We start from the raw sequence: 57,004 nt of genomic DNA, 5'->3' as shown, positions 1-57,004 counted from the left end.
TTTCGATGTGGGCGAAATGCGAAAACACCCATGTACCGTATAATGCAGAATATAGGTCGAGGCGGAATATAGGTCGACCCCCTTGCATTGAAGCAAAGAAGTCAACATAAAAGTTATAGGGCACAAAACTTCATTTTATATGGTGCCGCCAGACTCGTAACCTGCTCATTCGTTTGAGCTCTCTGCACTCTCGTCTGAAGACGACTGCTTTTCACTGGCTGCGTCCCACAACATGTAATCCTCGGTGCCGTCCAAGGAGTTGCTAATGCACCACTTCTTGAATGCCCCCACCACCATATCGTCGGGCAGCGAGCGCCAAGCCTGCGACAGTCGACAGCAGCAGAATGAGCACTCCTGCGAGCCTTGAGTGCACGAAGAGTTTAGCCTGGCTTCCTGTCAGAAGTAAGCCACTCTGCTACATGTGCTTAACAAGTACCATTACAGCCTGACGGAGTCACAATATGATAATCTATGCCAGATGGTTGGCTGAAATGCCTTGCAAAAAAATTGGATGAAACTGGGTTGCCTGTTTTTGCCTAGCTGACTACAATGCCAAAAATAAATGTCATTTTTTATTTTCAGTTTTACGTTGATGAATTGTTGCAACTTGTGCAATCATGCAATCAAGCCAGTGCCTGAAAAATTTTGAAATGAAACGGAACTTGGTTAAAACCAGCACACTTGGAAGAACACAGGAGCAGCCAGAAATGAAGGCACACACAAAAGTGCTGTGCATGTGTTCATTTTCTGTGTTCATGTTTTTCCAAGTGCATTGCTTTTAAATAATCAAATGCTGTTAAGCAAGAGCACTTTATCGCATTCATTGAACTGTAGGCATACTATAAGCATAAATTCAAATGTAAACAAGCAGCAAACATCTCAAATGCATCCTGCACATTTCATAACTACCATTTATTAAGGCACTGCACTTTTCCAAAGAAATGGCTTAGAGAGATTCATCATTTTTCTGCACCAAGAAACACAATAATAGCGCAATGTGTTGCACAGATTATGAGGGAATACAGGCAAGAAAGCCGTCGTCCAAGTACTGCTGCAGAATATTGCAAATTTAACTGTTAGGTTTTTCTGCATCTCTCGGCTATGATTACAAAGTCGGAAGCCCACATACAATAGCAAAACCGGTCTCAAAAACTAGTTTGTTGCACCTTATCCAGCAAAAATTGGTTAACTTTCCAGATCGCTGTGGACAGACTAATCTTAGAGCAAGTTTTGAAGCACATCTCAGTAAAGATGAATGGGGAATGACAGCTGGAGCTAAAGGGATTTTTTGAAAATAGCCCAGATGGACAAGACGGCAAGAACAGGTTAAAAGGCATAGAGCAAGAAGAAAACACATGTATAGGCACTGTTTTGCACCAGACACACATTTCAGTTTTACAGCAAAGCTGTGAAGGGCTACTTTCCCCACTATCATGTCCATGTGTAGAAAAATATCCCAAAGCTAGTGCAACGCCGGACCGACCCATGGCGGAGGTGACGCAGGTGTTAAGCACTCTACAATATGTGGGCCGATCCCAAAGATAGTGCAATACTGGGTCGACCCACGACAGAGGTGCAGTTTGCCGTTAAGGGGCCCACATACGCAGCTTCGCTGGTCATATCCTCCTTCACAGAGTGGAAGCAGGCATTAGGAGGTTAATGGACAATTTGTTTATTGAATACAATGTTTCCAACTTAACAATACTCAACAGAGTACCACTCTTTAGCTATCAACCATTTAACGCACTTAGCACTCCAACATTTCAAGCTGCACGAGTATTTGAAACTTCGAATAAAAATTTAATAGCGAAGAATATCTCGTTCACATTCAATTCACATCTTTCATTGTTTGTCTGAATGAATTGAATAACATTTATTGGAACCAACCTGTAGCTAGGCCAATGCAAGCAATGCCCCTTCCAAATGATTCTGCGACAGGAGAACTCATTGCTGTGCAAGGCCACCAGTTCCTGATTGAGGCCTTGCAGCAGCCAACTCTTGGACATTAATCTAACCATGTGACAGGCTGCCAAAAAATTTGTTGCCCCTAATTATGCATGGAAATTTTTTACTTGGTGAATCTCATATTTGCATCCCTTTTAAAGTGATGTGTGGTGCAGTAATATAGCACACACAGCTCCTTTACCACAATGAGACATTTTCAATATTAATTTCACACATAAACAATGACAGCACTTCAGAAGTGTTGTTCCTTTGATTCATTATCATAAATGAACAAGCTACGAACGCCCTTCAGTTCTTATCTACAAGCAGCCCAGTTGACCAGACATTCTATTGTGAATGGCAGTACATGCACCGAGTATTTGAAAGGTTGTTGTCAATGAGGTATTTGGGCATTAAACATTTTCACCATTTGAATGGTCATTTTAACTTTCACTCGCTGGACACAGAGGGTGCCTGGAAAGTCGCTGAGGTAAACTATTTGTTTTTAGTGAAAGTGATTTTATTTCACACAGTGGGAACCCATTTTAAAACTGATTACCACCTACTATTGCTAACTTCTGTAGACATATAAATCAATCAATTTTATTCCCATCTATTCCTACAGGTAGAGATTTAAAAAAGCGACCTGGGATTTGCAGATTTCTGCAGAAACCATGGCAGAATGTTTGTCTGACATCATGGTTTTGTGGGCGACATTGTGCTACTTCGTTCAGTGAAGCTTGTTCTTTCACTCAGCCCAGCAAGAAATCGCACAGCCTCAACAGTACTGGGAAGCCACCCAAATGTGTTCACACAGTCTGCATGGCAGAAAGTCCTCTGCTCTTCTCAGTGAGCTCATACGAGTGAACTAAAAATTTTATGAACCAACCCCAGTTACTATCCAAGAATGCATTTAAGCATGCTATGGGAGGTGGTTATTTGTGGCACTATGCTGCACTATGTGTTATGGGTGGCACTCCCCTTACCACTGTGCTTTACCTATACGCGGAAGCCAACCAGGACTTTGAGTGCCATTTCCTCAAGGACCAGTTCGAAACCCCATGCAGCGTCTCAAAACACAAGCTGTCACAAGGAAAGAATGTGACAATACTCCCCTCAACACCAATACCAGTGCATGGCGATACCGTACCACCATGCAGTTTTTACCACTGTGTTGATCATGCAATTTTTAGGATGGGCTCATGAAAACGGTTGGACGCGAAAAAAGTTCCCAAAGACAGCTAAATGCTTCAAAAATTTTAACCAGGGGCCAACTTTTCAAACACCCTGTAGGTTCCATGTACTAGGACACTCATCACAGTATTTGTTAGTCAAAGCAGAAAAAGCAACTGTATTACAGCAGACAACATAATTCTAGGGCTCATAAATTTAAACAAACACTACTAAAATTAAACACTAAATGTGCAGCCAAAACAGCTATGACAGGTTCAAATGAAAGCTCCAATGTAACAGCAATGGGCGCTCAAGAGAAAGGTTGTACGGCACATAAACAAGGGTTGGATGAAAATTTTGCACCCAGATAGAGAGTTCCAAGACTTCACGACCTCTCAATTTTCACGAGGTGCAGACTACCATTACTCAAGTGAGTCATTCAATTCAGCTACATTCTCTGCATTAACTCAGGCAGTGCACTGCTCTCCTTTTCAATCTGACATTATGCAGGGCTAGCTCTGTACAAGTCCTCAGCACTCCCATGCTTGCTATGTCATTCAAGCTCTCTGTTACAGATTGTGCTTGTGAAATAATAGTGCAAGGCTACTTGCCATGCTTAAGCTTACATATGCCACTGACCAGCTTGCAGTCAAGCTCTTGCAGCATCCCGATGTTCTCATAAGCTCAGCAGGAACTGCGTACCACCCACATGCACCTTGTGCTCGTTCAAAGAGTTTGCTGTCATCCTCTCACACCAGCTCAGAGCACACATAGAGGAGGTGGTGGTTCGGCGAGACTTGGCTCTTGGAAGCACATTCCAGAGTGTGATCCAATACCATAGTCATCCCAATAGCAAAAGCAGGAGAGCCACAAGCAAGCCTTGCGAACTTCAAGGCAGCCTAGCTTACATCTAATGCCTGCAAAATTACGGAGTGGCTCCCGATAGAAATAAAAACATTCTGGATCCTCACTAAACAGAACTTGGGGCCCCGTATAAGCACACATGACAGTGTCTTGCTAATTAGAGATCATTGTTCCTGTTCAGCAGTCTGGCAACCCAAAAATTCTTGTTGCCATGGGCATCAAAAAGGCTTTTGACTCTGTCCTGCACTCAGTCATCAAAGTAAGATTACACAGCAACATGGCATCAGACAGAAAATACTACCCTTCTTCTGGTCATTCCTACCCTGCAAAAGCTACAGAGTCAAGGTTTCAAAGAAGACAGAACCCCCCATACCCGACGTCATTGGACGAGTCCCACAGGGATTGGTAATATCCCCTGCCCTCTTCAATCTCGTCTCCAGATCGCCACCTATACTCCGAGTCACTCAAGGCCTAATTTTTTCAATCTCGTCTCCAGATCGCCACCTATACTCCGAGTCATTCAAGGCCTAACTTTTACCCTTTACACTGACAATATCACGATTTGGACCACTGGAGGCTCATTGGCCAATCAAGAGTACACCTTTCAAAAGGTAATAGAGCCTACTGCCATATTTCTCAAAGCAGCAGCACTCCATCTATCAAGAGAGAAAAAATTGCGTTGTCATCAGCAACAGAAAGGCACTTCACACTGACTCCTTAAATCTCAACCTTAGCATCAATGATCAAGCTATAAATCACAAGTCATTGATGCACATACTAGGTGTGCCAATAGACTAGGACAGCAAAGCAACTATGTGGATGAAGCAAACTGCATTATCTTGGAGGCAAACCACTCACATTATATGTTTGACAACAATGAAAACATGGGGAGCGAAGGAAGCTGCACTCAAGACTGACTAATTCGCTGCTTGTCTCCAAGCTGCTGTGCAGAATAGAATTCCTGAGCCTTAACAAAATACAGCACACTGAAGTGGGAAATTTCAAACAAGGAAGCAATGTGGCTGGTGATAGGTCTACCACACTACACACACGTAGAGAAACTATTGGCCATGTGCTTGACCTATGGCAGCGCTATGAACGGCACTCCAGTGATGTCAGCTAGGAGACTCGCCTTTGTTATCGGCCATGCTGTGGCTAATATAGTGGCATTTTATTTCGTTTTCTCATGCTCAAACTGTGCGCTCACATAGCATGGCACTCTCCAAGTTCTCTCCGTTTTTTCAAGGTGTTAGTTTTATTACTGGCAGCATTAATAATAATAATAATATTTGGGGTTTCACGTGCCAAAACCACTTTCTGATTATGAGGCGCGCCGTAGTGGAGGACTCCGGAAATTTTGACCACCTGGGGTTCTTTAACGTGCACCTAAATCTAAGCACACGGGTGTTTTCGCATTTCGCCCCCATCGAAATGCGGCCGCCGTGGCCGGGATTCGATCCCGCGACCTCGTGCTCAGCAGCCGAACACCATAGCCACTGAGCAACCACGGCGGGTTACTGGCAGCATTTCAAGGCCGACAAACGTTAAATTTTATTGCTCCTTACATAAAACCACAGTGTCCATGTTCAGGGACACGATCCCGTGACTCAGCCATAAAACATCACACCAAGTGAGTAAAATTTGCACAGCTTCGAAACCAAAGCATAAAAAATCTTACAGATCACTCGCAAAATGTCGAGCGACTAAGTGGCAGTGTAGATTGTAAATATGACATGTGGCTCATAATTCCCTTCATTTGGTGCTACATTATTAAAGCTTTTTCTTACAAGAATCGTCTTTTTGCAAATGTATCTTATAATCACTTTTCAATACAAATTGTTCATTTGTGTTACCATTAGTATAATATTTCTGTTCAATGCACCTTAAGAAAACATGAACTCAGCCATAAATTAATTTTGATTCAAAAAGAAAAAAAAATGCAGCAAAAAAGCTTAAGGCAGCCATAGTGCACAAGTCTTATTGTGCTTGTGTGCATCTGCTTCCTTGTCCTCGTTTGTTTAGTGCTGCGGTTAGCCAAGTACCAACACATTCATACCAAACTGTAGATTGCTTGTAATGTAATTCGCTGGAGTCATGAACATCTGCATTATCATGACATAACATTGTGCAAAAGCTGCACATATGCAAACCATTTAGACAAAGCAACCACATATATCTGAGAATCGAAGCACATAACAGGGATGTTTGCATTGGTTTATATTTACAAATGTTGAAAAGGTCATATCTGAGAACCTGCGGTCTTTGCAAGAAGTAGACAAAGTAACACAGAAAAATATCGCCAACTAATTTTTCAGACCTGCTTAATTATTTGAACACCTCTGTGGCACCGCCACCAACCCCTTGGAACCAATGTAGAACAGTAGCAGTATAAACTTTATTTTGTCCAAGATGGAGTTTAGGGAGGAGGGGAGTGGGAGGGCCAGTCCTCTTCTTCCTCAGGCGGCGGCCAGGACTTGCTCTTTGGTGGTGTCTTCGGCCATCTGGACGAGCCAGAGTTGGAGATCCAGGTCTGAGCTGAGGGTAGTGATGAGGGTAGTGCTCTAGGGTAGTGATGGGAAGATGATGAGTATACTGTTTTGTGGCGCATGGGCCAAATATGACCAAAAAGCGCCAGGCCAATGTGAATGTGTTTAATGCGAAGCTATAAATTACCAACAAAGGATGTGACAGGGCTGTAAAGGGGCCTAAAAGACGGTAGAATACATGTAATAAAATTATGACAATGACTATGAAGCGTGCCAAGGACGTGAAAGATATATTGTGAAAGAATTGCAATGTGCTAAAATTGATCGCAGGCTGAAAATTCCTAAAAGCACTACTGCCATAACAGCCCTTGAAGCGCAAGGACCTGAAGGCGCGTGCTATAAAGGGACTACTATCACAGCAGCATCCTCTGTGGGCTAACTTTTGGGTTATTAGCATGCAAGACCACCTCTTTTAAGAAACCTAGGACAGCTTTGGTGGTAATAAGGGGTTCTTTACCAATAAACATAGCAGGATGGAGAGGGAGACAACAGCGGTATGCTAGAGGAAAATGTTTCCTTCTTTCTCATTCGGCTTCCCGACACTCCACGAGGACGTGGAGGACTGTGAGCCTCTCTGAGTCTCACCACATCTACCACAGGTTGGAGGTTCATTGCCAGTCAATAGAAAACTGTGAGTACCATATGTGTGTCCTATTCTGAGATGACACAATAGGACATCAACTTTTCATGATTTATTAACGGAGGCCCAGAAACCTAGCTTTGGCTTAATCAGATGGAGCTTATTATTTGTTTAGCTGTCCCACGAGCGTTGCCAGTGGCTTCGCAGTTTAGTTCGCCAGAAAGGCTTGAGATTTGTGGTAGGAATAGCAGTGGCAGGATTTCTAGCTTGCGATGTAATTGATGTGGCCATTTGGTCTGCCAGCACATTACCCTCGATGCATCTATGGCCTGGAACCGAGCATATTATTACATGTCTACGTGCTGAATAAATAATGCACAAATACGAGTAAAGCTGAATAAGAACAAGATTTTTGCATTTTCTTAAGGACATGAGTGCTTTTCAACACTTAACGAGTCCGTAAATATAATTGCTTTTTCTAGTCCTAATTTCTTTATGTGTTTAACCGCAGACAGTAATGCATAGGCTTCTGCGGTAAATATACTGGTATGGGGGTTCAATACACCTGATTCAGAAAAAGAGGAGCCAACAGCCGCGTAAGATGCCAACATGCAATTTTGATGCATCGGTGTAAAATTCAGAACAACAATACTTCGATTGGAGTTCATTGAAATGCATCCGAAGTTCGAGCTCTGGTGCATATTTTGTAAGTCTTACAAAAGATATATCACATTCAATCACCTGCCACTCCCACGGAGATAGCTGCTTCGCTGGAGGCATTAAGCGGTGTTCAAAGAGTGGAACATCCATTTTCACACTAAGCTCCCTCACATGGAGTGAGAAAGGCCTTCTCACCGATGGTCGATTGTGGTAAAGGGCAGTGTACATCAAATCACTAATGGTTTTAGAACACGGATGCTCAAGATTAGAGCGCATTTTAAGAAAATATGTGAAGCTGATATATGATCTCTGCATATAGAGTGACCACTCATTCGATTCTACATACAAGCTTTCAATCGGGCTAGTTCTGAATGCGCCTGTCGCCAAACAGATACCGAGGTGGTGGACGGGATCCAGCATCTTTAGTGTGCTTGGGGTGGCAGAGTTGTATACTATGGCACCATAATCTAGCCGTGATTGAACGAGGTTCTTGTAAATATTCATTAGACATTTCCCGTCGCTACCCCATGTTGTGTGAGATAGCATTTTCAGCACGTTCATTGTTTTTAGACATATAATTTTGAGATATTTTATGTGCGAAATGAAAGTAAGCTTAGAGTCAAGTATTACACCTAGAAATTTGTGCTCTTTCTTGACAGGTATTTGTTGTCCACACAGTTCCATGCATGGGTCTGGAACCAGGCCTCTCTTTCTTGTAAAGAGAACACATGAACTTTTGTGGGGGTTTACTTTAAACCCATTTTCGTCTGCCCACTTAGATATCTTGTTCAAACCCTGCTGTACTTGCCTTTCACGCACTGCAAGGTTACAGGATTTAAAATCTATTTGTGTGCCATCTACGTAGACGGAATAAAATATAGCTGGTGGTAATGAAGCGCGGAGTGTGTTAATCTCAACTATAAAGAGTGTGCAGCTGAGCACGTCTCCTTGAGGTACACCAGTTTCCTGTATAAATGGACGTGAAAACACATTGCCGATTTTAATGCGGAAGGTATGATTGGACAAATAGCTTTCTATTAGGTGAGCATATTGCCCCAGATGCCCATTCCCGAAAGTCTCTCAAGATTGCGTAGCTCCACGTTGTGTCGTACGCCTTCTCCATATCGAGGAATATGGATAGGAAATATTGTTTATGCAGAAAGGCGTCGCGAATGTTTCCCTCAATGCGCACAAGGTGATCGGTTGTCGACTGCCCTTCTCGGAAGCCGCACTGATAGGGATCAAGCATTTGCTTTAATTCCAGGAAATGTATGAGTCACCGATTAATCATTTTCTCAAACAGCTTACAAATGCAACTTGTGAGGGCTATCGGGCGGTAACTTGAAGCCGACGAAGGATCTTTACCTTGCTTCAGAATGGGAATCACAATCGCTTCTTTCCATGCAAGTGGAAGGTATCCAGCAGCCCAAATAGTGTTGGAAAGTGCAAGTAAAGTCAGTTGTGTGTCAGTGTGTACGTTCTTAATCATGTTGTACATAATTCTATCAGGTCCCGGTGCAGAGCTCTTGCATGTCATCAAGGCAGCTCTCAGCTCGGCAATGCTGAAAGGCGGTTATATGTCTCGTTCTGTGAACATTTACGATCAAGTGCCTTACTTCCTGCTATTTGTTTGTGTTTTAGGAATGACTTCGAATAATGGGCGGCGCTGGACACTCATTCGAAATGCTCTCCAAAGGCATCGGCCTGCTCTTCCAGGCTATATCCTTTATCATTTACCAAAGGTAATGGATGAATTTGGTGTCCCTTTAGCCTTCTTACACCATCCCATACTTTTTTCTTTTGTGTGTAAGAAGTGATATGCGACAGAAATCTAACCCAGCTTTCTCTTTTTGCCTGTCGTCGTGTGCGCCTCCCTTGTGATTTTGTACGCTTGAATTCAATTAGATTCTCTCCACTTGGCGATCGACGAAGCTTGCCCCATGCCCTATTCTGCCTCTTTCGAGCTTCTTTGCAATCTTCGTTCCACCACGTGACAAGTCTTTTGGATAAAAGACCATTTGTTTGTGGTATGCATTTTTGCGCTACATCGATAATAAAATGAGTAAAATATGATGCATCATCTATATTATATCCTAAAAAGGCCCGCGGTAAATAAGTACATTCTTGAAAACTTTTCCCATCGGCTAAGGCTAATTTCCATCGAGGGACATGCGGTGGAGAATCATATTGTGTTGTTAAGTTTAGAGTGCCTGGGAAGTGGTCATTTCCAAAAGGATTCTTGATGACATTCCATTTCAGGTCAGTCTATCGATGAGTACGAGTTGTGATTTACACTGTAATAAGTCGGCTCCTTCTTATTAAATAGGCATGCACAAGATGTCAAAAGAAAATGTTCTATCAGCCGACCTCTCGCGTCACAATGGGAATCTCCCCACAGGGTGTTGTGGGCATTAAAATCACCCACGAGTATGTAGGGTTCCGGAAGCTGATTTATGAGGTTGTAGAAATATGTTTTCTGGAGGTGATAGTTCGGAAGTATGTAAACGGAGCAAACAGTAACCAACTTATGAAAAAGCACTCCCTGCGCTGATACTGCTTCGAGGGGTGTCTGTAAAGCTAGATGATGACAAGCTACAGACTTATCTACGACGATTGCTACGCCATCGCACGATGCGTTAGCCTCGTCACGGTCTTTTCTGAAAATGGCGTAGTTACGAAGAAAGTTTGTTTGTGTGCTTTTCAGATGAGTCTCTTGAACACACAGCACCTTTGGATTATGTTTGTGTAGGAGTTCCTTGACATCATCTAGATTGTGAAGAAGACCCTTGACATTCCAATATAATATTTGTGTATCCATAGTGAAAGTGTATCGTGATGTGTGTTCAAGAGAGGAAAACTATGTTAGCCCACAGGAGCCTTGCCAGGCCCTGTGATACGGGATTTGCCTTTTTTGGCCAGCTCCTGAGAGCTTCGCCGATCCTTCGGCGTCTGAGACGCCGATACACTTGATGTATCCATCGCCTCCACAGAGGCGCTGGATGCCCGCTCGTGGTGTACGTTCGCAGGTGTTTCGGGCTTCTCTGTGTGAACAGAGGCCCTAGAAGTCGTAGAGCCTGCAGGTCCGGTGGACTGCTGGCTCTTGCTGGGTTGCGGAACAGCACTAGCTGATCCCGCAGTGGGAGCGAGTGGTGCTACCGTCGGTCCACTTTGCATGGTCCTAACGGCCGCCAAGAACCGTTGTGGCACTGCCCCCTGCCGTGCCACGTTGGAGAAAGAAGGCCCCACAAATGAGGCATTTTCGAGCTTCTTTGAAGGAAATATTTTCTTTTACTTTGAGTGTGATAATTTTTTTCTTTCTTCCATAAGGGACAAGAGCGAGAATATGCCGGGTGTTCATCGTCACAATTTTCACAGTGGGGTGGATCATTGCAGTTATCTGCAGGGTGCTCATGTGATGCGCACTTTGCACAGGTGGTACGGCCCCTGCAGCTCTGAGAGCTGTGACCGAATCTTTGGCACTTAAAACAGCGTCGAGGGTTTGGATTGTACGGTCTTACATTTATTTTCATGTAGCCGGTTTCGATGTGTTCAGGGAGTGTGTTCGTACAAAAGGTAAGTATGAGGTGTTTTGTCGGAATTGTTGTCACATCGGATCTTAATTCACTGCACATTCGTAACATGTTGCTCTTTCCAGCCTTCTAGGAGCTCTTCTAGCCTTTCCAGCCTTCTAGGAGCTCTTCAAGCCTTTCCAGCCTTCTAGGAGTTCCAGCAGGTCCTGATCTGATACTACCCCTCATGTACTATTCAATGAACGATGAGGACTTACAGAGACTTGGGTGTCGCCAAACGAGACGAGTTTTTGCAGATTTTCTTGCTGAGCTTTATCACGGACTTCAAGGAGAATGTCACCACTGGCCATTTTCATGACTTTGTATCCTGCACCTAGGGTCTCAGTTAGGCATTTCGCGACAACGAAAGGTGATACAGTTCTTACGGTCTTGTCGGGGGTTTCACTGTGAATCACGTGGAAACGTGGAAAAATTTCAGTGGGCTTATTAAAGAAGTTGAAACATTCTTCGGTGTGCCCTCTTTTTGTGAGAGGGCGATCAGGAAGCCTGGGGAAAGAAGAAGCCATAAAAATTGGAGTAATTTCGGCAGTGGTGCCAGCAGCCCACCACGGAGCCCAACAAGGGGGCGTGACAGGCCTTGTAAATATACAAGGCCTGCCAATGCCAGCTGTACACAACCACTATAACCAAATATGATATAACCAAGCTTGGTTATTTCACACAAGGTTAACCCTAGCTGCCAAAAGGATAAGAAATTCAGAAATGAGAAGACAGGAAAGTTGGAAAGTGAGAGAAAGACGAAGGGTCGAGGGAGAGAGAGACAAGAAACGGCAACTACCAATTTCCCCCGAGTGGGTCAGTCCGGGGGTGCCGTCTACGTGAAGCCGAGGCCAAAGGGGTGTGTTGCCTCTGCCGAGGGGCCTTAAAGGTTCTGACACCCGGCATTGGCTCAACCCCCAGGATCCCCTTTTCCCAGGACACGGCTAAGCCGCGCATGGTTACACGCGGGAGGGTCCAACCCTCGTGTGCTCGGGTACGTGGTGTCGCAACACACCAAACGCCTGCTGACGCAGACGCCCTTGCGGGGAGTGATGGGAAGGGGAGGCAATAAGCTAGTGCCTTTTCTGGTCCTTATCAGGGGACATGGCCACATGATGTGGTGAGGATCAGCTCTACCTGCGCATAATTTACAATCCACTGTATATAGCCCAGGATAGGGGTGACTGTACGTCACTGGGTTTAGGAAAGTGTGTGTCTGTAAAAGGCGCCAGGTAACTGATTGCTTTTAAAATCTTTGTGAGCGGCAGGGTAACGCCCCCAGGCCTGGCGGTAGAATTTCCTTGTAGGATAATGTAGAACAGCAACTGAAATTTCGGACCCCATGCCATGTCGCGTTCAATTACTCGGACTGATCCGCGTGTGCGCGATGTTGAAAACATGGTGAACGCGAACCAAGTTGCCGCCATTCGGGTATTGCCCATGATACCCGTGCCCTAACTTTCATTGTCGAGGTGGTTCCTCTGCTTTCCAAGTGCTGTACTGCGAAATGTTTTGTTGACTCGGCACCAAAGCTCAACATTGGTCACCGATTCCTAACGAGGCATGCTGGTTAGGCTTAGTCAGCGGTGGTGTCAGGCGGCATGCCATCATGAAAAGCTCGGCCTCTTTATGGTCGTACCCACAGACGATTAAGATTGGCCATGTGATCACACACACAGGCTGAACTGAAGGCAGCACACGTGAAGTGGAGTTCAGACAAAAGACAAAAAAAAATCTGGAATACCAAAAAATCACAGACGAAAACAAACTCCCAAAAGCTTGGCAGAAATTAAACAAGAGTTGGCTGCTCTAAAACTATCCCACAGCCATGTTGAACAACAGTCACCTCAAACTAAGCCAATACAACAGCAACAAGAAGCAGGAGATAAAGGCGAAGGGGCAGCACACCGGCTATCCACCTGAACGCAACAGATGCAACAAATGTTTATCAAAATACACAAACTTAAAAGATACACAGACGATTCGATTAACTCAGTCACAGGAAAAATCAGAAAACATGCTAGCAACAGCCCTGGAGCTCGGACCTGCCATACCAAAGTGATTGAGACATCAGACAGCAAGAGCAACAATCATGGCTAGAAATTATATTAGAGGTTGGATTGCGCAACATTTTGACGAGACGCACAGAAGAAAAACACACACCACAGAGCGCTACTTTCAACTATCGTTTTATTCCCTTGTCAATGGCATAAATACAGGACGATACTCAAGGGGCCAGGGCGGTAGCGACAAAAAAAAAAAAAAAAAACGTTTTGACAAACACGGCCATCTACCAATATCAATATCAATACCGATATCTACCAAAAGAGCATGATTATAACGTTTCAAAAGCAGTCGCCGGACACCTTGGGATACAATGTAGAGATTGCGGATGTCGGCCATTCTTTAAGAATTGTAAGATTGTGAGCAAAGATGGCAGCCAAATAATGCAAGAGATAATCGAAGCCACTGAGATTGCGCGTGTGGGAAGTACGTGCGTGAGCACACCCTCGATCTCCCTTAGTGCAAAGGAAATAGATTTCCTCACGCGCTAATCTTAAATTTCGTATCCTATTCCTTTTTTTGCAATGACGAGTGCAGCAAAAACAATCACATGACAAAGCCGGCTTGGTATTCGTAGATGGCCATGTTTGTCAAAACATTTTTTGTTTTTTATTTGTTTCTTTTGTCGCTACACCCCCCCCCTTTCCCAAATATCTTCCTGTATTTATGCCATTGACAATGGAATAAAACGATAGTTGCAAGTAGCGCTCTGTGGTGTGTGTTTCTCTTCTGTGTGTTTGTCAAAATGTTGTGCAATACAATCTCTAATATGCTATACCAACACGTCCAGTCATCAACCTTAGAAATTATATGCACTGTGCAGAAAGCCTACAAGTATGGTAGTGGAACTGTCGTACACTATGCAACAAAATCTCCGCTTTATCTCAATACATACAATTGACGCCAATCCAGCCTGACGTAAAATAGGAACCAAATTACACAATATGAGAGGGTACAAACTCCACAACTACCACAACCACCCTGATTACCCAAAATTTGCAACTTTGGTATGAAAAGATGTTGCACTGAGTCTCACAAGCATACCCAACTGCACCATACAGCACCAAGTTATTACTACCTGGTCATATAAAAGGACCGAATTGAAAGCAATCATTGGTAACATGTACAGCCCATTCAGAGAATGTAACAGATTTTGGAGATCTGATAACATGGCAACCCAAATGGCAAAACCAGGGACAGAGTGGTTAGAGGCACCAACATGCATGGGAAATAGCATTAGAGATACTTTCCCAGACCTTACTTTTAAGAATGACCTAGACCAGATAATGTGGACTAATTCAAATGAAAACTTCGCAGCAATCACAACATAAGTGGCCCATCCTTAAAGAATAAGATGACCACTTGGCACTGCAACTACAATGGTCTGGACTGCTTTCAGGGAAAAACAAGTAGTTCCAAGTGGATAACAAATGTAGCTGATTGGGCAAATTGTACTCAAAACATGCACAGGAAGACTGCTTGAAAATAGCAACAACGACAGACATCGCAGCTATAGACCCCCATTTACTAAGATTGTGGGAACCTAGGCACAGTTTAACCAAACAATGGAAAACAACAATATAACAAGAAACTAAAGATGCAAATTACAGAGCTTGCCCAAAAAGCCAATGAATATGCTCAAACACTAGATAACAACTAGCTTCAATTGTGTGCGTCCCTCAAAGGAACTTTGCACACAAAAGAAAACGTGGGCAATATTATGCAGCATGTTGGAGCCAACTAACGCATGAACAGCCACACAAAAATTCAATAGATAGAGAACCAATTCGAGAGAACCAATGAAATACTAATCACTCAACTCAAAGAAATTTATCTTGGCCCTGAGGAGGGACCAGTCGAGGAAAGGGCATACCTCAAATGTGACAGCCTAGAGAACCCAGAACTCGACACTTCCATAATGGAACCAAAGAGCATGCAGCTGTGCGACCTTTCGAAAAGAACATGGCTCCTGGCAGGGACCAAATTATGAATGTAATTATTTCCAACCTGAACAACGAAACTCTATTCCAACTCATGGGCTTCTTCAACGAAGAGATATGGACCAATGGAGAAGCACCGTGTGAACGGAAAGAAGCAGAAACCATAATACCAAAGCCTGGAAGGACAAAGAACCTACAAAACCTTAGACCCATTATGTCTGACATTGTGCATGGGTATGCATGGGTAAGCTTTTTCGAAAAAGTTACTCAAATGCAATTGGACTCCTACATTGAGATGAAATTCACTGTTGGCCTTTTGACTGCACGTAGCAGCACAGGACATCTTGCTTCCAAAGAAAGAAGTGCTAAACCCCAAAATCGGGAGCACAGACAGGTTCATCCTAGCCTTGGACATCAAAAAAGCTTTTGACATCCTATCCCACAAAACAATACTCAAGGAGCTACATATCGAATGAGAAGAAAAAATGTACAAGTTTTTTTCTAACAAACCAAACGGCTACAATTGGCACCAGCTTGACCCAATCAACATTAACGCCAATACCCAAACCGTGAAACCCCACAAGGTTGTATTCTGTCCCTGCTACTTTTTAAACGTAGAGATGTGGAAGCTTGCCTTATCGCTACAGGAGGCTTCCGAGCTAGGTCAAGCAACATATGTGGTGACCTATAGTTATGGACCTACAATGACTCCAAAAAGCAACATATCCTGCAGAAAGCGATTAACAAGGTAGGATGCTGTTCCAGAAATGCAGGCATGTGATGCACACCAGAAAAATAAGAATTGCTCAGATTAAAAGCCAATTATTACAGAAATGTGGACCGCCCCCAAATACACCTTAAACTCCATGGCCAACCCATCAGAGAAGTGCAAAAGTTAAGAATCTTTGGCCTGTTGATACAAAACAACTGCAGAGTAGATCACCCAATCAAAACACTCGGAAAGACGACCACTAACATAGTGCACATGACACACAGAGTCATGCAAAAAAGGCTAAGCTTCAGTGAGCAAGAGAGCCTACGCCTTGTACAGGCTTTTGTGATCAGCAGAATTCTCCATTCGATCGATCTCTCATTCCAAAAACTAACCAATACCAAAACAGCCAAAATTAACACAATGATAAGAGTGGCATACAAAGTGGCGATTGGACTACCAACTAATGCTAGGACTGAAAAAGTTGAGGTGCTAGGACTGCACAACATCTACAAAGAACTCACATCTGCAGCGCTGTCACAAATTCCACAGAGGAAGGTAGAGCTCTACTCCAACAGGTTGGCTACCCCTAAAGACCGCAACAAGTAGGAGAGGAGACATGTTTATTACCTAACATTAGGACCCAAATCATCACACCCCCCATCCTTAAGAATATTAGCGCAAGGTATCACCCAGGCAGATGCCAAGCCAGAGCCCGGGTTCCAAAATGTTACGATAGTAACCTGTCTTCTACACTGACGTTTGCAGACTGCATGGCAATTGCTAAACCATTGTGGCAACAAGCACAGCTACAGCCTTAGCGGCATTGATAAAAACTCCATCAGTCGGTTCGGCCGAAATGGCGGAGGTTGCTATGCGTAGAACAAAAGGGAGACTCTGCCCTCGTCATCGACTCCCAATATGCTTGCCGTCTTGCCGACTGGAGAACTTCCATGGATGTCATTCAGAATCCTAGGCAAAAAAATACTAAATTCACATTCAATAATTTGGTGCCCCGCACATACAGGATTAGAGGCTAACGAAAGGGCCGATCGGCTTGCTCACGAAATAAGCATCCGAGCACCAGCCACAACCCTTGAGGAACCCCCACAACTCCTCGCGATATCCTTGAAAAACCAAAGAGGAGAATGATAAAAATGCAGCTGTCTACATATGGATCTCACCGGAGAACAGGCGCAAGATTGGTGTCACACACAAACCAACATGTACACTAGCCTACAAAGGAAACACCACACAAACCCCACAATGTACGCAAACATCAGTCCGTGGTGTGGGGAGTGGCCAACCCTCACCCACTTTACGTAGGAATGTGAATTGCGGCCGAAGGAAATCAATTCTCCCCTTTTGGGGACAAAATCTCGAAGACAGCAGAGGGAGACCTGGCTTGCTAGCAGGGAGCAGCGAAACCAGCTGGCTCTGCTCGACCAAACCCAGCGAGCCACAAAGGCTAGTGGAGCCTTGGACGGAGGACCCCATCCAATTGCCCCAAAACCCTACAACCAATGATGTTTATACTACTACTACTAAAACGAATGCTCCAAACTGAATTTGTGGAACACGGCTTGAACTGAAAGCATAACGGAGTCAAAGTTGCATGCCCGATTTATACACTTTGCGATGATGGTAGTTGCAACAGACACGAAATGCGCCTACAGCGTAAATCATCACAAATATTTCTAAATTAATGTTTTTCGGCCTGCCCAATAATTTACATTTATGTGGCGCCACCTGTGTGCAAAAAAAAAATCAGTTGGTGACTATTTGCTTTCCACACAGAATTGAAAAGCCAGAGAGTGGCAATGCTGTGCAGATGGTGGGTGAGGAGAGTGTTTCCAGAGTACATACATACCGTATTTACTCGCATAATCGCACTTTTTTGTAAAAAAAATTGACGCAAATTCAAGGGTCAGAAAGGGGCACCCACCTAAAGGCTACAACCCCCCGAAAAAGGAAGAGATCCAATTAACGGCATCAAACGGCCTACCCATCCTTATGGTAGATGAGAGCCGTGTATTAGGAATGATGATCGAACACAAGGGCGGCAATGGCTAAGCACTTCGCAAGATAACGGCAAAGGCCACCTGCACGATGCAGCTCATTCGACGCATCACCAACAAACACGCGGGCATGCGCGAAGGCAGCATCATACGACTCATACAAGCCTTCGTCATTTCTCAAATAAAGTACACGGCAGCGTTTCACAACTGGACGGTAGCGGAAAGAAAGAAGCTCAACGCCCTCATAAGCAAGGCATACAAAATGTGTGTTCGGACTTGCGCCCGGAGTCAGCACCACGAAGCTCTTAGAACTAGGCTTGCACAACACGCTCGAGGAACTCATGGAGGCACAACAAGTGTCCCAAATCAAGCGTCTGTCCAAGACCCGCCCGGGCAGACACGTGCTCGAAAAGCTCGGCATCACATACCACACACAGCACGGCATCAAAGTTGAAATTCTAAGAACCATACGCGAGCATCTATACGTACCCCCATTGCCTCGCAATATGCACCCCCAACACCACAAGGGAAACATAAAGCCAGGGCACAACACACGAACCAAAGTTACTCCAACAACAAGGAGGCGGTCTTCACCGATGCAGCCCGTTATCAAGACAGGAAGTGTTTCGTGGCGGCAGTTACTAGCCACCGAGGCAACCACCGCACGAGCGTCACCGCGAACACGGCACATGCTGAAGCGGCAGAGGAAGCGGCCACAGCACTGGCCCTCACACAAACCAAAGCGACAAAAGTGATCTGCGATTCGCAAATGGCAATTCGCAATTTTGCAAATGGGCGCATCTCGCAAGAAGCGCATCACATACTCCAGCGACATCCCATACACCAGGGAGAGGCCGACTTCGATAACTGAAGGCATTTGCTAAGGATCCCGGCACAGACTGAATTGAGCACCTCCAACGAAGGGGCTCACCACGTTGCTTGAGGCCTGACTCACCAAGCATCATCGGAGGAAGAGCCCTCGCGGGGTACTGCAAACGTCTGGGCCAAGGAGGATCATATGACCAGGTTCCACAACATCACGACACACTATCAGTTACAAAGATGTGTATACCCATTCCCTCACGCTAGGTTAGACAGGACGCAAGCAGTACACTTCAGATGATTAGAAACAGATTCTTACAGAAACCCCAGACTCGTGCACGCCATGTATCCAGATGTATACACTACAAACAGATGCACATCGTGTGGCGAGGTTGCCACACTTAATCACATGTTATGGGAATGTCAGCACTTAACAAACAAGTTGGGCAGTGCCGACCCCTCCGTCTCTTCCACCGCAAGCGGAGGCTGGCGCTGGAAGACCGCACTGCTCAGCTCGAACCTGACAGCACAACTCTGGGCCGTACAGCGAGCCGAGGAAGCAGCTTTGAGACAAGGTCTTGGAACCGCGTCCGCGGCAGGTGCCCAGACCCACTAAAGAGACGCCGGACTCAAATCTTACTGATTTGAAAATAAAGTTTACGCTTTCTCAAGGGTGCAATCATTACGTGGGTTAAATTTCCCGTGAAAAGAATTTTTTTCTCCCACGTTTGCTGCGGGATGACAACAGGTCAACAAACAGGCGGCTTCCGCTGTAATCGTGCGGGACACCAAAACAAAAATGGCGACCGGCAGAGCAAGCCGAACGCGCCAAATGCGATTTTTTTTCTTCTCGTGAGTACATTATGCGCATTACATTACATTACGTATATTATGTACATTATGCCGGTTTTCGTTATTCGCATCACTGGAGAAACCTCGCCCGTGATTAGTGCGCACTACCCGAGGCATGATCAAAGGATCCATGTCCTCCCGCAGCTGATGCCAACATCCTGGCATGACACACCAGCTGCAAGAGCAGCCTTGGTAAGCCAGAAAGGATGCAAAAATGAAAACAAGCGGTGATGTCATGGATTTTGACAGCGTCTAGCAGGGCTTAGTTATTTCTTTATTCATAAAAATGTACCAAATTATATTACCAGAGAGACAAGACCTAACTTGGCAAGTTTGGGAAATTCTTCCTGCACAACAGCCGAAATAGGAGAAAATACAGTAGAACCTCGTTGATATGTTCCCATTATGTACGTTTTCCCGGCGCCAACATTCGCAATCGAGAAGAAGAAACTTTATTAAAGAATAGTCCGGCAGTTTTTGTTATGGTGGCCTCAGGTGGCAGCTCGAAGTCCTTGGACTCAGGCGGCACCTTCGGCTTGCCGGACGACCCAGAGCTGGTCTGCCAGCTGTGAACTTTTGAGAGCTGCCTCCCAGCGGTGGCAACGCCTACGGAGAAGGTCCCCGGCGGCTCCCGCATCTGGGCCGTCGTCGGGAAGAAGCGAGCTCGAGCCTTCCCGTACTCTGGCAACGGCCGTGATTATGGACGCGTTGCGAATGGAGCTGGTTTGATTACCGTTGTTGCCGGCACATTCCCAGAGCATGTGTCGCAGCGTTGCTCTCTGTCCGCAAGTTTTACACGCGTCTGTTGGATATAAATGTGGGTAGCAATGGTGTAATATGGCGGGGCTAGGGTAGGTGTGTGTCTGGAGCAAGCGTAAAGTTACAGCCTCGGTCCTGTTCAATTTATCGTGCGGTGACGGGAATGTGCATCTTTCGAGTCTGTAGTGTTGGGTGAGGTCTCTGAACGTGGTTAGGCGATCACCCCACGCCAACTGTGTTTCTTGTTGCTGCATTTCTGTCGTAGTGTCCCGATCCGGCAGATCCTATGCCCCGCTCTCGGGGGTGGAGGCGGCCGCCACGCAATCTGCAGCGGCTCAGCGTGCGAGACCTCGAGCCGTGGAGTGGGGCCACCTCTTTGCCCGTGATCGAAACGTCGGTGTGTGCCGGGGTCCAGAGGAGGAAGACCATAGAATTTTGGGGTTGCGAGGGCGATGACGAGTCGCCGTCGTCAGAAATTTGGAGTATGCGGGCCGCTTCCCGCGAGATGCGATTGCGCGTCACCAGTTCATATGTTCCCGGAAAACACGATTTTTCGGCGGTTCAGTACGTCGCCAAACTGCGATCGTATGAAACGTTTTCCGGCCACTAGATACCATGCAAATAAGAAAAAGCGCAAGGCACGCGCGATCGAGCACAGTATATAACTGCTCGCCGCAACTCACCCACCCGTCTCACGTGAAAACGCCGGCCCGCACTCAGTTTCTCATTTCGGTACCAGCAAACTACCTCTGGGGTCATCGCACACGGAAGTGACAGCTATCACCGTCAATCCCATTGCGATAAGCATCTTCACCTATCTGTTTCACAGGGCGTGATGCTGTCGGAAGCATAGCATACGATTTTAGTAGGCGATAATCCAAATACGCCGCCGTTCCATGCTGCAGACTGCGATCGTATACGTTTTCCGGCCACTAGATTCTATGTGAACAAGAAAAGGCGTAAGGCGTGCATGACAGTATACAGCTGCCTGTCTCACGTGAAAACGACGGTGCGCCTAGTTTCTCCCTTCAGTACAAGCAAATCACCGCCGAACCTATAGCGATAAGCATCTTCACCGATCTGTTTACAGCACGTGGTGCGTTGTGCCATTGGTAGCGTACTGCATGCTTTTAGTAAGCGATAATCCAAATACGCCGCTGTTTCCTGCTGCAGGCTGGCACGAAGTGGCCATCACGTTTCGCTTCGGCGGCATCTGACCATCGCCCACCAGCTCAATTTCGTTTTGGTTTCCCGTCGTGCTCATAAAACACCATGCGATAGGAAAACAAAACGCGTCTCGGGCCGCCGGAGCACCACTAGCTCAACACGGGTCAGCGTCTCATGCCGCAACGATCCGTGCGACGCTGCGCAATACGTAGATGTCAACAACACTTCAGTCTGTCAATTCTTTTAGTTACTTCGGAACTTACGTTTTCCCGGTTGATACGTCTTTTTCTCTTGGTTATTTTCAAAACGTATGAATGAGGTCCCACTATACTTCGAAATTTGTGACATAACACTGACATTCTGGTGTTTGGCGGGAAATTAGGAAAAAAACGGACATGTGGCCTTTATCTTCTTTTGTACTAATCAAATGATCTAGTATTCCTCCTTATTATTATTATTGCCCTTCAAATTATTCACTTGTTCCATCACCTCACGTGGCGTGACCAAGTGCTACATTGCCATATTGCCTATGCATGTTGCAAAGTCACATTGAACTTAATTAACTTGAGCACAGCATTGTTTAGTGCTTACTAAGGGTTATGGCAAGAAGGTAGCAGGGGGGGTGAGCACCTACTATGGACACCATAACAGTCTCGGTCATTGCAAACGCCTGTTGCAGCAAAGGGGCATTAGTGCTCACTATTCCCTGATGGGTTTGCTCTCAAGGGAATTGCTCTTAAGGGCTTGCTCTCTTCAGCACTACGAGAAGTACTGCACTGCCAACAGCCCTCGAGCACAGCACTTCCATGAACTAGTGCAGGTGGTGTAGATGTACACTCACTGGCAATCTCTTGTCAACCAGAAGCTCCCCGTAAACCAGGAAAAACAATTGCAACTGTAACAATAAAAGATAAGGACAGAAACAGGTGAAAGACGAACAACAGGGATAGCATGCAAAATGGACACTGTGCATCACACATTGAGTGACAAGTATTTCGTAATTATCCAATCTGTCAGCCGCCTGTTGTATTTTAGGCAACCAGCAGTAACAATCACGGCCAGCATCATTCCCCTAATTTTGTGCAACTTGTGCAAAGAAAAGAAATAACCAGCAGGGAACAACACCACGGCGTGACTGGACAAGTGTGCAGTGCTATCACCTCACGGCAAATGTCCTGACTTCATACAAGCCCTTGGGAAAACGATACTGCTTACGGTCAGCAAGCACTTGGGCACCAGCTTTTTCAAAGAGCTGCAGGATGAGCTGGCGGGGACGTGTGATGCTTCCATCGCGGTTGTCAACATCAATGTTGTCTTGGGTGATGTTGTCCTTGAGGACAAAAATGCCGTTTTCACGCAAGCCCCTGAGGCATCGCTGCACAAATGACACCAGGTCAGCATCCGTCAGATGTCCAGTCACCCATTGGCACCAGATGACATCATAGTAGCCTTCCTTGGGGGCAAAATCCTGCAGACCTGTAAACGTGTGGTGACACAAACACAAAGAACAATTTTGCCAAGTGAAACACAAAAGTAAGAATGGACAGCTGGTTTGGCATGCTGCTTTTCTCCAGCACAATGACGACACAACCAATTAGTCAAAACTAAATGCGAGACATAGTGCTCTCCCTCATTTATTCGGTTGTGTCATCTTTGGCACACATGTGCATGTAAATGTGGAGAAGTGCGTATTCGTTCATGCATATTTTTAAAATAACTTATCAGCATACAACTTGCATTTACCTTCGCAGAAAAGGTTTTCAACACGCTTTGACTCAGGGCCGATGTAAGCTGGTGCTTGGTCCAAAAAGGCCTGGTTCTGTTCCACCATGTCGACGGTGTCAAACAGTGGCAGCAGCAAGTGCTTGGTGATGCGGCCTATGCCAGCACCGCAGTCCAGTGCACGATGCCTGCCCAGTGGAGCTGCCTTGTTCTGAAGAAGAGGACAAGGTATCGGTTGACATACAGGACAAGCCACCTCATTCACAGGTACATACAAGTGACTCACTATCCTAGCTACACACGTTTGCCTCACAGAAAAGAAAACCACAATGGCCTCATAAGAAGATGGAAAGAAAAAAGGGAAAAAAGGAATGAAGAGAAGTTTGAAGGAATTCTATGAAAAACTTTTTAAGTGTCCGCAGGTAATCTAAGTTTTTGTGCAAGAATGGTGACATGTTCTCCATTAGCGAGACCGGCAATTTTTGAAGCATTCAGCAGCATCAGAATGTCAGAAAATCCAACACAAACTCAAAAGTCATGGCATAATGTCACATAAACACTAACCAAAACACTGACCGGGATTCTATTGGTACTATAATCACAAGTGAGAAGCATCTATGATTTAGCCATTATGCATCCAATCGACAATGCATGTGATAAACCAGTCGAAGGTTAATGTTCCTGAGATATGCATCCGCTTTCTGCATCACCAAACACATAAATAGTTAGACTCTCTCACACGGATCTTGAACAAATTCACTGCAGCAGCACTTTTAGAAGTCTCAAATCCTGCAGGTGATGACACACCAGTGCATCACCCGTCATATTCCTCTGATGCATCATGACCCAACAGTCAGCAATCAAGGAGCTGTGCTCCTATGAAACTTCCTCAAGGTACAGAGAGATGGCGCCATGGCATGTCTTCATAAACATTAAAATGAACGTATTATAGCCGCCATTTTGCATGTAGTTCAGATTCTCCCACCAGGCATCACTCAGTCATGTTTGGAATAAGGGGAAAGAAAATCAGCTCTTCGCTGTCGGAGCATGCTCCGGTCTATCCCCGTTGTGACGCTGCGACAGGCAATCTGCTGTAGCTGAGAAAAATGCCTCCACCGCCTATTTTTCAGGATGAGCTGTGCCTGGCACCATTGCTGTTTGGTTGCTGCACGTGGTGACCCTCTCCCTGCTGATACTTTCAACAATTGCTCGGTCAAAGCTTTCTCTATGTAAAATAGTCACTGCTGCTGATGGTGGCTATAGGCATGGTAAGTGGTTCGTCACTGCCGCTTTTTACGTGGCTGTCATTTGAATGCGGGCCGCTCCCTCGAAAGCCCGTCTTGTAGATGGCCTGCAGACTACAGTGCTCACTACCTAGGTGGAACACAACACTCGTAATAATAAAGACAGATCGAGACTGAAATGGAGGGACCTTGAGTGACATTGATAGTAAAATATTTTTTTTGTTTTTCTTCCTAGTGTCAACTTTTTCAAATTTTTTTTTAGCATTCTGCAAAGTGCAGGCTTGCTAAACGAAGCTTCGTGGCTTTAAATGGTAAATGTAGCTTTGTTCCTACAAACAGATAGATAAAAAATTATGCATGGCTCTGCTATCGCAAACATCAGAGACCAGTGGAGCTGGGGGAAGTTAAGGCTTCAGAAAAATCCATGCCGTCTCCCTGTGTGGGGGGTTTCGTTGGGACGGCACATCATTTGAGGTGCCCGCTGCAACAGAAGCAATATGCTGAGACACCATATGCGTCTGTCATGTGCCAGGCGCAGCACCGACCCGACACGGCAGCAACTGACACACCTTAGCTCTGACACACCTTAGCTCTGATACATGCTAGCTCCGACGCCATGTACCTGGTAGCTTCTTGAAATCCGTCGAAGCGTACATGGGGTTGCTATCTGAAAGCAATGACGTTGCACCACCTGTGTCCCTGCCGCGGCGCTCGGCTCCACCCACCCTCGCCGCTTTGCTATGCTGTGCGATGCTATTTTTATGCTCTGCTTTCACTCTCTCTCAGCTCTCTCCCCCCAGCTCGGCGAAGCTGCGGACTTCAAGATAAACCCAGCGTGGTTCTAACAGCTCCACTGTAAAAAGGAAAGAGAAAAAAATTGCTAATGACCACAGTAACTGTCTAGTGCAGTCTGCAGACACCTGAACAGGGGTCAGCAGTGGAGGAGGGGTGGCGGGAAAAGAGTAGGGCTAAAGGTTGGCATAAAGTAAAAACAAAATATTTACAACAGGGCAACTAAGTAAAAAAAAAAAGCCGTCTGTGGAGTGACTTTTTCGAAAAAGTTTGTCACCAGCACTGTTAGGTCGCGTGGAACAACGGGGTGGCGAGGCCCAACTGCCCAAAGTCGCAGTGCTTTTGTAAGCTACCCTGGACCACGTGCAAGTGCATAGAAATTACAGTTGTGTGCACCGCTGACACCAGTTGTGTTTGACCGCATGTGCCATGTGACCTGCTTATTTCCCTACGTTCAGAAGTGCCTCCCCCCCCCTCCCCCCAGCAGGCTCGTTTCCATTCCTGCAGTGCAAACAATACACAGACCTCTTTTTGCACGCCTTGCAGAGCGCCAAAAAGGGTGCTTTTTATGTACATGCATGACAACAAGGCTTTGCGTGTAGCCAACCAAAGCACTATTTTCTTCGTGCATCCCAAAACAGATGTTCATGAAGGAGCGCTGCTATTACTTTTTTTTTTCAGTGCTGTTTTCAAACTTCATGAACATGAATGGGGATTAGGGTGGTGAACAAATCTCCGTAGACCATCGGTCATGTTTTGGTGCAAGTGTGCCGGCTCCTGCAATCGCCGAAGTAAGGCAGCGTTGATCTGAGCTAGTACATGAGATGGAGACCACTTCCAGGAACGCCGACTGATGACAGCTCCACCTGCCACAGAACAACTTAAATGTCCGCTTTGAACTATGAGGTTTTATGTGCTGAAACCACGATCTCATTATGAGGCACACTGTACTGGGGGGACTCCGGAAATGTGGACGACTAGGGGTTCTTTAACATGCACCTAAATCTAAGTACACAAGTGTTTTCGCATTCCACCCACATCGTCCACTTTGTATGATCCAGTTACGGTAATGGAGGCGAGGGATGTCTCCATCCCCCATGCTAACAACAATTCACCAAAAATGCATCAAAAACAGAAGGAAGATGAGCAGACGCCATCCACACAAAGGTCAAGGTAAGCGAATGCAAGTGGAAAGCGCTCCTACTCTCTGTCGATGGCCTGCTTCCCTCCTTGTGTGCGTGGGACATTGCCTCCTCCCACTTTCAAAAGACGTCGTGTTTCCTATTGTCCCACAAGCTGGCTGAATGTTTTTTTGACACTTGTTGGCGTGTCGAAGCATGCCACAAAGCCCTTGCAGTGCTTGTCATAAGTATTTGCACTGCTCTGGCACCAGTATACAGATGTCACAAATAGCTGAGATTTTTCGGTCTGTACAGCTCACGAACGAAGCACTAACGGCAGCACTCCTAGATACGAAGTCATGTGATAAAACCAGGATTGCCTCATGCAGCAATGGTGCAGAATTTTTTCTGATTCCTTCATCCTTGTGCTTTTGCATCCATGGCTTTTAGGTCACTGTTTGTGTGGGATGGGCTGTGAGAGGAACTTGAGAAGGATACTATTTATATGATCTAGTACAGATAAAGACGCAACTTTTTGGATTCTTTCACGCAAGTCTTCATATCGATGCCCGTATGATGCACCTGCTTGTGTAATAATAATATTTAGGGTTTTACGTGCCAAAACCACTTTCTGATTATGAGGCACGCCGTAGTGGAGGACTCCGGAAATTTTGACCACCTGGGGTTCTTTAACGTGCACCTAAATCTAAGCACACGGGTGTTTTCGCATTTCGCCCCCATCGAAATGCGGCCGCCGTGGCCGGGATTCGATCCCGCGACCTCGTGCTCAGCAGCCCAACACCATAACCACTGAGCAACCACGGCGGGTGTGCTTGTGTACCACTTAGTACAAATATACATCCCGCAATTATGATATTACACAGAAATCATCCACGTTTTATATGCTCCTATTGCCTAAGCAACTTATTCATGAAGAATTCAACAAGTGGTCACGTGAAGGAAGGTATGCAACCAAAAGAATATACTGCTTGCATGTCACTGTATTCTCTGCTGATAAAAACAGGAGTAAAAGAAGGCATTATGATTGAAATAACAAGTGCCACTCAATGACATGATGAATATGTGTATGTGCGTATATAAAAGATGTTTATTATATGGGTTTTTTCAACACTTGCAACCTGTCAATTGGTTATGTCCACTTACTTGGTTGTTTACCCAAATAAACTGCAGTCGTACAACTTTATCATGGAACAGCAGCTATAAACATGAAGGTTGCAGGTGTACTGTGGAGGTAAGTTTTCCAGAAATGAAATACTAGTAAAGGTGTGCAAAATTTGAATAATGTATATAATAATGTCCTAATTGATTCAGGTGTCGAATCGAAAAATTGTTACTTCATTCATCTTTGGCAGTATTCAGTTCAGTGTCAAAAGTTACTATTCGCATACCCCTACGAAATAGACAGCATAGTACATGTGGTTAGGTTGCTTTATTGGGATAGAAATCACGCACACTTCCGACGCACACGCTGTGCTGTTGTGGATGTGTTGACGCACCCACTAGAAAGCCTGCTCAGCCTATGCACATGGTATCGGAGATTTAGTCATTCAAGTTTCAGAGTTGCGATACAGTGAAATGGTAAAATAAGTGGCAGCACAGAATGTTTGCTTTAGACAATGTACATACACGCGCTCACCGTGGCTAGCACTCATAGAGCAAGCAATCACGATGACCACCGCAAGCACACATGCATAGCCTTGTGCACAGCCCTAAGATATTTTCTAACTTTCACCAACAGCTGTTTTGTAGCTTTCGCGAAGGACAGTGTCTCTACCTTCCCATGACAGAGGCATCCAATGCCAAGTCCTCACACTGGCCTTTGGAATAAGATCACAGGCTCAACACAAGCAGGAACTGCATAAATTGATTATTTATCAAAAGTACCTTTATTTCTAAGTCATGAGTCTACATTTTGTAAATTGTACATGTGTTGTCTGCCTTTTTTGCACTTTCTGTGCATTTTTTTTCTGCTCAATTCAGAGACTTTTGAGCGCGTGTGTGCTGATGCACATACAATGGTGGAAAAGCTCTGCCCAATCGGCTGCAATGTACCGCTACAAGCAGATGGCAATCACTGCAGTAATGTTCGATGGTACGATGATTACTCGAAAAAGAGAATGGGCAATGTGGGAGTGTAAGCACTATGCGAGTGTGAGGATTACGCAGGTAAATACGATATATCTTTGTAGGAGAAGACCGCCTACTGGAAATCACGTGTTTCAAACTTCACTGGGCGTCAGAACGTATGACATTCGGTTTGTTGTGCGCAGCATGGAATGCTGCAGGTCACGCAGCCATCTGCACTTTTCGCTGTAGTCGGGGGAAAATAAAGGCTCACTCACTGTTTGCTGCTAATCCTATCATTCAACCGGCATCGTGCAGAATAGGGCAAACACAGTACTCCGCTAAACACAACACACCTCAACGCGTCGGGAAAGCAAGTTTCCAGATATCATCGTACGAGCCTGGCAACAAGGAGGAGGCGAGGGTAAGTTCTGTGTGCCCTTCAAAAACGCTTCCAGAGTCACTTGTGAACAAAAGCGAGCACCCAGAAACTTTCTGGAATCTTACTTTATCTGCAATTCTCCTAGGAACAATGGCACAAGTCTAACCGGCTGGCCTGCAGTCATAATGTACCGTGCACGGCGCTTTATTTCTTTCTTTATTTTCTCCCAGCAACTACAATTGAGGGAGCTCTCATTGGACTACATTGATGGTATGGTTGCAGACACGTGTGCTTGAAGGAATGTGGGAGAGGCGCAGCAACTAGACTGAGCCAAACACTCAAATCTGGAGAAAGAATCTTTTGCCTGCTGTGTGATGTTTAGTGGCACCACATCTGACAAATGTTGGAACTGATGTGAAATGGCTTGATATCTTTTTTTGTACAGATAGCGTCACCAGCAATATACACCTGTGATATTTATTATTAATTTGAAATCTTTTTTTTTTCAAGCACTGCTTAATAAAACTTGTGAGTGCTAGTAATTACAAGACACCGCATGGCTCTAATAATGTGCAACACTCATTGGGAATTAGTGTGTACATGAAAAAGAATGTCAATTTGCATGGACCAGGCTAGCAGAAAAATTTGCTAAATTCACTGCTCCCTTGTAGATTCCTTAATGAACATAAGACAATTTTCTCTTCACAGAAATGGAGAGAAAGGTTTGCTGCTTGCCTAGTGAAAATTTCAGAGTTGCTTGAGTAGTACTGAGTAGCTTGAGTAGTACTGCCCCTTTGGTAATGTCCAACCAAGTATAGTCATAAATTGACAATGTGAAGTAATGATAGCTCATGAACATGGAACTACTTCACATAGATGATAAGTGTACTGTAGTCTGGAAAACCATTAGATGTTCTGCGTTGAAAAAGAAAAAAGATATTCATTCATAAACTTCTATTGTTTTGCCAATTTTTATTGGAGTCTGTATAAATTTCTATTTACATGCAGTATCTCTTCATAGAAACCTTGTATAACATTCATTCAAAGGCACAGCAAACTTTATTTTGTTATGCTGCACAGTTTTGCCGGAAATGCAGTACAACAGAGGCTAGTACAGCAAAAATGTTTTTTGCTCACACTGTTTTGATTTCCATCAAGTAACACTGCAGGCTAGGCTATAATACTAGGTGTCATTGGAAAGCGCATAAAGCAAGCTTTTCAATGCAATATAGTTCACATTCATCCAATGAACGCAAACAGCATAGTGCATCTGCAAACAATGACTAAAATGCGGAGTGTGTGCTGCTGGAGTGGGACCGCAACCTTAAGAATTTTTTCTCTCTGTTAATTTCAAGTAATGATGTTGCTTGCGCACTGCAGAGGCTACACAAAGGGAATAACTGCTGTTGGCTACTCGTGACCCACATCACAGTGAACGAGTTAATGTGAGCAAGGGACCTGTAGTGCCCCCGAAATGTCACACATGCTAATCAACCTAAGTATGCAGGCGAGCACTCCTTTTATTTTGACCTTGAAGAATTTCTATGCCTCACAACAGTACAATCGTTTACTCAGCACAAAAGACAAATGCTGTTATTTAGAGTTATTAAATGTTCAAGCAACTCCCTGTGTATACTGAACCCTGAACTAGGCGACGACTTCCTCCACTGCCCTAGCACAGGGAAGATGTGCGCAAATATTTTCCAGGATGATGACGAACTGTTTGATGAAGCAAGACAGTTGCTGAACATTAAAATTAGAGTGGCCTAAAAGAATGGTCTTCCCCAGCTTGTCCACAAGCTGAAGAAGTCTTCTGTTGGAAACATGGAGGGATATAATTTTCCTTCTAACCATCACTGCTTAATTGGAGTTTTTGCAATAGCTTGAGCTTTATAAGTAGCCCTTGTGCACACATGCTGCTTACACTGACATGCAGGTTGCGCAGATAGGGCTTCATTCATACACTATCAAATGTAAATACACACTCAGACTTGCCATTTAGAATAAATGATGTGCCATACACCTTCAATAAAAAGGAAAAAAAAAAAGAATGCTGTTACGGCTATTTTACTTAAAAAAATTAATAGAAGGGCAAGCAAGAGGATAACAAAAAGGATTACAATTTATGCTCAAGGTGCTACAACCCCTCAAGCTTACCCCTATTGTTTCCAACCAGATGTTCCCATCTTTCTCTTTTTGTACTTTCTTTTGCTACTTCGACAAACAAAACCACTTATCTCTTCCTTGACTTGCAAACTATTTTTCCTCTAGTCCATATGCGAAGGAACTACGCTCATGTGGTGCTCTAGATGGATCAATCAATCAATCTTTATTTGCATCTATTCACTTACACAAATGAATGCTGGGACAAGAACTAAAAGCTGCTTGTTTGCAGCTTGACAAGGTTCTCTGATCATAGGCACTTGGCAATGACACCGACAGCCTTCCATTGCAGGCCAAATTCATGCAGAAGGCTCTATGAGAAGCTAACACTTGGCTCTAACTACCTGCTGTCTCAAACTACAGTGGATACTGCTGCTCCAATTGGTCAATTCTGGCCAGGTTCTGCAGAGGGCTTGGCTGGGACATGTTCCACTTCATGACACTGAGGAACATGCAGAAATGAAGCAATAGATATCTGCGATATGCTCACATGGCAACTTTTGCATGTAACTAAAAGCATCATAAGCATTTGGCACTGGCACCCACAGTATTCTTGCTGTTGAATGAATGAAATTAATGAATGAGTGAATTTTAGTTTTATTAGTTTTATTGAACGGAGTGTGCACATTAAAAGCTAAAATTGCATACCATTTATTTCTGCTTCTTTAAGTGCAGTCATGAAGACAATGAAAAGAAGACCAAGGTAACCATGAAGAAAAAGAGTTAAAAAAATATTATGTAGAACCACGCATTGTGAGAATCTGTGCTAGTGCGAAGCATTTGCTGTGCAACGCATGAGATGAAGTGTTTTAACATTTCCTACCCGTGTCACATGGACAGCCATGAACTTTCTCAAGGAGTTCGACCTCAAGCAAGTTGTCGTTTCGTCACACAACCACGAACATGTTTTTAACACAAGCCACCAGAGGGTCATTAGGTGCTGTTGGTCTATGTGCACACATAAAAATGGCACCTCTAATTATGCCTAAAAGTATTTTACCTAATGTTTCAATAAGCATAGTATTACACAAAAATTTTATGTGCAAAATTCACTCCTTGTTTAGAAGGCCAAGTGCTTTGATAAACATAGCAATGCCAACAGCGATGCTGAAAATCCCCTGCCTGCCTGTATTTTTGTTCACGGCTACTAACTTTTGCTCTTTTTGCTGCGATTGTATGCCCTGATGTAACAATTTTACACCAGTGAACTTGTAACCCTTCCTTCCACGGTTGTGATTGTAAAGCTCGACAAAAGCACAGTAAACCTTGCAGTGAACTGCAAGGTTTACTGCAAGGTAAGTGTCTGTGTGTACAGGGGTGCTCTGAATCAAAAGTGTAGGGCAGCGGCAAGCAAAAATGTGATAAAGCAGTGCTTGAAGTGTTATATTGTTCAACCAACTGTTATCACTAAAGGGCAACTTTACTACAGGCAATACAGTAGACTTCCAGTAATTTGATCTCGACCGAAGGTACCAGCCGGTGCCCATATATTTCTATGGACCTAAACTTCCATTATTTCAATCTCAAAATTGGCCTTAGCCAAATAATTTGATCTTGGCTTGTAGCGCGAAGTGAACACGGACACAGAAAAGAGCAGACAGGACTAGCGCTCGTCCTGTCTGCTCCTTTCTGTGTCCGTGTTCACTTCGCGCTACAAGCCAAGATCATGTTACCGTACCAACTCGCCCAACTGTCTACCCTTTTGCATTCCAAATAATTTGAACTTGATTGACCAGGTTCGCCGCAACACAGCCGTATTATGCGGCGAAGCATGCCAAGAATAAAGGCGGGCCACTGCCATGGGACAGTGGATGCGCTTCTTAACCATACAGGTGCATATGCACTGCCTCGGGTCACACCTAATAAGCGGAGTCACAGCCATTAAGAGTTGTTTTTGATGTTGCTGTGGCGATATGAACATTTGTTTCCCCAGTCATGCACGCTGGGCCATATAAGACTGTTAACGGGTCCTAGTATGTGCTACTTTATTATACGCGAATCAAGAAAAACCATCTGTGTTTCGGGAAAGCTAGCAATAAGGAAGGCGGTGAAATGAAAAAATTCAGAAAGTGAAGGGGACGTTTAAATCCAACAAAAGAGCAGGGGTCTATAAAACCTCTGAAGACTTGCCAGTAAACTTAGGTGTCTCGGGGCTTGTACTGAGACCAGAGACGGCGCATGTGCGTCTGTAAATTAAGGAACACGTGCTATGCCTCGTAACAATGGCACCTTTCCCCACTTGGTAAGCTTCACCGCACGACACGGTTGTAAGTGGCAAAGCTAACTCTAAAAACATAACTGCTAAACTAAACAGTATTTCGGTGTTTCTGCCTTTGGTTTTAATTCAACACGCCAGATAATTTCACTAGTTTCATCAGTCCAATCAGGATCGAATCAATAGAAGTCTACTCTAATTTTATTTATATAGCAATTATATGGACATCCCAGAGGCATTTCTGCTGTCAGCGTCACCGTGAGGTTCCGTGTAAAGTCCAAGGGTGATAAAATCATCGCTGCATGCGGTATGTGCACGACCTCAGAGGCTATGATAGCATCCTTGGAGGCTATGATACAAGTTACCAGCACTATACAGGTTGTTCTACGTAACTTGTGCCAAAGTTTTAAAAATGAAAGGCACTTTGGACGCGAGTTGAACCCCTAGCCTAGAGTTACTCGGAACATTTATTATTTTCTCCTTAACGGATTAGTTATAATTAATTAATCAACTTTTTAAGTATTGGCTGCAGACCTCAAGTGTGATACGCAAAGTTGTAGAGAACCTTGAGAGCCCTCTCAATAAATTGTTTCCAATACGATATATCTCACATGTTCCTTTCCTCCGCATCCCAAAGAAAGCCAGCAAAAAATGAAAAAAAAAAATACCACGTGATGGGGCGCTTGTGCACTATCATTGTGCTGCTCTCAAGCGTGCGATGGATGAACAAGGTCAGCTGCATCAAGACTGGCCCGCGACAGTGCGTTATGTCTGGTGTAGGTATCTGGGCATGCGGCTTTTACCGCATGACGGTGCAATTCAATTACGTGCTGCTGGCCGAGCGGTGCCTAAGCGATAAAGTGTCTAAGGAGACGAAAGAGAACAAGAACGTAGCTTAATTTTTTTATGCTTGAAATGGGCAAGAGCTAGCACCCTGCCGACGGAGTGTAACGGGGTTGGGTGGGGAGGCGGCGTTAAGGCCAGAATGATTTTCCAGTGACCTTCAATCCAAAAAGCGCCCTTTGATTATGCTGCGTGTTCGAAGAGGTCACCATCTGCTGCAATGCACATTTGGCATCTCATAGGCACATTTTCGAGGAGTTCTTGATCATGGTATCAGGGATGGAGTTGCAGACGGTACACTTGATCCTTGACATCACCCCAGAGAGAGAAATCGAGGAGAGTTAAATCTGGTGACCGTGCCAGCCAAGCAATGGGCCCATGCCATCCAATCCACTGCTACGGGAATACTTCATACAGCCCTTTGCAAGCTTTGCTGCAGCTTGCGCAGGAGCACCATCATGCTGATACCAAATATCCTTGATCCTAGCCAATAGAACTTTGAAAAAAAAAAAAAAATCCTGAAGTACAATCATAAACGATGTCATTGACGTATTTTTTGCCTGTAAGTGTGACTTATCTTTTGCCTGTAAGTGTGCTATCAAAAAACACAGGGCCAGTGATAGTGCCACCATAAATTCGACACCACACATTAACTGACCACTGATATTGGTGATGTGTCTTCAAAACCCAGTGAGGGTTTTCGTTGCTCCAGTAGTGAGCGTTGTGGATGCTCACTTGGGCATTACATGAGAAGGTAGCTTCATCGGTCCACAGTATTTTGTTGACAAAGCCTGGTTCCTCCTCTGTCTTGATTATAATCCTGTTTGCGAAGTCCTTTCAATTTTGGAAATCGTGGAGCTCCAACATCTGGTGCAGCTGCACGTGGTACGGATGAAGTTGCCTCTTCTTAAGTACTCTCCATGCTAAAGACTTTTGACGCTTCAGCTTCAGCACCCACACTACGAACACTTGCATGTGGGTCTGAAGAAAACTTTGACAGAATACCGTATTCACATGATTGTAAGTCGACCTATTCTTTTAAATACGAAAATATGAATTGTGGGGCTCGACTTACAATCGAAACCAAAACATGGCACCGCCAAAAAGCGAGACCAACGAGATATCAGGGAAGCTATAACATAGTTACAATTTTCTGCTTGCTCCATGGCCCTACTCATAGTTTTCGCTATCCCGTGCATTTGTTTGCTTTTCGGAAGGATTTGCAACATTTTTTAGAGTTTTACAGCACACACAACACTAATGGGGAAATGTCGATGGTTGATGGAAGTGCCGCTGTTCCATTCGCGGCGGCATCCCCAGAACGGCAGCGCTTGCAGGGAATATCAATAGTTCATGATAGAGCAGACACCGCTCGCTTTCTCTTTCCCTTCCCTGTTGCTCTTAGTTTGACATATTCGACTCAACTGCCAGCTATGTGCTACTTCCATGCTTCCTCGGTCGTCATGTGTGCTCCAGGCCCACTAAACATTCGGCGCTCATTCACAGCAGCATTCAAGAGGGCTGCCATCCTTTACGCTTAAGAAACAAATCACTGCGCAGTGGGCCGCAAGTTCAATGTTTCTGAATGGGTGGTGCGAGAGTGGCGACTGCAGCAAAGCAAAATTTTCCCCTGTGACAGCAAGCGTTTTCCGGAGCTGTAGGCCAAGCTTGCGGTGTACGCCACTGAAATGCGTGATCGGTCCCTGCCAGTGAAGTGCGACATGGTCATGAAACAAGCCCGGATCTTCGCCTGCTCCGCCGTGAGTACAAGTGGCTGGCGGCAGACTTCACTTCACTTTATTACCTTAAAGGCCCCCAGGATTGGGGGTACTACATAAGGGGTGGGTAGCTAATAAAAGAAATTAAATACACAAGGAAAAGATGTTTAGGTACAAGTTTGCTCGCTGGTAAATATGTTAATTATACAGTTCAAAAACATGGATGGGCAGGTGATTGCGGCGATGTCATGTGGTCATGTGGAAGGCCGTTCCAGTCCGAGGCTGAACATGGGAAGAATGATGTAGCAAAAGTGGTAGTGTGCGCACGTGGACGGGCGACTTGAAAGGGATGACCAATGCGGAGTGAAATGCGTGCAGGAGGACTGATGTAGGGTGGATGATGAAGTGAGCTGTAAAAAAACCTATGAAATAAGTACATAGTAGCGATACGACGCCGACAAGCCAGGGACCGCGAACTTACGCCAACCGGACCTGTCAAAAGAGCCTCCCTGAGGGCTGCGTGTGGTTGGGTGCATTCGGCGTGGGCTGCTGTTCCAGAAGATGTCGTGGTGCGGTCATTTGCCAAATGTGGAATTTCGCTGGGGGACGATGCGCTGTGGAACTGTAGCAGCGATGACGATGGCAGCACTAGTGAGGATGATGGCACAAGTGAAGACGAGTAGTTCAATGACCATGCCAGCTACTAATAAATTTTTATTATGGAATGTGCGCTCGGGTATGCTTTTCTTTTTTTTTCTGTCACACGTGATATGGGGGGTCGACTTACAATCGTGTAAATACGGCATGTGTCTCCGTGTCCTTGCCCAGGATTCAAGATTTATGTCGTTTCTTCGTAAAAGTCCTCGTCTGTCTCAGCATTTCATATGCACACACAATCGTCATTGAGCTCGGACATTCACTGCGATTGGCACAACTGCCCCGCTCACCATTGACGATATGTATCATAAGGCTGACTGCAGGTGTCAGCTGTGTTATACCCATCTCCAGGAAGGTCGTGGCAATGAAGATTGTTGTGATACAGTCTACTAGGCTGCAACTACTACATATAACCATGGCGTCACTGTAATGTAACTGTGGCGACCAGCAAGAATAGCTATGACTATGAAGTCTGCCGTTTATCTCCGTGCACCTCTACTGTAAAGCCATGTCTGCGCCGTGCAAGCTGTGCTTTCTGCTAGGGAATCTGGTTGTCATGTGGTGTAGCATCTAGCACATTGAGACACTGTGACATTACACCACATTAAGGATTGGCCCAGTGCACAGTGTAGCGCGTGCGAGTGTTCCTCCTTTCAATGCTCGTGTATAGTGCTTTGTGCTTCGGGTGGCATTAATGTCGAATTTCAATGGCACGGTTGGAGTGGATGACCGACTTTGTGAGCAAGTGTGTCACTACAGCGCTGAGCGACGTCTCCAAATCCGCAATTGGAACACCAGCCCTACCACCAGAGCAAAGAGGCACTCGTGTGCACCATGCAACCACAGAGCCCTGCATGTTTCGCTGCGCCTGTTTGAAAAAAGGTTCTGCGCTCAGTGCTGCACTGTCCTTGCTCAAATTTTGCTGAAAGATTGCATTTTGGAGTCTACATCACTTAGTATAACACTTACCACGGTTAGTTGCCTGGTTTTTAAGAAAAAAGTTTGAATTTGCCTTCACTTATAGGGATGCGAGCTGCTGCAGCGATGATGCTAGCATAAACTTGTGTTGTCGCCTGCTGGCAGCTGCAGAAAGCAACCGACCAGGAAGGTGTCTACTAAGTTGACATTTCCAAGTTCCCTGAGCTTTCCAGGTTTTCCCTGAGCACCTTTGCAAAATTCCCTGAATGAGCCAGAACTTTGTTTTATGTCAAGACAGGCAGACACCAACATATGTTGCTCGATGCTGTCACTCTCTAGTAAGCATGTTGAAACAAAAAAATGATTTAATCCAGTTTGAATATTAAGGTGTAATATCTATTTTATTTAAGAAGAAAACAGAGGGCACAGCAAAAGAAATGGTAATACCCATTCCAAATTGAGTCGAACATTTTCAAATACGAATGAAAAGGAGATGCTTACATAAGTAAATATTTTTGAATATGAGCTATTTCTATCGATAGCAAGCTCATCGGTATGAGGCCTGAACTTTGTCACAACTAAGATTCTCTCTCAGCAGCTGGAAAGCCAACCTGAACTGTCCTGACATACTCTCAGCCCGTACACAACATCTCAGTGTTGGATTTCACTGCTTTAAAAGAGTTTATTTTGGTTTGAATGAGGGACACCTGCATCCCGGCTCCAGCCAACACTTTGTTTTTTGAGCTCAAGCTCCTTCAAAGAGGCAGCGGCATGCTTCCTTTCCCGTTAATTCCTCAGTGTGTCGGTCCTTTCTGTTCTCATCCTCCTTCTGCCACGCATTCACCCCATGGGTCATTTGAAGCATCCTCTTGGTCAGTTGTACAGTCAACGTTTGATTTTTCGGACTCCTAGGGGCCGTAAAAACAACCAAAAGATTGAGCAGTCTGAAAAAAATGAATGCATGTCTTTAACTGCCCTCAAGGGCTGAAATTGCTACAGGCACGTCCGAAAAAGCTCTTAAGGCCTACCAGTATACTTATTAGGCATATCGATGCTCCTACTGTGACAGGAGACGGGGGGTGCACGCGTGTGTAATTAAGGAATACATACTGTGTCTCGTGAAAATTGCCCTTCCCACGCTTTTATCCTTCACCGCGTAACACTGCTGTACTAAGGCAAAGCTAACTTTTGGATACTGGCATTACGCAGCGCACTGTGCTCTGCGAGCTTCGAAGCCAATCACGAGGATTACAAAGGCGGAGTTGGTGCCATTACTGACAGCGGCAAATTCTTTCAATGAAAAACACAGCACCGCACGGCAAGAAGCTTAATAGTGAACGTAGAAGCAGATAGGCCTAACATTGCCAGGCGTCTGGAAAATAGGTCGTTGAGTGCTCTGGCAATACCTCGAGCCAATGACACGGCGTCAATGACAATTCGTTGCAATTCCTCCGTTACTGGAGCCAACATTAACATGACTCTCGTTCCCTTTCAGTAAAAGCACAAATTCCCTGAGCTTTCCCCGAGTATTTCCAGGCTATTAAAATTCCCTGACAGTTCCCGGTTTTCCCGGTGGGTAGACACCCTGACATACCCAGTGTCCCTTACATGCCAGTAGAAGCGTGTACAAGTATCGTCTGCCATTTCAGACCGCCAACGATGGCTCCTCCGTGATGCATTAGTATGTAGCATGCACGACACTACAGGGATGTAGAGATAGGCGACAACACAAGCGCTGACCAGCAATTGAAGATTTGCCTAAAAGGCAGGGCAGAAGCAAACATACAAAAAAGTATACAAGAAATAAAAAAAAAACTTTTACAAATTGCTGACTTCCCCGCGCTGCAGCTATGCACATACAGCTGTCGCTGTCTGTGAAGAAAAGGAGACACTCTCGAAGATAATATGTAGAGGGACAACTGAAACTATGAAGTACAAAAAGCTTAATGAAATGCACAAGCGGACAGGGCAAACCAATACGCCCAGAGGTCAACGGGAGACCAAGCTAATGAGACACATATGGTGACGGCACAGATGGCACTGGTGTGCACAGTGTCGAGTGTCGGGATTCTAAAGAGCTACAGGGCATTGTCGAACTTGAACGTCGGTACAAAGCAAAACCACCCTTTTGCAAGCAGAAAGCATGGCTGACATGACTCAGACATGGCTTCACAGTAGAGGTGCATGGAGAGAGAATATCCGGCTGAATGGTGCGTACGGGCACCCCTTGCTTTGGTGGCAGGGCTTGTGTTCCAACTGCAGATTTGGAGGCATCGCTCAACACCGTAGTGACGTGCTTGCTCGCAGAGTCAGTCGTCCACTCCGACTGCCACTGGAATTTGGCATGAATGCCTGGAGCACAAAGCACCATACATGAGCATAGAAAGAATGAACACTCGCATGCACTATGTGCTACTGAAGTAGATGCAACACCTCCTGGGTTTAGCATTTGGGCCAATGAAGGCTGTGCAATGTCAGTGTCTCAATGTGCTAGCTGCCACAGGAGGACGATGGGGAAAAGCAGCACGCACAAATTGATGCTACACGACATGACAGATGTACCACGCATCTCAAATCACTAGCTTGCACCAGAGAAGAACTGGTGAAGTTATTCTATTGAGGTATGCATGTATATGTAACCTAATGGGTAGAGCTGTGACACGTGTATTTGGCATCAAAACCCACCATTGAACACATAATTTTATTATTGTTCACAGAGAAGCTACCTGACCAGACGATGAAACATGGATTGATCCAAATAATGCTTCACATTAAAAAGAACTGTCCATTCTATTTTCTTACGCAAATGAGGATTAGGAAGCTCCTTCCCACCTATAAGTTGGAATTCTTAGGCTGTACCCATCCACCTACTCCAAAGTACATCAAGCTGTCAAGATGATGGATGCGGCAACATGGCCACTTCGAAATTAATGCTTCTGCTACATGCACACATGATGCTGCCCTTAGTGGTTTGCAGCATTCCTCATCATTAAGCAAGTGAAGTGCAAAAGCAGATGCCACTCTTTGCACATTCTATTTCAAATTTCAGCAGTTTAATAACTGTCATTTGCGCGTGCCAATTATCATAATCAATTTTGCTATAACTCTATTGGGTATGGCAAACACTCAAAATGGAAACACAAGGCCCCTTTAAACAGAACCAACTACTTCAGCAAGTCACTCTGCATTAGGTGTCTTATTCGAGCTGCCTCATCAGCTTGGCAGGTATACCTCTCGAAATTGCTTGAGCAGCCGGTTCGATGAGTGGATGTCTGTGCTGCTGATCTCCGAGAACCCGCCCAGCATGCCATCTACAGTGGCTGGAATCGTCTCCCAGTAGGCCTTGCCCTGGTTATAGAAGTCGTCAGAGTGCTGTGCCGATGACATGCTGACAACCACCTTTCACTGCAAAGCAAGAAACTCCTTGAAGTGCATATCCAGTCACACACACACACTTTCTGCTTCCACATACCAGCCATTAAAATCACCTTGAATTTCCACACAAAGTGTAAGCACACCACTACTGCTATACTGTTGCTATCCCTACTAGGTGGAACGCACAAAAGCTAATCTGGACTATAAATGTTGCATCTGGCAGGGACAGTTGCAGTAAATAAGTAATACTAAGCTAAAACTTCTTTAATAAAATACTAACGCTCATCCATTTTAGCAAATTCTGTGTTATCAACTTTTCAATTATGTGGGTAGTTTCACCTTGTGTGCAAAGTAACATTTAGCACAATTCCCAACTGCAGTTGGGAATTATGGTGACAATTAATGTAGTGCAGATGAAAAGAGTGCAATACTACATAACGTTTTGCCGTAAGCACACAGAGGTCATGTGACACCAGCATCAGGTACACTGCCGGTGAGTTGAGCAGACTGAACTACCATCGAAAATGACACTTGATTTCAGACTACAAAGTGTCGCAAGGTGAACCCTCTAAACTGCAAGAGCACTATTTGAGCCTTAAAACTGCCATGGTGAGGAGGATGTTGCAAGCAGTTCTGATGATGCCAAGGCAGACACCATCTGGAACTGTTATCACTAGCAAGCATTGCTCCATTAAAAGAACGTCTGAAAAGATTCATAGTGGTGAAGTGCCTCAGGTCCTGCGTTCATTGCGGCATGCAAGAACACGGATGTATGGAAGGAAACAAGACAATGCTTTTTTTCTTTGCCTGTCCTTGTCCACACACACTGCAAAAGAAGCGATGCATCAGCGACTAAATCCAGATGCATAGTTATGCTCTCACTCATTTAGACCATATTGTAGTGCTTTAATGCACTTAGTATACAAGGAGATCCTACGATAAGGCCTGACCATTAGATGTGTAGCAGTCAAGTCATTAGCACCATGAAATCTCGGCCGCTGTTCTGCTGCAACAGTCCCATTGATCAAATCCACACCTTTATATGTTCTCCAGAATCCTCAAGCTACAAGTAGGTCGCTGATTACAAGGTGGTTACAACGCCTGCAGTTATCATCTTCAATCACTAATTGGTTTGACAGAGGAAAATGCAACGCTACTCAACTGAAAATTTATCCGGCATAAAACAGACCTTTTCTTTTTTCCCTTTATACACGGTTGGATAACTATGCTTTCTAGATGCAAAATAGGTTCTACGGCCTAGTACAGGGGTGTCGGGCTCACGAACGAAAGGCCATGCGCACCGCGTGTTGCAGGTCCCTGGTCTAGGGTTATTGAACCACTTTCGAAAGGCATTAATTCGACTGAACACGTGAAGTGCGTTTGTATTTGTGGGCCTGTAATTTCAATTAATGAGAATGACTTTACATGTATTAATGCTGACGCCTCCATCACAAATGCGCGCCGTAGGTGCTGAAAATGTACGCACGATGCGCGCGCCTGACGGCCAAATTAATCAGCAGCGTCAAAGCAACAACCCGATGCCGACAAAGGAATAAAAAATAGATTCGTGCGCATCTCAATACAATTGACTGCAAATTCCTGCAAGAACTGTCCTTACATAGACAAGGTGTTATGAACGCGTTTCCTATGAATGGACGGCAATCAATTCTGGGCACCAGCTGAAAGATCAAGGATGTTGAATACAACAAAAAGGGAAAACACGGTGAAACAGACAACGTTGTTATTAAATTTGTACTGTATGAAACTATTATGAAATTTGTTACCTGGAACTAAGGCAGCAATTTGGCCCAGGGCAAATATGCGAAACGAACACGAGCCGCACACGCCGGCGCTATCTACATACGACACCGGCCACACACGAGTCAAGCGCGGAGTGCGCGCGAACGCCGACTGGGCGACTGAATGGATGGATGGATGGCAGCTACACCCTTTGTAACAGGCGGCGGCTGGCGCCACCTGGCCTTTTGCTCCCCCTCCTATTTTTTTTTTCCTTTATATCTCCTTCTGAAGTTCAGTGTTTGACGGAAGCCCGTCTGGTCGAGATGAAACATGGTTAAAAGGTAAACAAAAACCTGGGGCATTTCGCCGACCAAATAAAGTTTTAAAAGAACGACTACTCCCAGAATATGTTGACGCTGTTAGAAGACACGAATACGTACGTTCAACTTGACGGTCGGGATCCAACAGCCAAGGTGCAAAGAGACTACCAGAAGCTTTTGGCCGATGTCTTTCGTGTGGTCCTCCTTGAACGCAAGTCACTGTATTTCACATTACTTTGTCATAATGGCTCGGCGCCTGCTCTTTATGGCCTCCCCAAGGTTCACAAGCCAGGCGTTCCCATGCGTCCAATTGTAGATTTTACGCGTTCGCCCCTGCACAAGCTATCAGGTTTTTACATCGTGTCATTTCGCCCCTTGTCGGACAACGTGCCACTCACATACGCAATTCCTACGACTTGTTGGACAAAGTCCGTACTGGATAAAAACGACAATCGCTGTTTACGTGTGCCAACGGAACTGGCCGTGGATGTATGCAGTACCGCTCTGGAGTCGGGTGCAACTCTACCCGAGAGATCGCCCATTGATGCACCGGACCTGGCTCGGCTGTTACAGTTCTGTTTATCAAACACGTACTTTACGTTCCAAAAGTGTTTCTACAAACAGGTCCACGGAAGCCGCTAACTTGACAATGGAAGCACTTGAAAGTCGAGCGCTCTCTTCGTTCAGCCCTGCTCCGAAGGCATTTTTTCGCTACGTGGACGACTGTTTTTGCATCATTCACAAAGAAGCAGTTCAGTCGTTCACTTCGCACCTAAACAGCATGGAAGCAGCGATCCAGTTCACGGTAAGCTTCCGTTCCTTGATATGCTAGCTGATTGAAAGAAAGGGGCCTACTTTGTCGTTCTCAGTTTTCAGAAAGCCAACTCACACAGGACGCTACTTGCATTTCGGCTCCTTACAACCTGCTTCTCACAAAAGGGCAGTGGTTTCGACGCTTCTACGACGCGCGGAGAAAATCTGCACGAGACAAGACTACGTAGCCGACGTAAGCGCGGTACGGTGAGAACTAACAGCCTATAGTGTGTGGTTACCCGGACGTGTTCTTTCTATAATGCTGTCGAACGACAAATGGCCTCTAGTCAGAAGCGCGCCGGAATATCACATATCCCGTCCACAAGTGAAGCTCTAAGCCGTATTCTGCGTTCATACTTCAAGTGGCACACATTCCAAACCAGAAACTACGACAATCACTCGTCAATCTTAAAGGGCCCCTGAAACGGTTCGGACAAATTTTGTAGGCGCGTAGGGTAGAACATTCGCACCACAATTTAAGTGAAGCGTTACGTATTAATGGAGCTGCAAGCGATTAGAAGTTACCCTCCTCCCTAGCTATGCTTTTCCTCCTCAACTCGCTCACCGAGCGAGCGGCGCTAAGCTCCGCCTTCACTGGTTCAGCGTCACGATGCGACGTCACATCGTTCACTTCCGGTTGTTTAGGAGCACGCCCCCTCCCGCGCGAGACCTCTCCGCTCGCCGCTTGGCCGTCGACCGAGAGCTATCGAAGCAGCGTGCGTGGCGAGCATTCTGTCGTAGCGCCGAACGTGTCCGGTACTCTGCTAAAAACAGGCAAGCTGGTCATTTCGGCAAATGACTGGAGGTATAAACTCAAGCTGATGAAGGAACTTTAGCGTAGACGTACGTGAGCAGCCTGATCGGTCCGCACGGTCCAGACACTTGCTGGCGCAGCGCTTAACCAGTCAAACAAAGCGCTAATATTGCTCTAACCAAGTGTAAAGCATTTTAAACATTTATAAATCAACGTGTTGATGATTACACTCCTGCGAAAAATACACACCAGCAGCAAAGAATACACTTCGATGCTGCTACTGTGTATGGTTGAGCTCTGTGCCACCAGGTGGCTGCACCGTGCAGACCGTTCACATTTGCCCTTCTGCTCATCTCGTGGCTCATCCCGGCACAGTCAAGCTACAGTGTACTAGCTAGTTCACTGTAGTCAAGCGGCCAGACCCTGTCCCCTTGCGCTTGCGTTTGCCCTAATACTGGACTCGCGGTTTGCAGGTCGCTAGGTTTGCAGTCCACAAGGCAACAAAGTCGAATCATAGTGCTCGTGAAAAGACTGAGACCGACTCTGACCGCGGAGCTCTCGTCAAAATGGAGTACGTTGTAACACAAGCAGACGACACTTGCTGTGTGCCGGAAGTGCTGAAGTGTACTAAAAAACTATTCTTGTGTATTCTCTTTAAGTTATTTTCTTTTTACAAAAACAAAGTAACTAACATTCCAACTATTACGAGCATCATTTGTTCACCATAAAGTTGGAAAAATTATCGACCACGCGCCCTGGTCAGCCAATCAGATAGATGATGATGATAGCAACTTTATTGTACCGCCGGATAAGGAGGCCCCTACTCCCCGTCCCCGGCACACAGGCCTTGGGGACGGGGGCCGGAACCTCCGCGATTAGAAGCAAGCAAAGAGGTCTTGACTCTTCGCGGCTTCTTCCGCCAGGCGGATGGCGTGTTGCTGTGGAGTAGGGTCCTCGCTCCGCAGCAGGGCTTCCCAGGCCTCTCTACAATTTATGTTTGCTTTAGCCCCTGGTGAGCTAGCGCATTCCCAGATTATGTGATCGAGGGTCCCTCTCGCCCCACAGTGTTTGCACTTATCGGTTTCTCTGTCATGCATAACATGGTATGCCCAGACCGGGTTTACGAAGTTCCCAGCTTGCAGGCGCCGCCATGCGACTGCCTCTCTATTGTTTAGACTTTTATCCGGTGGTGGCACCAGTCTCCTGCGTAGCCGATAATTTTCGACAATCTCCGTATAATTTTGCACACGCTCGTCCATGTTCCGGCAGTCGGGCGGTTCCACAGCCACCCGGAAGTAGAGAGCTCGGGCTAACTCGTGGGCCGCCTCGTTGCCAGGAACGGACGTGTGTGCAGGGGTCCAAATTAGGCTAATTTTTCTGTTCAGCCGTCTACTGGCCAGAACCCTTGCCGCTTCGGGCGAAATCCTGCCCTTTCCAAAATTCCAGATGGCCGTTTTGCTATCGCTAATTATGAAATTTGCTTCCGTTCCCACGCAAGCGAGCGCTATCGCAACTTCTTCAGCCGTTTCCGAGTTGCGGCTTCTAATGGTGGCGGCCGATACGGGGGCACCTCGGCCGTCGACCACCGAGGCGACCGCCGCACCCGACATGCCACTTGCCGCGTCCACGTACGCAACTGACTTGCTGTTCATTGAATCAAAGCGTTTGATTAGTGCTTCTGCTCTTTTTTCCCTCCTCTCCGTGTGGAATATGGGATGCATGTTACGAGGGAGGGGAGGAATGATTATATTTTCTCGGCAGTCCAGCGGGATGTTTGTCTTGCCTCGTAGTCCCCTGTCTGTTTGCAGGCCTACCATATCGAGAATAGCTCTGCCCGTGGTCGTTCGGCTTAATCTTTCAAGCTGCGAAATTCTGACAGCCTCCGCTATTTCGTCCCAGGTATTGTGCACTCCCATAGAGAGGAGCTTTTCTGTGGAGGTGGTAATTGGTAAGCCTAAGCGTAATTCCTAAGCGTAATTCCTAAGCGTAACCCCGGAATGGGGTTACGCTAAACAAGATCCAAAAGGCAGGCAGCTATGGGAGGATGCGCACGAGCTAGGACTCACCCTACACACGGACCCTAGCTGTCCGACCAGGGTGGGTAACAGCGTGTGCGCAGACACCTCCCCTGACCTGACCTTCTCAAAAAATATGACAGATCTGAATTGGAAAAACTCGGAGCTCAATTTCGGAAGTGATCATTTCATTCTGGCCTCGATCCTTAAAAAAGGGGTGAAGACGCGTCGTGTGCGTCAACCGAGGATCACCGAATGGGGATTATTTAGGGAGAAACGAGAGAAAGCTGCCATAGGGAAAATCACAAACATAGAGAAATGGACGGAGGTCATCGCGCGTCACGTTGAAGAGGCAACCAAGACGATTGAAGGGGACGATGCCCCGGAAATAATGGATAGCAAACTGCTTCACATGTGGGAGGCAAAACGCGGTATGGAGCGCAGACTAAAGAAGCAAAAATGGAACCGTAATCTTAGAAGGCGGATTGCTAGACATAACAAAGAAATTGAAAATTACGCGATTAAATTATGCGAACAGAATTGGTGCAGCAGATGCGACGAGATGGAGAGGGGCATGAGCCTTTCCAAAACGTGGGGTCTGCTGAGACACCTATTAGATCCGACCAATTCGAAAACCCTATCGGGAATTAGATTATCAAAAGCCAGGCACGCGTATGAGGGTACAGACGCGGAATTTATGGACAAACTGATCACCATGTACATTGGCGATACGCTTAGCACCCCCCTCCCGGAATATGACGGAGCCCCCAATGAGGAGCTCGACGCACCCATCACGGAGGCGGAGGTCAGGGCAGTAATATTGGGACTAAAAACCAAATCAGCCCCGGGCCCTGACGGGATAACAAACAAAATTCTAAGAAATCTGGACGATGCCTCCATCAGCGCTCTGACGGAGTACATGCAAGAAATTTGGACTAAAGGCCACTTGCCACGCCAATGGAAGATGGCAAACGTGATCCTAATTCCAAAGCCGGGCAAACCCCCTAAACTAGAAAATCTAAGACCCATTTCCCTAACCTCATGCATGGGGAAATTGATGGAGCGCGTAGTCCAGACCAGACTGACGCACTTTATGGAGCAGAACGATCTGTGGCCGCACGAGATCATCGGCTTCCGACCGGGCTTGTGTACGCAGGACGTGATGCTCCGACTAAAACATGACATCATTGACTCACGTTCTAGAGACGCCAAGGTAATCCTCGGCCTGGACTTGACAAAGGCTTTTGATAATGTTAAACACGAAGCGATACTCCGCGGTCTCCAAGAAATCGGGGTAGGCGCGCGAACATTCGACTATGTAAAGGACTTTCTGTCAGACAGAACTGCCTGCATGAAGTTCCAAGATATTGAATCTCCAACACTGAAATTAGGAAGCAGGGGCACGCCGCAAGGCTCAGTTCTTTCCCCGTTCCTCTTCAATGTGGCGATGAGGGGCCTCCCCGAAGCTCTGAGAAACATACAGGGACTAAATTTCAGTATTTATGCGGATGACATCACCCTCTGGACCAATCAGGGGAGCGATGCTAGCATCGAGGAGCGCCTGCAGGCGGCGGCGGATACTGTCGTGCACTATGCTGCCAGTAGGGGTCTGTCGTGCTCACCGCAAAAATCGGAGTTATTCGTCTACAACCCAAAGTCGCTCCGGTGCAAGCGTAGCTGGGAATTTGACATTAAAATAGAGGGGAAACCAGTCCCAAAGGTTAACCAAATCAGAATCCTAGGACTTTTCATACAGGAAAACGGATATAATGATGGGACAATCAAAAATCTAGAGGGCTTTGCCACGCAAGCACTTGGCATATTTAGAAGGGTCGCGCTGAAAGGACGAGGCCTGAAGGAAAGAAGCTTGCTTAAACTAACCCAAGCATACGTAATAAGCCGCGTGTGCTATGCCACGCCTTTCTTAAACATCAGGTCAGAGGAGAGGAGGAAACTCGACTCGCTCATTCGACGGTGCCAATCAGATAGCTCGCCCATGTGACGTAATATGGGTTATTTGCATCATATGGGTAGGGGCGGCTTAAAATTCCGCCGAGCAGTGCGCTGCGATCGGCAGCGATGTGTATTTTTAAAACCTTATAATAAATTACACGCTTTACGCAGAGCACTTAGATGCATCAATTAATGATCAGAAGAACCTACTCTAACGACTCAGTACGTTTGTAGAAAATCGTTTCAGGGTCCCTTTAAGGACAAATTACCAAAAGAGCAATTCCCAGGTGTTGTGTACGTTGTCCCATGCGCGGATTGCGACTACGTGTACATTGGCGAAACTGGTGACTTTGAAAGGCGTCTTAAACAGCACAATTATGACGTCAAAAAAGAAAATGTGAAATCCAGTGCTTTGGCTGAGCATGCCGCTTCAAGCGACCACGCAATCGACTGGGGGAAGGCACGTGTCCTTGCCAGGGAAAAAGGGCTATCTCGACGCCTTTATCTTGAGTCGCTCACGATTCAGACTACGCCACACACTCTGAACAGGAGCGATGGCAATCTGCCGCAGTGTATGCGCGCTGCCTGCGTCACGTGTTCAATACTATTTAAGCGAGCTGCTCGAACGCCTTTGTTTATTTTACCTGTGAACAAGGCTCCCGTGTGGGAGCCGAAACGTCTTCTTTTCTTTTAAATCTTTATTTGGTCGGCGAAGTGCCCCAGGTTTTTGTTTACCTTTTAACTATATCCCCTTCTCCTTAAACTAGTTCTCACTCCACTCCTCCCCCCAAAATAATTATCTAAAATAGTATAGAAAACATTAGCTCCACGATTTATGGTATTATCACTCCCTTGACTTCCTCCACCAATCCTCTAGCCTCCCCTTCGTTAATGCCACTCTTTTCTAGTCTATGTGCCCTCGTTCCCCAGGAAAACCTAATGCCCCTTCCATATATCTGTCACTGTTCCCTCAGCCAGAGTCGGGCGAAGGGCTGTGCATATCGTGGTCTCAATTTCGGCTCCGCAAGCTGTGCACAAAAGGTCCACGTCTTCAAATTTAGCCCTGTATGTTTTCGTTCTCAAAACCCCCGTCCTAGCTTCGAATAGTAGTGAGCTGACCCACGAGTTATCAAATAAAAGCTCTCTCTTTATCTCCTGTTTTTATGCGAAGCATACTAGCCGCACAACCATGCTCTTCCTTGCTGCGCCGCGCGCGGCCGCGTAGCTACCATATGACATCATAACAGCTGCAAAAGCGGAGACTCAACTCGTGCGCTCGCTTGCGGCCGCGTAGCTACATAGCCGGGTCTCAGCTCGTGCGCACGCCGGAAGGTGACATCTGTCACGGTCACGCGCTCGCCGGCGCGTGACCGACGCGCGAGTTAGGGCCCAGCTTTTCCTCCGGCTGTCGTGACGTCACGTCACGTGGTTAAATGGTGGCTGCCCGGCCGCGCCCAAGGGCTGAACTGAGTGATTGCAATATGCAACGCGTAACAACTAAAATAAAGGCTAGTAATCATTGCTTCGAATCCTGGGCTTAACCTTATACCACAGCCATTTTTTTGTGTCCTATACATAGATAGCGCTGGCTTTCCGAGCATTTTAGAGTTACTGTATATGCTACCAAAGGTAGCTACCTTTGGTAGCATATACAGTAACTCTACAGAAACCGAAACAGAAACTATCAAAGCCAACCTTTTTTTTTTGTAAGCGTTAATCTCGTTCTCAGCGCTCGTAAGTTATTCTATAGGGCTCTTGCATTGCCCAGGGGGCGCTGCGAGAAAGGTGCTAAAAAGCGCCCTCTGTCTTAAAATGGGTCGTACCAAGCTCGGTCGTCTGCAAAGGAAGGCACGTTTACGATATGGACCCGCCACTTAATTTCGGTTGTGTTGTAGCACGGCCTGTTGCGTATATCGGGCGCCGAAGATTTTTTCAGGGGTGGCACGCTGCGTAAAGGCAAGAAATTGTGCAGTGCCGAATACGTGTACGCCGTTCAAGAATTAGGCGGCGAAGTTTTAGCACGGTGTCAATCGCAAGTGAAGCGTCGCATACGAAGTGGAACTACAGGTTAGGTTTGCCCGCTAGCTGCTAGATTCAGGCGCACAAACGCGAGGAAATGCGTGCTATAAATGAATCTATAGCAGCGATAAGCAGACATCATGTGTACGGAACTGCTCGAGCACACGACGGTACGCGCCGCGATGTACGAACTGCTCGAGCGCACGATCGTACGCGCCGCGACGGCAGCGGTCTTTCGACATGCCCCCAAACGGCGGGCCTCCTGCAATCTTTGTTGACTGCATGCCGCTAAACTGATGCAATGGATATGAGCTCGCACATACGTGCGAATCGCACTGTAGCGCGAGCTTGTGCGCTGCTCGTTTGATGTAGCTTTTAATGACAGCGCTCGAACATCGATGTGCTGCAATCAATACTGCCTTGCTGCGCTGCCTCAACGTGCTGGCTTGAGATCAAGGATGAGCGCATTTAACTCTCTTAACCTGTGCTGCTCGTAGTGGAGTAGCGAATTGTCATCGAATGAGCCCGACCATTTGTGCTCATTTGCACACACTTCCCCACTTCGCATCGGTCGAATTGTTAATTGTCGCTGTGGCCGGGTCTCGAATCGTGAATTACCAGCCATGCCTGCTGCTATGTCGGTCTGCTGTCGGGACTGTAGGTGCAAAAGACCGAAATTTCGAACGCAGATAATCAAGCAAGCTTCAAGACAGGTAAAGCAGTCAGCATGGCACGAAGTTTCGCTTACTAATTATGTTGTTTTCCTGTTGGAAAATCCTGCTCATGGAACTTGTCCTTGTTGCAAGGCCACACAAAGAAAAGTACTGGCTTTGAACATGTATCCAGTGTCACTTTTCATACTGACTGAGGGTGTACACTTGGTGTTAGGCTGCTGAGCACGAGGTCGAGGGATCAAATCCCGGCCACATGTCGATGGGGGCGAAATGCAAAAATACCCGTGCACTTAGATTTAGGTGCATGTTAAAGAACCCCAGGTGGTCAAAATTTCCGGAGTCCTCCACTACGGCGTGCCTCAAAATCAGAAAGTGGTTTTGACTCGTAAAACCCCATAACCTAATTTTTTTTTGGTGTACACTAATCAGTGGAGTGCGCTACTGTGTCATGGTCTGCCTGCTTCTGCTTTCCCATAGACCGACAGATATCACTGACTCAAAGCTGTGTAAAGGTGGCAATTGAAGTCCACAGTACTGTGAAATTACATATGGCAAAGCCAGCTCTATTGCAGACCTGACTGGAGACTGAAGCTTCTGGGCCTGGGCCCGCATCATAACTTGCTTGTGTTCCAAGCCCCGGCCACATACGGAATTTGGTTGAGCCATAACCCATAGAATAGAAACACTGCAGAATTTTAAAGTTAATTATTGATCTTCATTCTGGATACTGGCAGATTGCTGTTGGCGATATGGACAGAAAAAATGCGCTCAATCAGCTTAGTAAGTTTAAAAAGTAGGGTACGCTGTATCACTCCATAGAGAAATGTTTTGCGTTCCTGGTTCATTGGCCTTGAGACGAAATTGCCCTCGCTGTACAGAACTATAACATGGTTGAATTTCAAAAGTTCCTCCCATGAGAATGCAAAGAAGCTCTCCAGTAGGACGGGTGCAGTTGTCTAATGTGGCTATCACTAATATTACCCACAGTCAAGGTCCTATGGCACATATGTTTCTTTGATTAACAAGGCCAGCGTAAAAGCAAGATGTGTGTTTTTACACCATAGATCAGCAGCCCATAAGCTCCACCTTAAATGTGATTGTTCACCTAAATCTGCCTGCATTTGGAAAGTTAGTGCAAACCTTCTGTGCTCTTGGCACCCAATTTCAAAGTGTTTGCCCAGCCCTGTGCACAGTTACTTGATGGTTCCAAATAGCTGGTTTTTAGGCCCTTGCTCAACTGGTTTGTTCAAATAGATGTTAAAATGAATGACAGCTACAATTGCCTGAACACTTATCAATGAGATTCCACTGTAATTTCAGTGGTGTTCAGAGCAACAACAGATTTGGTGAAGTAAGGGACAGGCAGATAGTTAAAGAGGACTGTGAAATACATCAAACGGATATGTTGAGCTAACAATGTGGACTGATTGTATAAGGCGAGCAAGCTGCAGAGAATTGCTGAGCTTGATGTGCGGACCTCACATTTCTTAGGCAAATAAACTGTGCAATGTCTTGTTTTATTATTGATGACTGCTCTGCCAGTTTGCCTGAGTTGTCATTTTTTGTATTTATCATAAAGCAGGCATGCACTTTCATGTGTTTGTAGTTGGCGCTCATTCTTGGAGACCTGCAGAACACGAACTTCAGCATGTATGCCGAAATAAACAGCTATTGCCTATTTCAAATAGAACCACTGTAAGGCAAGGCCCCTTTTTTGCTGTACTGTGCTTGCACATTGCAAAGCAAAAATACACAATGAAGAAAGAGACATTTTCTTTTATTTGGCGGACATTAGAGTGTCTACACAAAAAAAAAAAATATTGAGCAGCCCCAAGTCAGTCACTACACTAAGCAGCTCCACTGTAATTCACGTGACCTAGGGACCCCAACCATGCAACCGAATGATTATTCGTATAAGTGATGCTCAAAATCATTCTTCACTTGAATGCCATGGAGCGCTGTTCAGTAAGAGCAGTCAGTTTGTGTCCCTGCAAGCAGGAATATTAATTCGTGTTTTGGTTATTGGTGCCTTAAAGAAATTTATAGTTTTCTGGCCCATCAGATGTTTGAATCAGGAATAGCTTCTCCAAAGATGTACACCTTGTCAGCGGTACATGCAGGATGATTTGCGTTGGCCAGAGACTTTTGAGTGGGACTTCGGTATCAATGGAGGTATAATGTGTGTGCATGCTTCAGTACATGGGAGATTGGAGGCAGCATCAAGGCAACCTATAGACACTGTGTGAAAAATCTTGAAAGCTATGGTATTTGCTAATGCTCTTCTGCCCTCTGCACTTGATAGAATACTTTCCAGGTTTAATTTCAATTAGAAAAGAAATTTAGTGTTTTCTGACGCTACCTTGACATGCAAACAAGTTTTTGTCATGTAGGAGAAAGGGGGTTAGGTTAAACTACAACACAATTTATCTATAAGTTTTTCAGCGTCATATTTCATGTGTGGTACACTTTCTTTAATTTGCCTTGCTGACCTGGCAGTCGCGTAGTCTTGGGCCAGGGATGACTGGATGGGAGAAGACGATGAAGTGTACTGTTCATTGTTTAATATGCGCTTGTGTACTATAAGATGTAAAAATAAAAAAAAAACGAGTGATATTTTTATGCTTTAAGCATTCTGCAGAGGAAAGTAAAGTTATAACGATTTTTTTCTATCTAAGAGATGAGAGAAGATGGTGTTGCTTGCTCATGATGTTGCTGGGATACCCTTGTACCTAGCTCATACCTCTTTAGTGCAGTGAAGGTCACCAGGTAGAAACCACATCAATATAAAAGAGTTATGAATCTTCAGCATGAAAGTAAATCAGTGCTTTATTTTATTGGATACGTTCCCTTTTGGAAAGTTCTGTGAACAAAATGGAACAAGCATGCTATCAACACAAGTAATGCAGAAGCAGAATTTAGTTACACTACATACCAATAAGGACAGTGTAGGTGTGAGAACGTTGCTGATACTTTACTTTTCCACCTATGACAAAGGAAAAAGGATACTTCAGTAATTCAGGTGAGAACACAATTTTTGTTACTCCAGGTGCGGCGAGCTCGGGAGACATCGAGAGCCGCAGGAGCCCGGGACTAAGGGCGCCTCCCGCACAAGCAGAAAGACGCCTGCTTTTCCTTTCCTTTTTCTTTAATAAATGTTTTTTCCTCCTCCTCCTCCTTATAATGTTCTTTAACACAATGGTTTACCTGACTTGGAGGCAGTTTTATCTCGGGAGCTCCTATCTGAATACATGGGAACAGAGAAATAGTTTTTCTCTGAAGCCAGCAACTGAATTCGATGAGGTTGGTTACATGAAAAAAAAACTGAAATATAGCGACTGTTTTAGGGGGCAATTTTTTGTGGCAGGAAATTCTGAAAATTTCGAATTTAGAAAGACTTCCGTATGAAGTTTACAACTTGATACAAAATCTTTCTTATATATTTTATATAGTTCATATTTTTTAAGCTTACTGACTCTCGGCAATTTTTCCTAAATACTCAAGGTACCAAATAGAAATTGTGCAGCCAAGAATGACTAAAATTTAAATTTCTCTCTCAAATGCAACAAATTTCATTGAAATTGGTCCAGTAGTTGTCTCAAAAGCATTTCTGCATTTTACATGTATTTGAATAAAGAGATTATGGCACTGAACTAAAGCATCCTCTTCGCGCTTCGCGCATCCTCTTCGTGTTCACTTCGCGCTGCAAGCCAAGACCATATTCTGTACAATACCTGAAGCAGCCATCAGGCCACCAAGCAACATAAGGGCAAATAAGCACTTAAAAGGTCTGTTCAATTCGCCTGCACAACTGTGAACCAGTTAACGGAGGTTCACGAGAAATTCAGAAATTGTGCAGCTTGATTTCTGAGGTGCAGGCACAGCGCAACACTCGAAACGAATGCCAAGATGCAGATGCGGTGCAGGCGTTAACGTTATGCCCGATTAATGTGCACAGAGTGCGTACATTTGAAAGATCGTGAACTACAAGTATTATCGGCTTGTGGACCTAACTACAAACCACACTTGTAGACACATCATACATGCGTAAGCGGGCTTTTAATGGCGCTTGTGCCCATGTGCTGGATTGTCTGCTGCACTGCTGCATCGCACCTGTACGCTTGCACCAAGTCTGCACCGACAGCGGAGTAGGTGCAGCAGAATCATGAACCAGACCTGCACCTTTTGAAACAAACGGAGTGGTTCAGCGGGCGCCATTGCTGCACCAGTGGAACGAATGGCAGGGTGCAGCACCTCATGAACTGGTCCAGGAGGTGCAGGCGAATCGAACGCACCTAAAGTAAAGCACATTCAGGGGCGCTATAACGTAAAATGATTCCATTCTCCTGACGTCAAACTTACGGTACCACCGGCGCAAGCATCGGGTGGTGACCTGCAGCGTGGTCTGAACAACCCAATCAAACACTCTCCTCGTTTATAGGAGGTTACCTTTGTTCACTCTCAAACCAATAACATATTGCCTACACTCAGCGGTCTTTCTTATCTAAATGGCTGACAAGAGGCGAGGAGCATGGTCTAGTGGAGAGCGTTTCGATGGGGCCGAGCCAGCACAGTGAAAATAGATAACCGCATGAAGAGGGTGGTGCCGGCTTCTCCGATTGGTCCGCTTCGCCTTACTTAGCTTGCGCTCATCATCATCATCAGCCTGGTTACGCCCACTGCAGGGCAAAGGCCTCTCCCATATTTCTCCAACAACCCCGGTCATGTACTAATTGTGGCCATGCCGCCCCTGCAAACTTCTTAATCTCATCCGCCCACCTAACTTTCTGCCGCCCCCTGCTGCGCTTCCCTTCCCTTGGAATCCATTCCGTAACTCTTAATGACCATCGGTTATCTTCCCTCCTCATTACGTGCCCTGCCCATGCCCATTTATTTTTCTTGATTTCAACTAAGACATCATTCACTCGCGTTTGTTCCCTCACCCAATCTGCTCTTTTCTTATCCCTTAACGTTACACCTATCATTCTTCTTTCCATAGCGTCGTCCTCAATTTAAGTAGAACCCTTATCGTAAGCCTCCAGGTTTCTGCCCCGTACGGGAGTACTGGTAAGACACAGCTGTTATCAACTTTTCTCTTGAGGGATATTGGCAATCTGCTGTTCATGATCTGAGAATGCCTGCCAAACGCACCCTGTCAAGACTGGCGAGCCGCTAAGCAAGATTGCCACCTTGCCACCCGATTACGACAAGGGGTGCAAGACGCGCACCTCTCCCTCTCCGTCGCTGCAGCTGGGAGGCGTTCAAAGAAGCGGCCTTTGTGCTGAAAACCCGCTTCCTTCCTCCAGCCCCATCGACATTGTGACGGGACGAGTTCGGTGTGTGGACAATGATTCCAGAGTTCCCCAACGCGGAGCTGATTTGACACGCCTGGACAAGCTGCCACGGGAACGACGTATTTTTGCGCTTCTCACGTTTCGGCAGAGGCAAAACAACGAGCGACCCTCGATCGGCGTCGATACTTTCCGGAACGGCACCCCCTTCAACGCCGTCGCTTGGGCTTCGGAATGTGTGTGCCTTTGTGTCTGTAAACTGATCAGCAGAGCAGCGGCGAGGTGGTGATGAGTAAACGATCAGTCGCCGCGTCGTAGGACCGGCGGATCGAGTGTATAAAAACTGTGGTTGTGCGAATGCTGAGGACACTTCTCTTGAGCAGTCATGTTAGACTGAGTCACTTCTCTCATGCAGTCATGTTGGACTGTTACTCTTCTTGAGCAGTCATGTTAGACTGAGTCACTTCTCTCATGCAGTCATGTTGGACTGTTACTCTTTTTCTCAAGCAGTCATGTTAGACTG

At 45.7% G+C, this 57,004-nt stretch overlaps 1 protein-coding gene across 1 annotated transcript; it reads right to left on the bottom strand.

Annotated features, from left to right (window-relative positions):
- Window positions 1-22,671: 22,671 nt before the first annotated feature.
- On the bottom strand, window positions 22,672-42,840 carry LOC139052385 (N-terminal Xaa-Pro-Lys N-methyltransferase 1-B-like). The gene is made up of 4 exons (XM_070529485.1): window positions 42,690-42,840; window positions 40,762-40,935; window positions 23,414-23,603; window positions 22,672-23,146 (listed from the first exon to the last, which is right to left on the bottom strand). The coding sequence occupies exons 2-4, from the start codon at window positions 40,915-40,917 to the stop codon at window positions 22,827-22,829; spliced, it is 666 nt and encodes a 221-aa protein (XP_070385586.1). The 5' UTR covers window positions 40,918-40,935; window positions 42,690-42,840; the 3' UTR covers window positions 22,672-22,826.
- Between the last annotated feature and the right edge of the window lie 14,164 nt (window positions 42,841-57,004).

Source organism: Dermacentor albipictus, unplaced genomic scaffold (genome assembly GCF_038994185.2).
Source record: "Dermacentor albipictus isolate Rhodes 1998 colony unplaced genomic scaffold, USDA_Dalb.pri_finalv2 scaffold_22, whole genome shotgun sequence".
In the NCBI taxonomy this organism is placed as follows: Eukaryota; Metazoa; Arthropoda; class Arachnida; order Ixodida; family Ixodidae; genus Dermacentor; species Dermacentor albipictus.
This window is presented reverse-complemented; position numbering and strand designations above follow the sequence as displayed.

Bases quoted from the DNA above. Each gene is read 5' to 3' on its own strand.
- LOC139052385 (XM_070529485.1), bottom strand. From the start codon at position 40,917: ATGTCATCGGCACAGCACTCTGACGACTTCTATAACCAGGGCAAGGCC. The intron at 23,604-40,761 runs GTATACCTGCCA...CCTCTTCTTCAG, and splicing joins TGCTCAAGCAATTTCGAGAG to AACAAGGCAGCTCCACTGGG. The intron at 23,147-23,413 runs GTAAATGCAAGT...ACACGTTTACAG, and splicing joins TGAAAACCTTTTCTGCGAAG to GTCTGCAGGATTTTGCCCCC.